The sequence below is a fragment of the Lissotriton vulgaris genome, chromosome 10 (genome assembly GCF_964263255.1).
Source record: "Lissotriton vulgaris chromosome 10, aLisVul1.2, whole genome shotgun sequence".
In the NCBI taxonomy this organism is placed as follows: domain Eukaryota; kingdom Metazoa; phylum Chordata; class Amphibia; order Caudata; family Salamandridae; genus Lissotriton; species Lissotriton vulgaris.
Window position 1 is genome coordinate 849,803,350 of NC_141698.1, and position 72,089 is coordinate 849,875,438.

The window sequence follows — 72,089 nt, forward strand, 5'->3', positions numbered from 1 at the left end:
TTGCCTTCTCTACCCCATCACCCTGTTTATGTTTATGTTTATGTTTATGTTTATTTTTATGGGATTTATAGAGCGCGTGACTACTACTGTTCTATTCACCAGTTTTCTTCGCTATTGGCTTTGCCAATGCTGGATACTAATTAAATTGCACAGGCACTGGCAAAGCTGACACAGACAGCACATCAACGTCAAGTGTATTTTTGATATATCCAAGATGGAAAAACCTTTCATTATGTAAAGCGTCATAATGGAATGTGAGAGCCTTCTTGGAAGTAGAAAAATAATTTCCCCAAATAGATGATTGTTATGTTTCATTCTTTCATGCTGGACACATAGTTGTGTCTACACAGAGCATGCTGGTCATATTTTTTATACTTCCAAAATGGCCACAACTTTGTGTGATGCAACATGAACCGAAGCAAGATGATGACCAGCTTGGAAGTATAAAAACATAGTTGGCAACTGTTGCAAGGATTCTGCTCATACCTAGACCTGTGCACATAGACCTAGGACATTAGTGAATTGTGGTGTACCAGAAACTCACCTCAGTACCTAGAAAACCCCAACCAGCTAGCATCAGTGTCAAATTAGCTCTTCGTCCTATGGCAAAGTAACCAATGATTAGACAACCTAGAACATGCGACTTAGGACCATCTCAGGAATGGTGGGAAGTGAGAACACTCTTTTGTTATACTGTCATACCAGTCCACAACAGGAGTAAAAAAGAGACACAGAGAAATATTTATTTTAACGACGTGATCTCATGCGCAGTATTTTAGTCAACATAAGTAGACATATGATCAAGAATAATATGGTCAGCATGGTTACAATTCCATAAAATACAAAAGAATGAATCATATTACAATGATAGTGCAAACAGGTGATATAGCGCCTAGTTTAAACACCCTTCCTATATAGGAACTATGTATTATAAGCTGTAGAAGGTCTCTTGAGCTTGTTTTGGGGGACCCAGTTATCTGTCCGCTCAGTAAGTGTAAATTACATCTGGATCTGGTGGTCTGTCTGCATTCCTTGAATCTTCCAAGTGCGTGAAATTATGGCAAGTGTGCTCTGATAAAGGCGCCAGAATCTTGCTTGGCTCGCAGCTGCCAAAATGTTGTGTCTAGAATGTGTTATACGGACATGCCGATAAACAGGTTCACATGTTATGATAACCTTGGCGGCTCAGCACTCACTGTACAGACGGGGGACACGAGGCATGTCTAGAGATGTCGAAAAACAAACCTTTTCTCATGTATAGACCTTCCTGAAAGCTAACTTGCAAAATCAGCTAAGCAGTATTGTGTGCAAAAAAGCAGCAAAAGGTAAAATGGTGTTTAAACTTCTAATGAGCCATGCTAACATAACATGCACCCTAAAAGAGGCCCTAAACCGTACTACACCCTCCCTTGTTCGGGGAACGCACAATAACTGGGGCAAGCTGCATACAACGCAGAGTTCAAGTTCGGATGAGACAGAACTAAGTTCAGGAATTTTGCCAAACTTAAGAATTGGTAGTAAAAATCTGAATTAAAATAACCAAGTCAGTGAGCCCAATCACGGGCGGCCATCGTGTGAAAAAGACCTCAAACATGTAAGGAATAATTAAGGCATTAAAAGAAAAAATATTCACAAGTTCAGTACGTGTTCATGAAGCAGAAAAGAAAACTGTACTTCAATCCAACATTGTATAAGCACCATATGTTGCAACTGCCTCCAATAGGAAGTTGGTGTTATCATCCATGAACTTGTTGAATACTCACCAATCATCCATGAACATTTCAAACATCCAATTAAGTAAAATGAAAGAACACACATGTTCCTCGATTGCCGGAGCCTCTAGTACCATCAGAGGAGAACTCGGGCTTACTTCAAGATAACTGCACGCCAGAAAGTAATTGACAGCAGTCCAAATGTTCCAATTGCCTAGAACCCCATGAGCCGCTGCGCAGGCCATAATCCCGGCACTAGAACAATCTAGTTCATGAGCAACTAAGGGACTCATTAGTAGATAAAAACCCAGTTCAGGAGACACCGTGTTGCAGAGACACAAATCCAGGGCCCATTCAATTCCACAATCCAGGCAATGGAAAACAGGCTGCATGCAAGTGAAGAATGAGAACCGGAAAGATAAACCATAGGCCACACTCAGAGTTGCCAGAGGCAGCGATCCATAGTATTCTAGCATCCGGTTATGAAGGTGGAGCAGCCGGGACAGACCGTCGTGGGGCACAGACTGTGCATCCATTTTGTAATAAACAAATTAACCGCAGTATGCCCTCGCCTAAAGCCAGGAGCAAAGGTAAACCGCCAAAGACACTCAAAAATTGAATGAAAAAATGCATGGATCACCCAAAATATAGTTTGAAACGAGGTCACAAGGCCAGAACATACCACTTTAAAAAAATGTGCCAGGCCAGTGGTTGATGAGGCATTTAAGATTGTGTTAATCAAAGCACGGTAATGCAGGGGCAGGTCAGTGTTTAACAAGGTATTTACCTCAGTACAAGTATTTGCAACCTGAAGGACGAATGTCTCACTCGAAGATGTAAGGGGGACTTCCTTCTGGGATAAAAGAGCTCTTATTCGATTCATCTTGTTGAACTCTGCTTTCAAAGGCGGAATAGAGGGCCAGATGGAAACATCGAGCCTGCCATGCGGAGAAGGGAACAACACATTCTTGCAGCAAAAACATGCTGGGAAACCATCACGATATAAGAAATTCCAGCATGCAACCCACAAACTCTTCGTTATTTAATAATACATAACTACCATTTGCAAGCAATGTGAATGTTGGTGAAATGGCCGGGACTGGAGTACCCTTCAGAACACAGGCTAAGTTTGGTGCAAGCACACATTACAAGAACCATGCAATTGAAGATTTCTGAATGTTAAGGAATGATCTGGTATCATGGTGCAATCTTCGCCATTTAAATAAACTTCCTTTCCATCCCTCAAACACCTATATGTGAACGGGAGATTCCATACCTCATGACGGTAAGCTCCACCCAGGGGCTCAAACCTGCCTATCGCATGGTGTTTCATGCAGGACTCAAACTTGAAAAGGGGAAAAGGTAGAGTTATCAATCTATGGATGAGCCAAACTGCCGAATTGGATTCCGCTACAGAAAAGGGTAAAGGTTCTAACTTTTCAATATGCAGCAGTGAAAACGTGGCATCCTTCATTGACATAAATTATTGTTTAAGAGTCAAATTGAAAGGCAGAAATAATAAACTCGTGTTCATGTAATCCCATGGAACTCAACCAATTTTCAAATTTCGCAGGGTCCATGCAAACTGCATAACAGAACGCAAATGATTTTGCCCATGATATAGTACGGCAACCTCTTCCTGTACAATATCAACCACAGATGATACAATATTATCTAGTTTGTAAATTCTGGAAGAAAGGGTGTTGATGCTATTATCTACAACGGCAAGCACTTTTTCTAAATTGACCTGATCAATAGCTCTAAGCCTAGAAGTAGCTTCAATTTGTGACAGTTTCCAGACCTCATTGTAAGCAGCATATTTCCATCTTTTCGATCTGCCTGCTGCAGGACCTTTAACAAAATCTTTTAAATCAACAGTGTCAGTGAGCTTGGATAAATGAAGCTTAACATATGCTAAGGATGAATGTCTGAGCAAACTCTGGCATTATTTGCCTACAGAATAGGTAGTGACCGAATGTTGAGTCTCAAAACGGGGATCAAATCTACCCGCTGTATAGCCAGGGGTCAGACCCAGAAAACGGTGCTGGCGTGAATCTGCACTTTTTTGTCATAGCAACAAGCCTTCAGAATGAATGCTGGAAACATTAAAAGAGGAATTTCTAAACAAGGTATGTAAGTCACTAAGGGAAGTACTGGTATAATTATTCCAATAGGGAAATTCACCCAAATCAGGAAACAAAGGAGCATTTAATTTTTTTAAAGTAGCCAATCCAAAGCATGTGGTTTGTCAAATAGTGTCATTCAGAAACAACATATGGTTTGGGATGAGACATGCATGATGCAAAGCCTCAGTGCCTTGCACTTGCCAACTTTTAGAACCCCAAACAGATGTAAGATCAATAGTATCTTTCCACAGATCATAGCCCTCAACAGCCAACTGGTCAATAAGTGACTTCGAATACAGCAATTTAGTGTGAGTAAGTCTAACCTTGGAAGAGGACTTCTCAGTCAACTTAAAATAAAAATAAAATGCATTAGGGTTTGATTGATCAAAATCAGTAAAATTCAAAAACTTTTTCAAAAATGTTTTTGAGCTGCCTTCTGCTGGTGCGGGACAGCACTCCCACTGTGTGTAATTAACCACATTTCTAAATGAATTTGTCTTATGCAGTAAGTGATTGCCAAAATGCTGGTAACAGTAAAAATCACCATAATTCGCAGATTCTAAATATAAATATTCAGCATCGAAAGCAGCATAGTATTTCAAATCAGAAAACAAGGCTTCTACAGCTTTAAAGTCCCAATCATCAGAGCGAATATTCTGTTTAACCACATCCACTATAGAAACACGGAGTACATTGGGTACAATAATAACCTCTGTGGGACCATGAATCTGGAACTTTACAGCATCCCATACAATCCCATCTAAAATAGTCCAAGCAGTTGTATTCATGAATGTTTGGTCCCTCTGAATGATGTGGGAAGAGGAGTGGGGAGCCAAAGTTCAATCAATTAGTCTAATTGAAGTTCTTTCTTGAACGTAGTGTCCATTGATAAAACAAAAAAATACACCACGAATCCTATGGACATGAACAAAAGTACCAGCCAAATGTAAGTCCAGGGGGGATTCAATTTTTCTTTAAAACCAGGTAGCAAAAAACAAAACTTTTGAAGGGGACTTTGATGTGGAAGAGCCAGTATCAAATGAAAAATGGGATTGATTAGCCACACGGGTCTCCAAATCAGGCATAGACAAGTCAGTGGGGTAAGTATATTCAGTGTCATTAAGAGGATCACCAGCAGGTTGATTCAATAAAGGATTTGTAAGTGGGCTAATTTCAACGGTAACATCAGGCCTGATGACAGGATCCGGGGCCAAAACAGAGTGTCGCACCATTGCTGGACACGAAACCGCAGGCGTCATACTATAAGAACCGGCCACCCTGTGTGGTTTGACATTGTCAATTGAAATGTACCTGTTCCCCTTTCGTCCAGGATGAGGAGGTAAAATGACTGTTCTTGTACCCCGCACACCAAGCACGGCAACTGGAGCTCGATAGGAAGGACCAAAGTCTTTCTTGTTGGCAATCTTCTCTCGTACCATTCTCCAACTTGGGGTAGCCAGCCGACTACCGGAATCTGCAACGCAGCTTTAGACGTGGAGGGCAAGTGTTCCTTTGCAAGACTGTCTCTGGTCTTTTGTAGGTTCTGCAAAACATTATAATTTTTCAACTATGTCAAAGGATGCGGCTCCCGCCGCCATGTCTAGACTATCAAGGTCCAGAACAAACATCTTGATGCCAAAGAGCATTTCGTATGGGGTCCGCCCAACCCAGAGACCTTCTAGGGAGAATATTTAGTGCACGTTGTACGCTATTGAGATGGGTTAGCCAGTCTCTGCCAGCACCTAAAACGTTCGCCGTCAAAGATTGCTTTAAGTCATGGTTCATCCGCTCCACAACACTATTACCCTCAGGCCGGTATGGAGACGAAAATTTGTACTGGACCCCCAATGAAGCCATTGCATCCTTGTACGCCTTAGAGGCAAATGCTGGACCCTGGTCTGAATGAAAGGTACCACACGCAAAAATTCCCACAAAGACACGCAAATCCCTTATGACAGTTCTAGAATCAGCGATCCTTTGAGGCCACACCCAGACAAAGCTCGTGCAAGAATCAACTGCTACTAAGATGTACTTATACGCAGTATCAGAAGAGAAAGGACCGCAGTGATCTAAATAAACACACGCAAGTGGTTTATTAGATATGTACAACTGCGTTTGGGGCGGGCGTGCAGCAGAGGAAGGTTTAATTTGCTGTCAAATGCCACATTGAAGGACAAAATCACGAGTCTGTTTGTACAAACCCCACAACCAATATTGTTGCTGAAGAAGAGATACAGTAGCTGACACGCCAGCATGTGCTGAAGCCATGCCGGCATGGACTGCTGTAATCAAAGCCTATCTGCGTTCCGTGTTGGGAATCGACCTGTCACCAACCTCGTTAATTCTCACATAAGGAACTTTATCAGGACTTAAATGATAAGAGTACTTCGAAGGGAAACCCTTAGGATAATTACCTCCCTTCTCAGTTGTGGCAATAGCTGCCAAGATGTCATCATCAATCTTACTTTTGGAACGTGTAACCCCTGCCACTGCAATTGTTGCTACTGCTATCTTCGCAGCCTCGTCCGCGAGACAGTTGCCAACAGCATGAACCCCAACACGCTGATGACCAAGAGTATGAATTACAAAAACGAGTGGGAGTTTTTCTGTGAGCTCAGCCACTCGAACCTAGATCATTATATGTTTTATTGTGCGACCCTTGGAGTCACCATAATCATTTTGAGTCCAAATGGAGAGATTGTCATTGTAAGACTGAACAAAGTAGTAAAAGTCACTCACAATAAGAGTAGACACACTGGGATCGGCGTACTCCAATGCAAGCATCAGAGCACGAAGTTCAGCCAACTGGGCGGTACAGGCCCCTAATGTCTGTGTATGCACGACATCGGACTTGAATTCACCATCCACCATAGTACCAACCACAATTGCGCATGCCGAAGAATACGCATGTTTTGAATCCACAGCTGCTTGCGCACTTCCATCAGTGTAAATGGTACCACGGAAATCCTCAAGTGGGCGCATAGTCAGAGGAGCAGGATGAACAAATTCATACCTCAAGTACTCCTGAGTCTGCAGGGAGGAATCAAAAATGAACGTGACATCCGGAGATGTCAAGGATGTAGCCCACTGAATCCACTGAGGGTGCAAAGCTTTGGAATTCGGTACACTGGCTTTCGTCACTGCCTCTAGTGCAGGATACGGAGTAACAACAAAAATGCGTTTTCCCTGCGACAGTGTACGTTCCTTAAGAATCGCCATTCGCATTGCTGTCAAAACTTTTTCCACAGTGGAAAACTGCAACTCAGCCGAAGTGTACAAGTGTGACTTGTAAGCGATAGGGACTGTGTTACCCTCATTAAAAGTGAGGTACATGAAACCCACCGCCCCTTGTACAATTCTTTTCACCAGGTTTGTGTAGTTATCACAAGTCGACAAGAAATTAGATTCAAGAAGATCAGCCTGAAAGATTGCAAGATGGCTGAATGTTCTGACAGCTAGCACGATTTGGAAAAAGTAGGTTGTATCAACACGTAAAGCGGTTTGATACGCTGGGCATATTCCGGAATGTAGGTACGACTGAAATTCAAAAAGCCCAGTAAAGATTTTAGCTTTTTCAGCATTGTGGGAGCTCGCAAAAGTGTGCATTTCTCCAAGAAGTGAGGAGCTAAACCTCGACCTTCATTGTTGAGCTTAAAGCCCAGGAACAACACAGTGTACTCTGCAATGTGTGATTTCGCAAAGTTAAATTTATAGCCTACGTCCGCAAAATGGCAAAGTATGCAGACGACACAGCACAGATGCGGCCATAACTCGTCATCTGTGAAATAAATGTCATCCATATACCAACATGCATCTGCATCGAGCCACTCCAGGAGAGAGACAATGCAGGCGGCAAACACGTGTGGACTATTTTTGTAGCCCATAGCCAAACGAAGGAACTGGCGCTGTTTGCCACCACTAGAAAAAGCCGTCCATTGACTACTAAGAGAGGACAGATTGTGGGCAACAAAAACCATTGGATATGTCAAGTGTGGTTTTGAACCATTTACGCACGAGACTATCCACAAGCGCAGAACTGTGAGTATTCTGCACCACGCACGTTTGACAATGAGAGTTTAAGTGGTGGTAATCAAATACCAAACGGTACGAGCCATCTGGCTTGGTCACAGTAAAAAGTGGGATATTCATCGGAGACACAGATGTTTCAATTACACCTTGATATTCCAATTGTTCAAGGATCTCTGCAACGGGGGTTTTAGCTTTACATCACATGGGGTATTGGGGTTGAGGCTGTGGCATCGACCGCAAAGGAATATCATGTTGAGGGGAAACTTTGTCCCATCCACAGTGAGTACGGTACAACAGCGGTGTAAGCACTTTAGCCTAATCTTCTGCAAACTGCAGAGCCTCCTCCATCGGCACTGTGTGTGCGAAAGCGGGGAGGATCACCTCCTCCCTTTGCGGAGCAGCTAAGACAAAGGGTGGGGCTAATCGACCTCCGCCAAAAAAATATCATATTGTGAGATTTTCCCCAAAAAAACCTTTTATGGTACGTTCTATGTCACCTTCAATTACAAGGACAATTTTATAAAGTCTGTCAGAGGGAGCCACTCTAGTGTCAGCTGTCTCTACCACAACGAAGGTGTCAGTCCCTGTCACCCTCAGTAGTGGAGGCAGCGCCTCTCGAACAATGGTAATCTCTGCCGCACTGTCCAGCAGCATCAGTGTCCATGTCAGATTCCGAAGCTGCATTCTCACTATCTGTGGCATATCTCACTGTTACCACAGCAACTTTCTTCTTTTGAAACTGGGGCCTGTGATGCGGAGCTTCAACCTGCTTGCCTTTTCCGTCAGCCTTACAAGGCTGCTCACGGCTCTGTTGGGCACCTTGACCTCTGCCGCCGCCTCCTCTACCAGTGCCTGTGACCGATGTTTCCTGCAGAGAGCGAGGAGAACGTTGTTCAGGAACATGAAATCTATTAGATGACTTAATAGTACTGCGGTGGCGCAAATCATAAGCACGTTCAGCAGAGACAGGTGTAGGTGAAGCGGGATGGGACCCCTGTTTCTGCTGCGTCCCCTGTTTTTTGTTCTTACTCCAATTTTGTTTCTGAACCTTTGAGCGGTCATCCTTCTCAGATGACGCTTGTTGAGTTTCCTGCTGTTTTTCTTTCTTAGAGAAAGGCTTAACACCCAAACTATTACGGTCAACAGTCTTATAAGCCTCTGTAATAATTTTCGGTAACTGACGAGGTTTGTCTCCATCGGGAACATCATGCAAAGCATTAGAGACTTGGAAACTTACCACATCCCCCTTGACATTAGCAAGGACGAGATCGCCCACAATATCAAACGCTCCCACGAGTCACATTCCCAACTCCACGGCCGCCTCTGGTCCGTGTTTATCCTGAACACGTTTGAACACAGAGGGGAGGACAGTCATTGACCGGGTGCCAAAACGCCAAGTATAGACTGCCGCAAAAATCACACCCCAAGTTGTACATTCATTCACGTCCAGCACTAAGTCTTTCTGCAAACTAACTGTGAGGATCCTGTGTTTCTTCACAGGACTAGTATTCAGGAATACTGCTTCCATTTGGTCGATTTTCTCTACAAGCCAAAAGGCATCTCCTCTTTATCTTGGGGACGCTGGTCCATGACCACATTAAACATGAGGGGACTAAGCTTCAGCCCGCCACCACAAACTGGATGCACCGCACCGCACCACCGGGGCCCCACCCGGGAGGTTGCGGGTAATGTAATGAACCAGACCCCTAATAACTGATACCGCAGAGGCATATAGGGGTCTTAGTTACTGAGCTTTTAACTGCCCCGCCTGAGGATGCAGGGTGTAAGCAGCTAAAACAGGCCAAGTAGCACCTGGAATCGACAACACCCCTTGTCTTACCACTGTAATAACGTGTGGGAGGGCGCCATTAAACCAAACAGCATGCTGCCAAGCAGAAATCGGAATTTCTACTGTCCGATAAGGAGCGTACACTGCAGGAGCATCAGCAGGGGTGTAAGTGTGAAACACACCAGTACTAGCATCCACCGCGGGAAGTGTAACCCATGAGTAATACAACTCAAACGGGTACGCCGCGTGAGCTGAAATAACAAAAACCACTGCCTGTCCCTCCATAGAAACCAGGTATTCCTGCAAATGATTCCGCACAACCACACAACTGTGTGCTTTGATATCGACCGCAGCCATATCAAAACAGTAATAGAGAAGTACAATGCAATAGAATATGGCACAACTAGGTAGTAATTCAAATAGAAAACCGTTTTAAAATTATCAAGTTTGAAGAAACCTTATGTAACTATAGGTAGGTTTTATCCGTCACTATTGTCAACCGGAAACAACAGTGAGGGAGTCGTACAATAAGACTATACTCCTTGGCGGTGCCATGTTGCAAGGATTTCTGCTCATACACAGAACTGTGCACAGAGACCTAGGATATTAGTGAATTGTGGTGTACCAGAAACTCCCCTCAGTACCTAGAAAACCCAAACCAGCTAGCAGCATCAGTGTCACATTAGCTCTTCGTCCTATAGCAAAGTAACCAATGATTAGACAACCTAGAACATGCAACTTAGGACCATCTCAGGAATGTTTGTAAAGTGAGAACACTTGTTTGTTATACTCTCATATCAGTCTACAGCCGGAGTAAGAAAGAGACACGGTAAGGTTAAAATATTTATTTTAACGACGTGATATCATGCGCAGTATTTTAGTCAACATAAGCAGACATATGATCAAGAATAATTTGGTCAGCATGGTTACAACTCCATAAAATACAAAAGGAGGGATCATATTACAATGATAGTGCAACCAGGTGATATAGCGCCTAGTTTAAACACCCTCCCTATATAGGAACTATGTATTATAAGCTATAGAAGGTCTCTTGAGCTTGTTTTGGGGGACCCCATTACTTGTCTGCTCAGTAAGTGTAAATTACATCTGGATCTGGTAGTCTCTCTGCATCCCTCGAATGGAATGGGATGGAAACTGTTCTTATATAGCGCATGGATACCCGTGAGTATCCCAGGGCTTGGAACATAGGGAGGCGGAGTGGGTAGGGGTTTTTTTTTTAAGGAAAGAGCCAAGTTTTTAGTTTCTTGCGGAAGGTGAGGTGGTTGGTTTCTTGACGAAGGGGGAGGGGAAGGGAGTTCCATAATTTCGATGCATTGTAAGAGAAGAGACGGCCTCCGGAGCAGGACTTCCTAATTCTGGGTACTTCTGCCAGGCAGTGGTCGTTGGAGCGCAGGATCCTGGGTGTTTTATAGGGTTTGATGAGATTGGTGAAAATGGGGGGACCTTTGCCCTGCAGATTTTTATGGGCAATGCAGAGGGACTTAAAGTGTATACGTTCCTTTATGGGTAACCAGTGAAGTGAACTTAATGCTGGTTTGGCTGAGATGCGGTTGTTCGTACCAGTCAGCAGTCTAGCCGCTGAATTCTGGACCACCTGGAGCTTGTGAATAACCGAAGTCGGGGCTCCCAAGTAGATGGCATTGCCGTAATTGAGCCTGGATAAAATCAAGGCTTGGACTAAGATTATTTTGGCCTTCTCAGGCAGCTGGGGAAGAATTTTCCGTACAGGTTTTAACAGACCAAAGCAGGAGGCCGCTGTTTTCCTGGCTTGGACTTTGAACGAAAGCTCCTGGTCTAGCCAGAGTCCCAGACTCTTAATTTCACTTTTTGGAGTCGGTCCTGGGCCCATGCAGGCTGGCCAAAGTGTGGAGGGCTTCAATATTGCCTGCTTACCTAATAGCATGAGTTTGGTTTTGTCGCCATTGAGCTTGAGTTGGGACTGACTCATCCAATTGGCGGCTTCTTCCAAACAGGCACTCAGGTTCGTGGGGGACTTTTTTGCTAAGGGAGACCACGAGCTGTGTGTCGTCGGCGTAGCTGACCAATTGAATCCCGTAGGGAGCCACTATCTCAGCCAGAGGAGACATGTAAACATTAAAAAGCGTGGGGCTGAGGGAGGAGCCCTAAGGAACCCCACACTGCAATGGTACTAGAGGCAAGGAGTGGGAATTCCCTTCAAACACCTGAAAATGTCTTTCCTGAAGGAATGATTCCAACCAGGCCAGGGCCTTTCCTGAGACTCCGAGTTTGTTTAGACGAGTTAGAAGGATACGGTGATTCACCGTATCAAAGGCGGTGCTAAGGTCTAGGAGGATGATAGCCACATCACCTCCTGCGTCCAGGATCCTCCTCGACTCCTCGACCACTTTGACAAGTGCTGTTTCCCTCCCTTGTCCAGGGCAGAAACCTGTCTGAGAGGGGTGGAGGAGCTTGAAGGTTTCCAGAAAGGAGGACAGTTGGCGGTTTACAAATCTTTCCGCCAGCTTGCTGATGCGCGGGAGGGATATTGGACGATAATTGGATAGATCTCCCAGGTCAAGGTGAGGTTTTTTTATTAGCGGTTTGACCATGGGCAGTTTTCAGTCCCTTGAGACTGTGCCTGATTCGATCGAGGAGTTGACCAGGTTGATGATGGGTGAGATGATGGCAGGCAGGCCTGCTTTTAGGATGCTAATTGGGGCAGGATCAAGTGGTGAACCGCTTTTTATTGAGTTAAGAAGAGAGGGGAGCAGCTCCTCGGTAAGGGGAGTGAAGGATGTCAATTTGGGAGCATTGTTTTGCGGGGAAGTTTCAATCTGCAGGGATGGATCAGGAGTAGGACTAGAGGAAAAGAACGAGAGTATTTTTTTGATTTTGGTGAGAAAGAAGGTTGCTAATTCTTCGCAGCGGGATCCCGTTGCTTCTGAGACTGGGGGGGTCTGGGGCCTTCAAAAGGGATTTAGGGGAGGAGATGATTTTCTCTGCATAGAAGGCAGTCTTAGCTGCCTTAAGGGCGGATTTATAGGCATTGATAGAGGCCCTGTATTTGATGTTTTTTTCCGAACTGTAGTCTTTCCTCCATTGACTTTCCTCTCTTTTGCAACTCTGTTTGAGTCTACGAATCTTCCAAGTGTGTGAAATTATGGCAAGTGTGCTATGATAAAGGCTCCAGAATCTTGCTTGGCTCGCAGCTGCCAAAATGTTGTTTCTAGAATGTGTTACATGGACATGCCGATAAACAGGCTCACATGTTATGATAACCTTGGCGGCTCAGCACTCACTGTACAGACTAGGGGCATGATGTATGTCTAGAGATGTCGAAAAACAAACCTTTTCTCATGTATAGACCTTTGTGAAAGCTAACTTGCAAAAACAGCTAAGCAGTGTTGTGTGCAAAAAAAGCAGCAAAAGGTAAAATGGCGTTTAAACTTCTAATAAGCCATGCTAACATAACATGCACGCAAAAAGAGGCCCTAAACCATCCTACACAACATTTGAAAAAATTTCATGGGACACTTTGAAACACAACTATCAATTACCTACTTGAATTTTACCACACCCACTGCCCCCAATGCTGCAGCTAATATGCCCAACCCATATAATTAGCATAATTTAATTGTCTACTTCAAAGATTGTCATGGATTGTCAATTGCATTATAAAATAAGCAATGTGCTATTAAAGTTCCTACATGCATACAGTGAAGACCGATGATAAAACCTTCCTAACTGGACAAAACTATCAATCTCAAACAGCACAGTGAAAGACATTACTTACTCACTGTCGCAGGACCAGTGCAACAGTCTTTTTTTGGTGCCCCATGTCCTCCTTCTCCTTGACTTCTCTCACAGCCAATGCCCAACAGTGCCCCTCATCTCTCCATACCAGGGTACCTCCTCCTTCAGGTCCAATTCAGGTTGGGTCTAGTAGTCCCTAAGGATAGTGTCCTTCCGCCAGAAAAGTGATGCGCCCTGTGCCACAGGAGGGAGACGGTTAGGGTGACCAGACATCCCGGATTTCCCCGGACAGTCCGGGTTTTGAGAGAAGTGTCCCGGTGTCCCGACACAATCCTCCAAATTAAGAATATGTCCCAGTTTTAGTGTATTGCAGAAAAATGTCCAGTTTTTTTTGTTTAGTGCCTGGATTTAGCATACCATTGGATCCCTTGTTGTAGAATGATAAGTGTAGCAGGAAGGGAAATCCATTAAAGAGACACATTTTCCCTCTGGATTTCCCTTCTCTTTATACAAAGGCTAGCCACCAACGTGACCCTGTCTGCCCTTTAAATGGAGCGAGCCTTGAATGTGTGCGCGCATGGGTGTGTGTATATATATCTACATACAGACACACACACACACACAGTTAAAAGTTTACTGTATATAGGCACATATTTACAAGGGTACGCAAAAACTGGGACAGGTCAGATATAGAGGTAAGAATAAAGTATGTAGTCCTACTTTTATTTCTAGTCTGTCCCGGTTTTTTGGTCCTCAAAATCTGGTCACCCTACTGTTATTCGTCCCAGGGCCCCTCTCCTTCAAGCCCAATGCAGACTCTGACAGATTGTTCCTCAGGATAGTGGATTTGCTCAAATTTCAGGTTGGCTGAGATCAACGTCCGTCTTCTGCAAGCTCCGAATTCACCTACGGGTGGCGGATGGTTTGGTTGCGCGGAGGAGATGCTGCTCTTTGGGGATGGAGGGTGAGGAGGACTGGTATTTTCCTTGTTGTTGCTGGCAGGGCTGGCTTTAGGGTAGTATGACCAGTGCCACCGCTCCAGGCGCTTATTTCGGGGGCACCAGGTGCAATATCCCGGGATAGTGAATTACCCGGGACAGTCTCCAACTTGGCAGTATTGTCCCTGCAAAACTGGGACAGTTGGTAATATGTAAAAATAATGTTCCAACTTGGTCAAATGTTATTTTCTATACTTTCAAGAAGCATGCCTGTGCCCCTACCCACAACATCAAGGTTATTTTGGAAGTATTAAAAATACAGCTCCAAGATGGCTGGCCACCACTCTTGGCTCTGTCACTGCTGGCTCAATTAAAAAAGTATTTGCAAACTCGATAGCAAGAACCTAATCGATTGGCTTTGTCAATTCTTAATTTTTATAAAGATCTTATTTTGCTCAATTATTTATAAGGGAAAAAAAGTGGTCACTATAGGATATTATTGAAATCATTAACAGCATGGCTAACAATATCAATTTTGTGTTTGCAAAGTCGGATACTGGAGCACCTAATTAGAAAATGTGGGATGAACACATTCAAAATTGTCCGTACTATCAGGTCTTTGATCTTTTCCTACGTTATGTCATATGCAGTAAATTATTAAAGCAATTACAAATGTAGCCTTTTGATAGTCTCCTCAGTCCATCTGTGTGGATTGAAGGCTATGGGGCAGGGCTCTGTCCACTGTCCCTATGAGTGGGACCATAAGGTGGCACAATGTATACAGACTAAAAAGGTCACACTGTCTGTCATTTGTGTGTCTTCTCTATATCCTAGGGTATGTTAAAACTTAGGCTGCAACGTCAACATTATCGGCGCCATCTTGCCCCCCCCCTTTTCGAGCCCATTCGTGCGCGTAAGTGGCAGCCATTTTGAGTACCATGGCCTCTCTGCCCCTTGCTGATAGCCAGCGCATCTCTCTCTCTCCCTCCTAACCTCGCAAGCATCCCCCGCACGCTGACAACCCCCCACTCTCACATGCCTTGGGTCATAAACCCCTCTTCAGTGCAGCTCTGCCTCGGAACCCCATCCTGTTCCCAGCGCGACACCTCCCTTCATTCCTTTCATGGTCCCGGGTCCTCTGATAAAACCCCCTTTCCTGTATGCCCGTTTGTCTTCCTCGTTCCCAGGCCGCCACCTGGCCCTGCAGATACTGTTTATTGCCCCCCTGTACAGTAGGAAGCTTCCCCCATCAAAGGACCCTCGAGTTGATCAAAGCCCCCACCCTATGAGATCCGATCAACCCCACACATTCCGTGAATCGGCGGAATATCCAGCTGCGCGATAATCATCACCTGTTGTGACCGGGGTGGGGACTCCAACTGTAAATGTGTGTGGGAACGGGCCTGAAGGGGGGATTCCGAGGGTGTCTTTCCGTACATCAAAGTATTGACAGAGATGTGTTTCATACAATAAAGCAATAAACTTGTGTATAAGAGGCCAGGCCTCAGAGATGCGGTTAGAGCACCTCGAGAAGATACCCTGTTGTCTGATTTGATGTGTTCTGCTCCGTCGGAATAAAAACTTCTGTTTCCTGCCTTCCAGTCTCCAGCGCCTGCCTCTTTGTTTGGTAACTTGAGTGGGTATAGAGGCGGCTAACGCCGGGCAACTCTGAAAAAGGTCATCGGCCCTACCTTTTTCGACAATTGGCGTCCCAAACGTGGGGCCCATCAGCGACTCGTGGATCCAGTGGGAGAGGTCCTGACGACAGAGTGAACGACTGCAACGATCGGGAGAGCTCCTGTCCGATAGACCCTCGTCTGACAGCCGATCATCCGAACTTCACTGGTTCTGAACAGACCTCTCTCGAGTGATCTACGGTCCTGACTGGGAACCATCAGGAGTACCGCGAGGATCACGAAGAATAGAGGACGATCGGGCGCTGGATTCGGAAGACAAGAAACTATCCATGCGGTCCGGGTAAGGTCGTGTAAACACGACGAATTGCGAAATGATTGTTTGATTGTTCGGAAAATACTAGTATTACTCTTTTGTTGATTTGTTTGGAGATTCGCTGTCTACAAATGGAGAAACAACAGGCTCTCTCTTTGCAAGCAGTGAAGGATAGGTAACGCAGACTTTTGTCCCCATTGTAATCCGTCGGGCCTATCTTCCTCCCCCACTGATTGATTGTTTGGCCCGAACTGCTGTTCGTGGACTGTTCTCTGGAGATTTTCTGTCTGCAAACAGGGAAGAACAGGTTCTCTCTTTGCAGGTAGTGAAAGGGTAGGTAACGCAGACTTTTGTCCCCATTGTAACCCGTCGTGCCTACTTATTCTCCCCATTGATTGTTTGATTGACCGAACATTGACTGTTCGATATTGGTTCTTTTTGAGGTATTCACCGCCTACAAACAACGAAGAATAGAAATATTCTGTCTAGTCTTTGCACGCAGTGATAAGATAGGTAGTGCAGACTTTTGTCCCCATTGTAATCCGTCATGCCTGTCTTCTCCCCACTGATTGGTAGCCTGTTTAGCCCGGACCGCTTATTAGAGATGAGCCATCCGGCTCCACTGGAAGGCACCCCTAATAAGGACATGTTCATGAAGCATGGATTTATCGCTATAGCTTATAGCAAGCTGTGGCATAAATATACGAAAAAGGATCGAGAAAGTCAGTGGCCACTGATAGGATCCTTCGATGAGGATAAAATAAGCGCGCTAGAAACAGCCCTTGGTAAACACAAGACAACGCCCACTATGCTTGATAGTCTCGGCATGTGGCGCAAAGAAACCGAACAACGTAAAAAGAGAACTGAGAGTAGGTTGGGAAAAGAGCTGCGAAAGGCAGCCCACCTAGCTGCTCAGAAACTAGAAGAAGAGATTAAGGAAAGAGAGGAAGCCAAACAGAAACTAGAGGTGGAAACATCAAGCCAGTGTCCGGTTAGAACGCCCTCTACGCTCTATCCTGAATTGCCCTTGAAACAGCGAGCCAACGATGATCTGCTGTTAGGTCCTCCGATCATCTACATGCCCCCTCCATATGCCCCTTCCCAACCCTTAGCACAGCACCCACCACCCCCAAGCACAGACGAGAGTAGTACCAGAGCATCGGCCCCCGTGGCCTCTGTGCCGGCCGAACCCCTTGTATTAGGTACAACACAAGTGACAGTGTTAAATGACCCAGAGACCAGGAAGGCTGATTCTGCAAGAACGAACAGATTAAGCAAGGATGAGCGAGCAGGGATTGACAAGGTAGTGAGGACATTGGTAGAAAGAAAGGAAAGTGAAGAGCACGTCACGGACATGTTCAACACGTATACAGGGAGCCACAGACAACATTTTACCGTACGACTGTGTTACCACATCTTGAGTGCGTACGAGGACCGATATCGAGAAAAAGGTCCCGAGAGCCTAACGACTCTATACAGGAAGGTCGATATCGGGGATGAGGGTGAGTGTGATGTGACGGACCTCCTTAAGCGTACGCTTGAGGTTTTCCGCCACCTCACTGAACAGGAATCGGAAGCTAAACCCCCGACACCTGTAGCAACCGAACCCCAAACTGAGTGAGCTAGCACCATGATGCCAATAAGAGAGGCTGCCCCCTACTGGGTTCCTCCACGAGGTCTAGGAACTCACGATGACGTCAACCACAAAGATGCAAGAGGGAGGGTAGTGTACAACTGGGTCTACCAGCCATGGGATCGGCAGGATATTCTGACGTTCCGAAAATCTCTGCCTGATTTACGTAAAAACCCCACTGCCTTCTATACTGAATTAGGTACAGCCCTAGGTTCAACGATCATGACCCTGGCTGACATCGATTTGTTTTTCGGGTTATGTCTACCAGCTGATGTGTGGAAGCAAATCCGGAAAGTCGACCTCCTTGAGCTGTTCGGACATACCTGGTCACAACTCGATGACATAGATAGGCAACGAGAGCCTGGACAGAAACCTTTGAAATCCATTTTAGACCTCCCAGATAAGATCGTACATAAATTGAAAACCCTGATTCCAGAAAAGAAAGTGGACTGGTCGATAGTAACGGCTTGTCGTCAGAAACCCCAGGAGGATGTATCGGAATACTTCTCCCGGTTTGAAACGGTGTTCTCTGATTACAGCGGCCAGGACATGACCACTGCAACCGGACACCATCTGTTTGTCCAAAATTATGTTAAAGGTTTGTCACCGGAGGTCTCCCAGAAACTGCAGGCCAGCGAGAGTAGTTTGGCAGCCTCCAAACCTGCGGCTATCCTCCAGATGGCCCAATATTACGAACACCAGAAAAACGAAAACGATAGAGCGACAGAGAAAAAGAAGAAAGACTTAAAAGAGAGGGTGATGATTGCGCAATTGCAAGGGGTGACTATAGGACGAGAGCAATACAAAGGAAGCTATCAGACGAATGTCCCTAAGAACGCACCTCCTAAAGACCGCACCTCGACACCCCACATTGGACGTACAGACATTAGAGAGGACCAGTGCGCCTTCTGTAAAGGATTCGGCCATTGGAAATCCCAGTGCCCGGTTCTTTCAGAGATGAACAGAAATAGGGACCCCAAGGACGTAGCGGGTGGACCAAGAAATAGAGGACAGCAACGGGGGCCCACAAATGACATGACTAACGATAGATCAAACAGACCGAATACATTTGACCGACCCAGACAGAATCAGTACCAACAGTCTGACTGCGACGATGCCCACGACTTTGCATAGGACTGCCAAGGGCAAGGGAGGGATCCAGTCGAGCTCTATGTTGACCAGCAAGGTCCTTATGTCACTGCTAAGGTCCTGGGTACAAAGTCTCCATTTCTGGTAGACACTGGCGCAACACGTAGTGCGTTATCTAAACAACTGATTCCAAGGGCACCCTTGTCTGGCTCACTTGTGACATCGATAGGTTTCGATGGAACGCCCTCCACTAACCCTTCGTCCGCTCCGATCCCCTTCGACTTAGAAAACAATACCACTGACACAAAGTTTTTGCTTTCCTCCAATACTCCTGACGCAATTATGGGACTTGACTTACTGAAACACTTCCGAGCGACCATTAGATGTTCCCAAGACGGAGTTCGAGTTTTCCTGTACGACAACCCCATTCTGCTTAGACATTGCCCTTCCCGGCGCATGTTTTCTATCAATGACGCTGACACATCCCTGCTTGACACTCTGCCTCTGTATCTGTGGGCCAAGACGGATTCGGACGTAGGGCGCATGATGATTGACCCAGTGCACATTACTGTCCGACCAGACGCAACACTCCCAAAACTTCCACAATATCGGATATCGCCCGAGGGCGAGAAGGCATTGGTAAGGATTATTCAGTCACTGATAGACACAGGAGTGGTAGAGGAAGTGGTTAGCAACGTTTGCAACAGTCCTATCTTGCCCATCATCAAGAAACAAGGAGAGGGGGATGAAAAAGCATACCGCTTCATCATCGACCTTCGAGAGATCAACAAAGTGGTTGTACCCCAGTACCCCGTGGTCTCAGACATCACCACTATCCTGACCTTGATTCCTTCTACTGCCACCACCTTCACTGTCATTGACCTCAAAAACGCATTTTTCTCTATCCCCATCCACCCAGACAGCCGATATCTCTTCGGCTTCACCCTGAAAGCCCGCTCATATAGGTTCTGCCGAGCACCCCAAGGCTACACTGAAAGCCCCAGTATCTACAGTCAGGCCCTCAAGAGACAACTGGATCAAGTCCAGTTACCCGATGGAGTGGTGTTAGTACAATACGTCGATGACATCCTTTTGGCGGCCGACACCACTCCACTGGCAGTCACAGCCACTATTCAACTCCTGCACTTCCTTGCGGAAAATGGCCACAAGGTCTCCAAAAAGAAGTTGCAATTCTGCCAACCCCAGGTCACTTACTTAGGCCACCTCCTGTCCAAAGACAGAAGGAAACTTACTCCCGACCGGATCCAAACCATTCTTGAAACCCCTGTCCCTAAAACTCAGAAACAGGTCCGCTCCCTACTAGGCCTCACCTCCTTCTGCCGACAGTGGTTACCAAACTTCAGCCTCATTGTGAAACAGCTGCTTTCTCTGCTAGCTAAAGATGTCCCCTTCCCACTCCCTTGGACCCCTGAGTGCCAAACCTCCTTCACGGAACTATGAGATGCCCTTTGTTCGGCCCCTGTCCTAGGTACCCCCGATTACACAAAGCCCTTCTCCCTCTACACTCACGAAAGGGAGGGGTGCGCTTTATCTGTCCTTACCCAGTCCATTGGCCCAAAGCAACGACCGTGCGCTTACTTCTCTGCCACTCTTGACCCTGTAGCCAGAGCCTTACCTGCCTGCCTTCGAGCTGTAGCTGCCGCTGCTATCTCTATCCGACAGAGTGAGGGGATCGTGCTCTCGAATTCCCTCACGGTACTAGTACCCCATGCAGTTGACACCCTCCTGAACCAAACCAAGACGCAACACCGGACGAGTGCACGACTGACTGGATACGAGCTGACTTTGCTTGCACCCCATATCACCCTGAAAAGATGCACCACACTGAACCCGGCAACTTTGCTACCCCTACCAGAGAAAGATCCCAATGTGCCCCCTGTACACGACTGTGTGACTCTCACGGACGAACAGACTAGAAGTAGGGTTGACCTCAGAGACACAGCTTTTCCTGACCCTGACGGAGAGCTGTGGGTGGACGGCTCTTGCATCAAACTCCCCGATGGCACCACTTCAGCTGCCTATGCAGTCACCACGGCCTGAACTGTAGTAGAGACAGCCCGCATCACTCAACGATCTGCCCAGGCAGCGGAACTGATTGCCCTGACACGAGCATGCATCCTAGCAGCAGGAACCACAGCGAACATTTACACCGACAGCCAGTATGCCTTCGGGGTGGTTCACCATTTTGGGCTCCTTTGGAAGGAAAGGGGATTCTTGACCTCACACGGCACCCCTATCTTGCATGGAGATTTAGTCTCCGCCTTGATCGAAGCTGTCCTTCTCCCCAAAAGACTTGCGGTCATCAAATGCCAGGCACACAAGAAAATGACAGACATTATTGGACAGGGAAATGCACTAGCGGACCTCACTGCTCGAACGACAGCTGAAAACAGGACGACAACACACATGTACGTGACCAGGTCACAAGCAGAAAAATGGACCGACACTAGGGACACTGTTAGGGACATTCAAATGGCTAGCACACAACGCTAACTGACTGAATGGGCACGGGTGGGATTAAAGGACGATGAAGGCTGCTGGCGGACAAAAGACACAAACAAATGGTTGTTACCTGACTCATACCTGATTCCCATACTGACTATGGCACACTCCCCTGCTCACATAGGATCAGCCCCCATGATTGAACTTGTCTCCAGAGTTTGGCACAACGATAAAATCACGGACTCCGCCAAACGTCTGGTCCAACAATGCCTGATATGCCTGCAACATAACCCTGGGAAAGGAACTGTGGTCCCCCGGGGAGGGTTTGGGGTTCCCAATCACCCATTTGAAGTCCTACAGATGGACTACATCCAACTAGACAGATGCCAAGGCCTGAAATATGTGCTTGTAGTGGTGTGTGCACTTAGCAAGTGGGTGGAGGCATACCCAACCTGTGATAACACTGCTATGGCCACTGCAAAAGTACTGCTAAAAGAATTCTTCCCTCGCTACAGCCTTTGTCGAATTTTATGGAGCGACAATGGCCCCCACTTCATAGCCGAAGTCATCCAGCTCATCTTAAAGGGGCTGGGTATCACACAAAAGTTCCACGCAGTCTTCCACCCCCAGTCTGCTGGACTAGTCGAGCGACACAATGCCACACTGAAGTTAAAATTAGCCAAGATAGTGGCTACCACAGGACTGAAATGGCCAGACGCTCTCCCACTGGCATTGCTATCAATGCGTTCCACCCCCACCAAACACCACCTGACACCATACGAGGTCGTTTTCGACCGGCCCATGAGCGTCTGGTCTGCACCTAAACCAACCTCCATTCATGACGTCCCGGACGTCCTAATGTCTGATTATTTGTACAAGTTAACTGAAACTCTGTCTGTCATTCATCAGCAGGTGCAGCAGGCCATCCCCGATGCTTCCAGGGGTCCGGGCCAAGACATCCAACCGGGGGACTATGTACTAGTCCGGAATTTTCAGCGGGCGAAGAGTTTGGAACCCCGGTGGACGGGCCCCTGGCAAGTACTGATCACCACCCGGACGGCGCTTCGAGTGGAGGAGAAACGGCACTGGCTGCACGCACACCACTGCAAGAAGGTCTCCTCGACCCTGGCCACGACAGAAAACATCGACAACCAAGAAGAGCTCCTGAACAAGGATCGACCATCACTGAACTGCTATCCTGACACCGAGGCACTTGAACTTGCCAAATTCTCTGTTCCCACTGTGCCAACCAGAGAAGGGTATTTCCTGCGTCGATAGGAGGGAGCTTCGGCTAAGTAGACCACGGACTGAGTTAAATCTCAGAACGGTGACCTAAACACTACCAAGGGTTACCCAGAGAGAAGCTAAACAAAGTCTGTGGTTCTGCCCGCTACCGAGCACTTTGAAGATGATGGAAGCGCCAGATAAGAAGATGATGGAAGCGCCAGATAAGAAGATGATGGAAGCAACAGGAAATACCCACTACAGGAACCCAAATGCACAAATCAAAGACAATCGCCTTCTTCATTGTCTTCCTCTTTTGCCTCCTCCTTATGACTTCCTTCTGGATCTTGGAGGAAAGCACACCTGCTCATCAGATACTGTTAACCACTGCACAGCCTACCACCATGAAAGAACATTATTTGATCTCACTCTCTCCTCAACTCAGAGAAAGGCGAAAGGAGCTCTGGAACAACTCTTTTGTGCAGCTACTCCACCAGCACAATCTCGCCACCAATGCCACCAACTGCTGGATCTGTGGGTTGCTACCCCACGCCACTGGACATTCGATACCTTTCATCCCTTCACCCTTCTCAATTCACGGCTCCTGCCTTGCTTGGCTGATCCTCCTGCAAGAAAGCTATAAGGACAATGCCACCTCCAGCAAAACCATGACGCACTTCTTTCATGAGGTCTGGCGAAACAAAACAAAGACACACTTCTGCCCACAGACCTCCAATGACTCTATCCACATGGACATCCCTACTAAAGAACGAATTGAAATGCAGGTGTTCAACAATCCAACCAGACCCACCTTCTCCTACCTGCGGAAACGAACGGCTGCCACTCTGACTGTGGCCCTGTCTGTCATCAACGTCACAGGCCACATGTGCATAGAAGGGCTTGGGACACAGCTGGTAGGCCGCAGTGCTTGCCGTTTCACCAGAACTTTGGACTCTACCGATCCACCTTCCTTTGTATCCTCTCCAAATATGTACTTCGTTTGTGGCACAAAGGCTTACACCTGGCTCCCCAAAGGCTGGGGGGGCACTTGTTTCATCTCCTTCATCCTTCCTCCGACCTATGTGGCCCCAGCAAATCACCATAGACAAAAGTGAGCCAAGGACATTGAACAAGCCGACTCAACAGGAGCACAGTTCCTCGATGCTATAAAGGGACTTGTTCCACTCTGGGGCCCAATGGCAAACAGCCGTGCCATCCGACATCTGACTCAGGCAGTCGAGACAACAATGAACATCACAGCTGGTATTCTTGCTAACAACACAGCCGAACTTCAAGCGGTCCGCCTGGTGGCTCTCCAGAACCGCCTGGTTCTAGATGTAATTCTTGCGGACCGTGGTGGAGCATGCCGCATTATTGGGTCCAGCTGTTGTACATATATACCGGACAATTCACCTTCAGTATACAAGGCCATCGAACACCTCCACAGACTCTCTTCAGAAGTCCACCAGTAACAGGAAGAATGGTCGCTTGGTGGTTGGTTCTGGAACACCGTTAAGAACTGGGGCTGGAGACTGTTTACCATTATCCTGATTCCTGTAGTTGTTATATGTGGGTTGTGCTTAGGAATTCAATGCCTGCCGCCTTTGTGTTCCTTATGTATGAATTGTATTTGCCCTAAGACTGTGGACTTTGGAAATGAACGCATGGGAGCATTATTTGATGCCGAGGTTAGGAATTTGATGAAGATTGACATCGAGTAGGCAAGTTGGCTAGATACGTTGAAAAGGGAGGACTGTTAAAACTTAGGCTGCAACGTCAACATTATCAGCGCCATCTCGCCCCCCCTTTTCGAGCCCATTCGTGCGCGTAAGCGGCAGCCATTTTGAGTACCATGGCCTCTCTGCCCCTCGCTGATAGCCAGCGCGTCTTTCTCTCTCCCTCCTAACCTCGCAAGCATCCCCCGCACGCTGACAACCCCCCACTCTCACATGCCTTGGGTCATAAACCCCTCTTCAGTGCAGCTCTGCCTCAGAACCCCATCATGTTCCCAGCGCGACACCTCCCTTCATTCCTTTCATGGTCCCGAACCTCTGATAAAACCCCCTTTCCTGTGTGCCCGTTTGTCTTCCTCGTTCCCAGGCCGCCACATGGCCCTGCGGATACTGTTTATTGCCCCCCTGTACAGTAGGAAGCTTCCCCCATCAAAGGACCCTTGAGTTGATCAAAGCCCCCACCCTATGAGATCCGATCAACCCCACACATTCCGTGAATCGGCGGAATATCCAGCTGCGCGATAATCATCACCTGTTGTGACCGGGGTGGGGACTCCAACTGTAAATGTGTGTGGGAACGGGCCTGAAGGGGGGATTCCGAGGGTGTCTTTACGTACATCAAAGTATTGACAGAGATGTGTTTCATACAATAAAGCAATAAACTTGTGTATAAGAGGCCAGGCCTCAGAGATGCGGTTAGAGCACCTCGAGAAGATACCCTGTTGTCTGATTTGATGTGTTCTGCTCCGTCGGAATAAAAACTTCTGTTTCCTGCCTTCCAGTCTCCAGCGCCTGCCTCTTTGTTTGGTAACTTGAGTGGGTATAGAGGCGGCTAACGCCGGGCAACTCTGAAAAAGGTCATCGGCCCTACCTTTTTCCACAGGTATATAGAAAATGTTCATGGCTGGGTAAATAACAAAGGGTACCTGGCACTACCCAGCTGGGTTCTACATGAGGATATGAACAGTCGACAACTGTTATCTTTCCTTGCCCTCATCCTGCTCTGTACGTAACTAAATTATGTTTTGTTCATTGTGGGAGTGACATATAAAGTTCAAGGATGTATATGCATACTTGCATCATTGGGAGGGGCTACAACATATTGGCATAGCACCCAGACCAGGAATTAGAATAAGTCAACATTTGATTGCTTGAGGGAAGTACCTTTGCTCTCATATTCTTTCAAGGCTAGCGCCACTTTGTGGAGTTTAGGGTGACCAGACGTCCCCGTTTTCCCAGGACGGTCCCCATTTTTGGAGAAGTGTCCCCATGTCCCAACACTTTCCTCCAAGTGACTCAAATGCCCCTGTTTTCAAACTGTGTCCTGGTTAAACACAGAAATGTCCCTGTTTTTCATTGTTCCGGTTGCGCATCCGCACCCATGCTCTTTTTTGGCAAATATATGCTATAGTCCTTAAAAGTGTAACTGTAATAAAAAAGTACTAATGCTGCTGCATAAAGGAGAGGGGTGCCAATAAAAGACTTCGGATTTGTTGCCTGTAATGCTTCATCTCGGTCTGTGGAGGGAGCTGAAGTAGTCCCTTTTCTATGTCTATGACAGCTGTCAAATAGTCCTACTTTATGTCGATGGTTACTGCAAACTGTAGTCCTACTTCTATGTCTGTGACCTGTCCCTGTTTTTTGTTTTGAGAATCTGGTCAGCCTAGTGGAGTTGCATGGCTCGAGGCAGGGAGTAGTGGATAGTGTTTGGGGTTAGAGTATCCTGAAGCTCCATAGTTACCAGATATTGTACCCTCAGGTAGTTGACAACATCTTGAGATTGTATGCCAAAGAGCACAGGAGTAGAACACCCCTGTGTAAACGTTCTTTCCCCTCATCAATTACTTCAGCTTCTTAATCGAGAATGCTGGGCATTGGAAAAATCTCAGGACACCATAAAGCACCAACAGGGCATAGGCTTAACAACATTGTTTCATAAACACTTGGATTGATTCAGCAATAACCAAACCATACGGCATATCATTGCGCATACCCCCCCCCCACCCCAAACCCTGCGCGATTAATGCGGGCCCTGTTCTCCATTCAAGGGCCATGTGTTTCACAGCATTGCCATAAAAAGGCTCCCATGGACCTCATTAAAGACGGCAAACAAAAATAGGGAAGAGGTGTACCCCAGCATATCCCTCCGTTGATATCCATTGAGCAGGCAACACAGTTTTTATTAGCTGTCCAGTGTCATCATTATAGGCATTCACAAGGATCCTGGTGAACTGGAATCAGAGCCACATATGGAAAATGCACGCTAAAAGATGCCCAGTTCGCTTGGTAGAATACCTTCTCGCGTGCAGCAGACCTACGCCCTAAGAAACAAAACCAGAGTCCACGAATGCAGTCACTCTGGCCTGATAATGGATGTTGGAGGCTAGGAATCAAGTTTCAAGTTTCAAGTTTAGAATTTGTATAGCGCACTACTCACCCAGAGGGTCTTAAGGCGCTTGAGGGAGGGGGGTTCTTTACATATCGAATATCCAAGTTTTTAGTTGTTTTCTGAAGGAGAGGTGGTTCCGTGTAAGGCGGAGGTGGGCAAAGAGAGAATTCCAGGTCTTGGCAGCTAAGTAGGAGCAGGATCTTCCCCCCATGGTGGATCTTTGGATGCGTGGAATTGCTGCTAGGGCTTGATTGGACGATCGTAGTTGGCGGGTGGGGGTGTAAAAGGACAGGCGCGTGTTGAGGTATTCGGGTCCTAGGTCGTAGAGGGCTTTGTGTGCGTGGATGAGGAGACGGAACGTTATTCTCTTGTTGACGGGGAGCCAGCGGAGGTCTTTCAGGTGACCGGAAATGTGAGCTTGGCGGGGGAAGTCTAGGATGAGTCTGGCTGAGGCGTTTTGGATGCGTTGGAGTTTTTTCTGTAGTTTGGCTGTGGTACCGGCGTAAAAGGTGTTTCCGTAGTCCAGTCGGCTTGTGACTAGTGCATGGGTGACCGTCTTTCTTGTTTCGGTGGGGATCCAACAGAAGATTTTTTTGAGCATACGTAGGATGTTGAAGCATGATGATGAGACGGCGTTGACTTGTCTGGTCATTGAGAGGGAGGAGTCCAGGATGAAGCCCAGGTTACCCACGTGGTTGTCCCTTGTTATGCCACTCATTAAACTTGACCGCCGATTTCATATTATTTCCATTCAAAATCTATAGTCCCTATTTTAATAGTGTTAAACCGCAATATATGCCACATAAACGGGGATTGCCAGTTTTGATGAAGGGTGTTGCACAGCTTTGACACTATGAAATAGTGCCATATTGTCAGCTAGTTTTACGACTCCAGAAGCGCTATCTACATTCAAACTTGAGACCTTGAAATCGAACTTGCCACACGAACATCAAGCTGCACCATTTAAAACTGTCGGATTCTCTTGGTGCTTGGAGTTAAAATTCCCAAAACAATACGACAATGGGATTTCCGTGCTCTTGATGTCTAAACACGAGACAATGTAATTCCTTAATGCAGTGCCTGCTGGACATCGCTCAGCAGCATTTAATGAAATAAATATTTTGAAAGATTAAGGCATTCAGCCAAATACATCTACAGTTGAGGAACGACCAATCAAACGTGATTGCTATGGAGCGGGCCAAAGAAACATTGTCTACTATTTAACTAAACTAATCCAACATGACAGAATACAAATTATATAGCTAGGTTTGAGTTTGGCATCTTTCAAAGCTAGGACGCGTTTTTAGGCGAAAGTGCACTCAACAGCTCTATTTTACATTACATTTTATATTACACTTTAATGTTAATTTTCAGCAAAAAAGAGGTCTGGCAAACACAGCGCCGGATTTATAGTCATGCTGAAGCGTTACTTTGTCACTAAGGTATCGTGATGGATATCTTGTCCGCCTTAGTCTATGACCGAAGAGTAAGAAATACAGAACTGAATATAAATATAGATGAGGGAATGTGGAAACCAAGCCTGCCTCAAGAGTCTAACCAATGATTATGAGTCCGACTTTCTCCTTGGACAATTCTAATCAGTATTTATTTATTTATTTATTTATTTATTTATTATAAAGTTTTGTATAGCGCGAACAAGACCCGTGGGTATCAGAGCGCTTAACATGAGGTAGGAAAAAGGAAACAAGGTTACATATGTACACATCGTTAGCAAGCAATCGCAGTGAGGTAGATGACATATAAATTCGTAACACAAGTGACGATAGCAAAAGTAAGTATGCTATGATTAAATAAAATACAAGACATGTATATATAACAAATATGAGGTAGCACGGTATAGGTTCATGTATGAGGTAGCACGGTATAGGTTCATGAAAGATATTGTTCTTCTGTTCAATTAAATTTCCATTCCTGTTGGCTATTGGGTTGTTCCCGTATCCTAGGATACATATTCCATTATAGTATTGTCTGAGCCTTCTATTTTGATGGCGTACATGATCTGTACTAAGGCAGTATTATAGCAAATCCATGATCCGTGATCTTCATTAAGTAATGTATCTATTCATCAGCAGGCTCTTCACTTCCCGTTTGAATGTTACCAGATTCTGGATCTTCCTGATGTTTGGAGGGAGTGAGTTCCATATTCTGGGGGCCGCTCCTGAGAACGCTCTGTCATAAGTTTTTTTCTTTCGGAAGAATGCTGGTCGTAGTAGCAGCTCCCCAGCACTCCTAGATGTTCGGTTGCCACCGGACAACTGAATTTTCTTTAGCAAATTGATACCAACCAATTCCTTGTGTTGACATTATTTCGAGAAGAGGGCCTGTTCCTCTACAATTGGTTGTTTCTGAAGCTGCAGTTAGACAAAACATGTTTTTTTCTTCTAAATATAGTGGTGTAAAAATATAATTTTTCTAAATTGCAGTTAGGAGATAAGCGGTATCTGGCTATCTTTATGGTTATTAAAAAGAAGATACAGATATCACGAGAATATGTATATGACTTTCATACTTTGAAACATTGTTTCTCAAATACTGACAGAACACATTATTTTATATAAATTCTTAATGATATGAAAGTAATGAGCTTAGACAATAAATCAACTCTTCTTTTTGACAAAAGACCCAGATTAAAATGTAAAGTATACCTAAATTGCCCATAGCCCTCACTACTTCTTTCACTTGTTTCTTGACTGTAGCCTTTTTGACACTGGTTGTTGTTAGAGTTTGGCAGACAGGGTAATCAAACCAGAAAAGTTGAGGAGAAGCCCGACTGGTAAACTCGTGGTCGACTCACTGTAAATTGAGTGCGTGAACCCCCATGTTCTGCTGGTGAACACTGCGTCAGCAGTCAAAGTACCTCAGACTGTACCCCGATTTAGTGCAGGTGTTTTAATGTATTGTTCTCCTGCTCGGGATTGGGAGAGAAAGCTTGGCTGTCCAGAGCAGGAAAGCATGACAAATTACTCCCACACGCTGGTAGAAAACTTCCAGCTAGTCAAGGACATTTCTTTTTTGTTTTAAAAACAGTCCCAGTTTGGAAGTTTAATTGAGGAAAACATTTTTTGCTGAGGAGCAACATTAATTCATGGTTACCTCTCAGCAAACTTTCAGCATCAATAAGGAAGACATTTCAACGGCAGATCTGTGGGAGGCAAAGACATATTCGACTGCCTGGAGGCAATCTCTAAATATGGCAGTCAGTCTTCTGCAAGGGCACTGGGGGCAACTTTCTCCACTGCCCTGGTGGACAGACAGACTTGTGCCAACCTCTAACTAAAGCTTACTGTTTCCATTGTCCAGCCAAGGAGTGTTCATATTTCTGAGTTAATATTTCATTACCATAGCATCATGGCACAAATTGCCTTTACATTTAACAACCTCACCCTATATTCCAGTATGATGCCGTCAAACGGAGTTCTTTTAAAAAAATGAAAGAATGTATTACTTAAAAGTCTGTCTCGGACAGTGATGGTTGAATCTGCGCATCATCTAATAATGCTGTAAGAACTTTCTCTAAGTGCACTTTTAATATGGTAACAAGCCTAATTTGCTGATACTGAATTTTCTAGAGGAGTGGGGGACGTGCTTTTCAATCACCGAGGTTTAAAATGAAAACATATTACTTACAGATAATGAAATTTAATTTGTTGTTTAACCTCAGAAGTAGTGACTTCAAAGTGCCAGAAACGCATTAAGAGTAATTCATCTTTGTAAGAAATTGGGTTAAAAGCTTAGAAGGATGTGAGTCCTTCACAAGTAATAGGTCCACAATTTTCTTGTTACTGGAAACCAAGTACCCCATTGTAGCGCTTGACTCTTCCACTGCAGCGGAGCAGAGAAGTCCACAGCCTACTCAGGGGAGGTGGTGTGGGCTAGTAATCTCTATTTGCTAGCACTTAGCAACCCTCATTAAATTATTGTCCAGACAGTGCTTTTCTGTTAATAAAGAAAATAATTTTTAATACATGCACACTACTAAATATCACACATTGGTTCATAAACAAAGTGTTAGACTTGGCACCATTGGTGTGGTTTTCCCTTGACTTTTTGCCTTCTGATCTCCTGTTTTGTGACTTCTTTTTTGCTGGTTAGCTTTTGAATTCATAGGCACTTTACAACTGCTAACCAGTGCTAAAGTGCATATGCTTAGCACTCTAAACATGGGAACATTGGCTTACCCACAATTGGCATATTTAATTTACTTATAAGTCTCCAGTAAAGTGCACTATATATCACCACAGCCTGTAAATTAAATGTGACCAGTGTGTCTGCAACACAGATTGTGCCACCCACTTCAGTAGCCCTTAAAACATGGCTCAGGCCTGTCATTGGAGAGATTGTGGGGCATATTATCAAGGGGGTTTATCTCCGCTTTTTTGGCTTTAAAAGCCAAGAAAGCGGAGATAATTTTATGTCCCTATCACCTAGCTGTCGCTAACACCAGTTAGCGACAGCTAGTAGCAGATAGCGACCATCTTGGGACCCGCTTTGCATGTCAGTGATATTTATCACTAATGACATGCAAAGTGGGCGTGCCAAGATGTTAGCGACTGGAAACAGTCGCTAACATCGCTATCTCCTATTACCAACTTTTGGAGATATTCGCGCTAAGCGCGAATATCTCCAAAAGCTAACACCTGCCCCTGAGCAGTTCTTAGCCATGTTATCCAATGGTAGGTGGATCACATGGCTAAGAGCATTTGCTCGATAATGCATGAATATCGCTGACTTTACAGCGATATTCATGCATTTCGGTCGATTTTTATCGCTTAGGAGATAAACCTTGATAATATCAAGGCTCCTAAGCGATAAAAATCGGCGATGCTCGGCGATATAATTTCGGCCGCTAACCAAGCTGAGCGATATTTTTCGCTCATGCTTGGTAATATGCCCCTGTGTGTGCAGTTCTATACTGCCATTTTGAACTGGCAAGCTAGCCTATGTGCCAGGCCTAAACCTTCTTTTTTATTACATGAAAGTCACCCCAAAGGTGGGTCCTAGGTAGCTCCATTGGCAGGGTGCAGTGTATTTAAAAAGTAGGACATGTACTCTTACGTTTTACATGTCCTGGTAGTAAAATACTCTTAAATTAGTTTTTCACAAGGCCTATCTCTCCCATTGATTGAAATTGAGAATAGCTTAAATACCTTTTAAGTGTAAGTTCCAATTAGGGGCAAATAGAAACTTGCAGCCACATGCATCAAAGGAAATTGCATTCGCAAACGGTGTGAATCGCAAAATTCGGCTGTTTGCGAATGCAATTTCCATTTTTGGGATGCATTAACATTTTAGTAAGTTTCGCAATTTAAGCAATCTCAAATTGAGATTCCTTAAATGCAATGCATCAAACTTTAAAAATTTGCAAATTCGCAAATAAGGGGAGCAAATTACCATGAAGTTGACCTTCATGGTAATTTTTCGGAAACTTTGAAAAATGCACTAAAGTGCATTTTTCAAAGTGCCATTTTACACACACACATGCCCTTGGGGCATGTGAGTGTGCAAAATGTACTTCTGAGCATATTACAGGGTGCAACAGGGTGTCCTTTGGACACCCCTGCACCCTTGACATTGCATTCTTAATATGCGATTTTTCAATGGATGGGGAAGTATTCCTTAATTGCGATTCTCATTTAGAGAATCGCAATTAAGGAATTTTAAGAAATCGCTATTTTCATAGCGATTTCTTGATGCATTGCATTTTGCAATTCCTTAATTGCGATTCCTTATTTTTCGCAATTAAGGAATCGCAAAATGCAATATTGATGCATGTGCCTGTTGGCGTTTAGTGTCTCTGCAATCCCAATTTAAAATCAAAATTTATGGTAAAGTTGGATTAAAAAATTGTACGTCTGGAAATGCCACTTTTAGAAAGTTTGACTGGAATGGAGTGATCCGAAAATTAATTAAAATTGAAAGAAATTAATTTGTTCTCAAAATGTGGAATTTATTGTATCCTCATAAATCCTTCTTCGCTAGGAACATCCAGAAATGCAGTGGGACCTATAATTTACCAACAACTTGGGAGAAACCACTCCTTGCTAGCAAGCAATGTGTGAAGGAAGCACACCATATTATTATTGTGAAGCAGGATTTATGAGGATACAATAAATTCCATATTTTGAGAACAGATTACTTTGTTTCAATTTTGATTAATTTTGGATCACTCCATTCCAGTTGATATTTCTGTAGTGCACTCAGGGGTCACCGTCACTCGGGTGGGTCTTTCTCAGACATTTCATTAAGGCTCATGTATCAGAGAGCGAAACCATTTCTGCAAACATAATCTTGCCAAACCTACAGGAACAGTTAAGTTATTGGATCACTTTCTGGCGTGCATGCACAGCTGAACTGCATTTTTTGAAATTTGGCAGTTTTTTAATTCAACCATTCTGTGCATCTCCCTATCTCTAAATACATACCTAGGTTGGATGACCGCTGGGTTTTCTGCATTCCCTCTAGACAGTCACACAAAAGGAAAAGGGGTGTGATATTTGCATCTGGATGCCCCAGCATCATTCTGATGGTCCTTCCTGAGGTAGATTGAGAGGGATGAGCTACCACTTGCACCTGGATAGGGGACAAAGAGTGACATACCTCCCTGTGGTGAGTCTGGATCCAGGGCAGGACATGCAGGGATCTTGTGATTATTTAAGGGCCTCTTTGATTTCTCCCCACATCAAAAGCACATTTGGTATCGGACCCCTGACTTCACCAAAGAGATCCCTTTTGGAACCAAGGACATTCGGCCTGCAAGAAGAGCTGCCGTGCTGTATGAGCAACTGCCCCTTTGTTATCTGCATTGGTGTGTTGGCCTGCTGCCTGCCAGTAACTGTGCTGAAGGAGGGACTACCACATTGCTACCTGATCTGCTGTGTTGGCCTGCTGCTTCTTGCCTGGGAGTGAGAGGGACTGGACCTCCTCTCTACATCTTTTTAGCCAATATTCAGTTTGCAGATTCTGTTTTTTTATAAAAACAACAAAACATCCCAAAAAACTACATGCAAGGCACTGCAGAAGTTTGGTACTAGACTTCAGGCATTTTACTCCTTAAAGGCTCATTTTGCAGGGTACGCATACCTGCGGCTTCCTGGATGTAAAAACTTGGGCCTCCAAATCTAGAATAGCCATTTAAGATTTTGGGAAGCTAACCGATTTAAAGAGCTGGGTAATTTTTTTATTGAAGGGAGATATATTAACTGGCAGGAGGTCCAAGCTAGATGCGGAGACCGGGGTTTCTTTTTTGGCTATCTCCAGATTATAAATGTATTGAATAAGTACGCCATCCAGCTAACATTGGAGGCACCCCTTTTTTAGCCGCTCTCTTTAGAATAAAGCTAAGAGGGGTAGGAAATTCGTATTGATTATAACGTAACCAAGGAGAGTCCCTCTTTGTCAATAACTTTTTGGAGAGGATTAAACAGGAAACGCAATGTAGTTTCTCAGATGAGGAGTGGCAAGCTATTTCGCAATATGTCAGCAAAGCATTAAGGGCGGCAAACTTAAAAAGAATAGCATTCTTATCTCGCTGAATGGCCTACTATACTCCAAAAGTGCTCCATAAGATGTATCCAGAAGACGAGAATAAGTGTTTTAGGTATCATCGATTTGAAGAGGAGGCTGGCTGCATGTTTCTTTTTTATGCCCAATGTTAAGACAGTTCTGGGAGAGAGTTTCTGCTGCCCTCAGTCTTGTCTTGCCGAGAAGGGTGGAACCTGAGGCTGAACTAGCACTGTTTGGTTTATCAAAACACAGACAAACTCAGCTGATGACTAGAGGGGAGGAAATGTTTGTTGTAATTACTTCTTTGGTGGCACGCTCCCTTATTCTCCAGAACTGGAAAACAATTAAAGTAACATCATACTTAGAATGGTATAAAAAAAAAGAACTGAGTAAGAACATTTGAAGAAGCTTATGCGAAAAGGGTTGGAGCTACTAAAAGATATACTTCTGTATGGAAACATGAGGATAAGATAGAAACTCAGCAAGGATAAACGTATCAAAGTAGCTCAAGGTTAATATATTTAAGCACAACTGCACTTTGTTCTAAGAACAACACTGATGCTAGGGGCAGAATATGAGTTGATGCACTTTATTAAGGTCTAGAATAATCAGGGCAAGATGATAGGAAAATGCACTTAATTGGAGTAAAAATGCACAGTATCTCATTAATTGCACTTTAAAATTCTTTGTATTATTATGCTTATTATAAAATATAAAGTTATGAATCTTAACAATTTGACAAGTTGCACTTTAGATATAAAATGAATAGCTATTGATATTATAACAGTTTTTGCTAAAAGAAGATTCTAATATTTAAAATAATGGTGTTGTTTGTAAAATTATGAAATTGGATTTTTTTTTGTAGAAGAGTATTGGTTAATATATCTTGCTGCTCAATAAAAAGAATTAAAAAAAATAAAAATCTTTGAACCCAAGATTCTCCAAGGGCTTGCTGGCTTGCCTCCTGTTTTCTGATTGCTGCTGGACTCTGCCTTCTGAATCTGCCACCCTTGTCTGAGGTGCCCCCACAGAAATGGCTAGGCCTCAGAAATGTGTTCTGCAGCTGTTTTTCTTGTAAACTAGCTCATAAACCTGACTGCGTGAGAAAAATTGACTTATCGCAGACTGATGCAGTGTCGAATTGATGATGATGTGAATCCCGACTGGAAGGCTCGACAACAATGCAGCGTCAATTCTTCAATACATCTGCAAGCCCGACGGGGACACAGTACTGAATCTTCAACGCTGTCTGCAAGTCTCTTCTCCAAAGTAGTGAACCAACCGCGGGGAAAATTCCAACGCATTGTGTGCTCGACATTGACACTTTGCTCCATACAAGGTACTTTCTCACTGAGCCCTACATGGTTTCTGTAGCCGGCCTGTCCTCTATTGCAGCTGGGCTGAACTTTAGATTGTTACCAGTTCCTAGCAACCTCAAGTAATCTTTTGACCGCTTGTGACTTGTAAGCACTTTTTTCAAATTTAATCTTTAAAAATTCATATCTCTAGTTCTATTTATTGGAGTTTTGCCGTTTTGGCCTTGTTTTACTCAGATACATATTCTCTATTTCTCTAAACTGGCGTGGAGCCTTTTTGTGTTTTTTTCACTGTGTTACTTTAATTAAAGTGTGCACAAATACTTTAAGCATATCCTCTCAAGTTAACCCTGACTGCTCTGTACCAAGCTAATAGAAGGTGAGCACAGGTTAGTTTAGTTTGTGTATCTGACTTACTCTGACTAAAATTGTGGTTCCTGTTTGGACAGGCTATATATTCTGCCAACCAGAAATCTCTATGTCTAACACTGGCGATCAGCAGTGAAGATAGAACTTGTGTTTGTGCTGTGCTTACAGTAATTTATTGAACACTACTATCCACATCTAAACCAATTTGAATCAATTGTCTCTGATCCCACTTGGCATTTTATTCCCTACTCTCTTCAATTGACATTTTAGAATTGTACATTTTCCCTGATAGACATTTTTACTTTTATTTGAAATCATGTCTCTGATTGGAAATCCCATTACTGCACTCACACCTGCAAGCATTGATTTTGAGTAGCCCAAGTTGGAGAAGTACACAGTACTTAAAGGAACGTTGCAAGGAATTTGGTGGTTCTACCAAAAGCTTCGCCAAGAAGATGGACCTGCAAAAGGCACTGGATAGAAGCAAGGGATGTGGCAAATGATATCCCTGAGGAGGAGAAAGGGGATGATGCTGAGGAGAACCTGAATTCAGTGGAGAATCTGGGACTTGCTGTGAGTTGATACCTCGCAAGGACATTGGTGCCTTCTGGGCCAGAAAGCAGCATATTCTCTAAAGTCATGCCCCCAGAGGAGCTGACGGACAGGGGAGATGCGAGGAAATAAAAAATGGAGCTGGAAAAGCTCAAACTGGAGTAAGAGAAGACCTTAGAGGAAAAGTAACAGCTTTGGAGGATAAATAATTGTCAAAAGAGGAAAAGAAGATGGTGTTGGCTCAGGAGTAAAGCCTGAGAGCTAGACGTCAAGGCCAGACAGGTGGAATCAAGCAGTGATTGTCGCATCAATTCTTTCATGCCCTCTGACAGGAGGGTCCACATACCCAAGGGACTGGTGTCCGATTTTGTTTGGGAGACAACATAAACAGGTGGCTTGAGGCCTATGAAATTGCCCTCCTAATGTACAAGGTCCCTGAAGGGGCTAGTCTTTGGGGACACAACCTTAGTGAGGGACACTCTACTGGCCCTGGAAGGGAGTGACTGAAAGAAGTGTCCCTGACTCCCTGTGTAAAAGAGGCGCTATTCAGAAAGTTTGGTCTGACCCCCAGAGAAATATACAAAGAAATTCAGGGATAGTCAGAAGGTTTCCCATACTGCCCTGGGTGGATTGTATGGATTCTTTTTGCAAGGCACTGAATGGTTGGGTGAAGGCAGTGAGGTAAAAGATTATATGGGGCTGTACATAGCATATGTTCAGTCTTTGCTCTCCAGATCTGCGCCAACACCTTGTTGATAGTAAGCACACTAACCCCAGAGAGTTTGCTATGGAGGCAGATTGCTGGGTTAGCATCAGGGTCGAACCGGAAGGTATCTGGGGGAACCTCAACAAGGGTGGGCAGGTCTCCAACAGAAGAATGAGTGGGGAGCAAAAAGAGCCAGGAGTTCTCTAAAAGGCCCCAAACTAGTTTTGGAGGTCAGGATTCCCAGCCCCCTGCTGAAAAGAAGAAATGGCTCCCTGCCTGTAAGCCTGCAGGGAAGGCCCCGATAAAGTACTATGAGTCCCAACAGGAAGGACACAACAAAGGGGCTGTCAAGTGTCCCAAGTGGGCATAGCCAGCCTCCGGGGAGCAGTCACTGGGGTTGGCTAGTGCGGTGCTTGGGGAGGAGATGGCCCTGGGATAGTGCTGGGGAAAGTGTGCGCTAGTGTACCTGCGTGATGGAGTGAGGGTACTGGAATCCCACATGCCTGACAATACTAGGAAGTACAGTCAGTGGGTAGCCATCAATAAGCAGAGGGTGGAGAAATAGGGGAGCCAGCATGACTACTGTCAGGTGCCATCTGGTGTCATCAAAGCAGGTGGTCCCAAACACATTTCACCACGTTGTTGCTGCTGACAACTGTGTGGCTCTGTTTTCCTTTCAGTGGAGGGGGGTCTCAGGTCAGTTGAAGGTAGCTATGAGTCCATCCATGCCTGTGGATTATCTGCTGAGCAAAGACCTGCAGCACACCATCTGGAGATCCCACTTGGAGATGATGGGGTTACCAGAGTGGGTGTGCATGACCACACTGTCCTTGGCAACTCATGAGGGTGGTCAGGGGGACCTGGAGCCTGGAACATTGGCCCAGGTACCTGACAAAAAGAGGATGGGCATGAGGCAGGGGAAATCAACTCCTGAAATTCCCATGGTCCTGGAGAGGCAGGCCATGAGGGAAATGCCCCAGTAACTCCCAGGCAAGATGTGGCTGAACTGGGGAGCCTGCCTGAACTGACCAACTGGCTGCAGGAAAGAGGTCTTTCCAGGAAAGAGTTGTGCAAGGAGCAGAAAGAGTGCCTTAGTCTTGCTGGTCTGATCTCCTGTATAGTGAGCCTAATGTTCCTGAGCCTCATGCAATACGTGTGTTGGTCGTACTCCAGTGCATTAGAACGTTCCTACTGGGTCTGGCTTATGATGTCCCAGTGACAGGTCATTTAGGGCACGACAAGACATTTTACAGTCAACCACTTCTATTGGCCACAAATGAGGCCTCAGATACTTTCTGTAGGTTCTGTCTGATCAGTTAGGTGAATGGCACGTCAGAGGGTAGGTGCAAGGCCCCGTGCAACCTTTCCCTGCCATTAGCACTCCTTTAGAGCGCGGTGGCTTTGACATTGTGGGACCTCTAGATTCCAAGACAGCCATGGGCAACAGATTCATTCTGGTCTTGGTGGACCATGCTACCTGGTACTCTGAAGCTATCCCTCTGAGGACAGTGACTGCATCCGTCGTGGTCAGGACACTGATGGGGATTTGTACCCATGTCGGTTTCTCCATGGAGGTGGTATGAGACCGGGTACCAACTTCATGTCCAAATATTTTTCAATTCATTAATCTCTATTCTGCTGAGAAAAAAACAGCCATAAAAGTGCATAAGTAATATTGCATAAGTAATATGACATGCGTATAAATACAATACTTAATTTTAAATAAAACACAGTAATGTAGTTCACTCGTTACTCTATTGTGACCTTATAACATACAAAAGGAACAGTCAGAGTCACCTAAAATTTCATATATGCATTATATGATATAATATTCTATGCAACAACCATCAATTTAGGTAAAACAACTAAAGTTATGAAAAAATCTACGAAACAATGAAAAATGTATAGTGCTCTGTTTTCTTAGCAATTACAATATGCTTTCCTTATATTAATAGTATTCTATATAAAAAGGGAAACATTAAAACACACAGAAGGGTTGCTCAGTGTCACCAGGAATCTCATAGCTGCTTTATGTGATCTAATATTCTGGGTAACAAACAAAGGTTTTAAATAAAAAGACCTAAAATACAGATACAACATACAGAACAATAAATGGTGAAGTATGCTTTGTTTACTTTGGCCATCGCAGGAGCAGAAGACGTTATCAGGGGTACAAGTATTCATGCTAGGAAAGGCAACTAGATGATGCACAATACCATATCTCAGTCTTCCCAGCACAAATCGGTGCTGCATATTTGACACATGTAGTAAATATTTATAGCCCCCCTCCTCCTGCTCCAGGGACTTGTAGAAGGCTACCGATGCTTTTTTACTATCATCAACCCCACGCTTGTCCAATCTATATTGTAGGAAGGTGTCTTTTATCCTACACTTAGTTAGTAAAGGGTGTGACCAAATTGAAAGAATAAACAACCTACCAAAAAAGAGAATTAACATAGAAAAGCCCAGGAATAGTTAGAACATTATCTAGAACTAAACAGTCCAGGATAATAGTTCTAGTAAGCTGGTTTATTCCTTTGCCCATAGTGAAACCCATAATAACAGAGGTCTTACCAAAAGGTGGTCTTCTAGGAACTGCAGACCAATCTCATTGTATAAAATTGTATTTAAAGTAGAAGATGTTAAGCATAAAATCCTTTTTTTATAAATATGTTTTCTTCTCTTTGCAGAGCAGAACCATTAGCATGACCCTAGAGGCCTGCCCCGGATCACTGAAATAATATCGAGGGACAAAATATCGACTTGCAAAAATATCGTGGACAAAATATCGACAGTCAAAATATCGAGTTTGTATCTACAAACAGGTAAGTACAAAAATATCGAGTACAAAATATCGTTTACAATAATATAGTTGTAAAAAATATCGACTTTATTAAAAACAGTGTTAAATTAAATTAATATTACATTTTAATTACTAAAATATACTTAAAAATACTTAAATTAACTTATAATAATTAAATAATAAATAAAATTAATAAAAATATTTTTTTACAATCATATTTGTTAAAACATATATATATAGTAACATACTATAATTAAATAAGATACTATTATATTACCATACAATACCAGAAGTTTAAAAAATACTATTCCCACCCCAAAGAGTGCAAGCGTAGGGAAAGCGTTGGATAGCGTAGGGGTTAAAATTACTATTCCAACTCCAGTGGGTGCAACAGTAGGGAAAGCGTTGGATAGCGTAGGGGTTAAACTTACTACTCCAACTCCAGTGGGTGCAACAGTAGGGAAAGCGTTGGATAGCGTAGGGGTTAAAATTACCATTCCAACTCCAGTGGGTGCAACAGTAGGGAAAGCGTTGGATAGCGTAAGGGTTAAAATTACTATTCCAACTCCAGTGGGTGCAACAGTAGGGAAAGCGTTGGATAGCGTAGGGGTTAAAATTACTATTCCAACTCCAGTGAGTGCAACAGTAGGGAAAGCGTTGGATAGCGTAGGGGTTAAAATTACTATTCCAACTCCAGTGGGTGCAACAGTAGGGAAAGCGTTGGATAGCGTCGGGGTTAAAATTACTATTCCAACTCCAGTGGGTGCAACAGTAGGGAAAGCGTTGGATAGCGTAGGGGTTAAAATTACTATTCCAACTCCAGTGGGTGCAACAGTAGGGAAAGCGTTGGATAGCGTAGGGGTTAAAATTACTATTCCAACTCCAGTGGGTGCAACAGTAGGGAAAGCGTTGGATAGCGTAGGGGTTAAAATTACTATTCCCACTCCAGTGGGTGCAACAGTAGGGAAAGCGTTGGATAGCGTAGGGGTTAATATTACTACTCCCACTCCAGTGTGGGTGCAACAGTAGGGAAAGTGTTGGGAAAGTGTTGGATAGCGTAGGGGTTAAAATTACTATTCCCACTCCAGTGGGTGCAACAGTAGGGAAAGCGTTGGAAAACGTAGTTGTAATAATTAAATTTGTAAAAATCACATATTAACAAATTAATCAATTAATATAAAATTATTAACAATTACTATTTAATTAATTAACACATATAAATTAATTATCAATTATTTACTAATTACTATCAATAAATATATTAACATATTTAATTATTATTAATTAAATTACTTCCCACCCTATTCCCCTATAATCCCACAACCCGCTACTGCATTAAATTAGTAAAAATTACATATTTACCAATTAATCAATTATTATTAATTAATTTGCAATTACTATTAAATTAATTAACACATATAAATTAATTTACAATTCATTTTAAATTAATATCAATTAACTAATTTACATATTTAATTAATTATAATTAAATTACTTCCCACCCTATTCCCCTATAAACCAACAACCCGCTACAGAATTACATTACGCAATTATTATAAAAACAAAATTCTTTTAATAAAATCATTTATAACATTAATACACACTTTTCACACATATTATTACATAAAAATACACTATAAAATATTATATATTATTAAAAAATCGATATTTTTGCTATCTATATTTTATACAGTCGATATTACTTCACTTACCTTAAAAACGATATTTTTGTACTCGATAATATGTCCAGTCGATATTTTGTCCAGTCTATATTTAAAAGTCGATATTATGTCCAGTCGATATTTTGGAGTCGATATTTTGTCTGTGCACCGCCTGCCCCATAGGAGGCAGTAGCCACTCCCTTTGCTTTATATATATGTAGCAATCATTTCTTTATGGGTCGACTTCCCAATTTAGAGGATAACTTGAAAATCCCCTGAGAGACCCTACTCATTTTGGCTCTGCTATTCAATACATGCTGTGTCCATAAGCCATTACCCAGAAATTAAATCCCCAGATATTTATTTCTTACACTTATAATGCGCGCAGATACCCACAAAGGGTTTCCCGGCGCCATGGCTACGAGAAAAAGATACTGAAAGGCAAAATACTGTCACAGATCAACAACCATTGGTAAACACAATTATTTATTAAACAGCCAGGTTTTGACTTTTTTCTTGAAACTGGCAAAATTTTCCTCTTTGCGCAAAGCTAAAGGGAGAGAGTTCCAAAGAGCTGGTCCCAGATGGGAGAAAGATTTACCTCCCATTCGGGCCAGTTTGAATCTGGGAACCACGAAAGTTGCTCCATTTAAGGAACGAAGATTCCGTACAGGAACATGGGGCCTGACCAAATTCTGCAGGTACCGTGGTGCGGTTCCTGCCCTGATCTTGAACATAATGGTCAAGGCCTTAAACCGGACCCGGTTTTCAACTTTCAACCAGTGTAGATCTCTAAGGTGCTTCGAAATCCTTGCTGTCCTAGGGATCTTACATAACAGCCTGGCTGCGGAGTTCTGGACCAATTGTAGTCGTCTGACTACGGCTAAATTGGAGCCCAGATAGAGAATGTTACCGTAGTCAAGCCTAGATGTTATTAGCGCGTTGACTACGGTCTTCTGGGTATCCACAGGAAGCATCCAGATAATCTTCCGCAGCCATTTAATGATGGTAAAACAAGTGCCAGCCACTTTGTTGGCCTGCTGCTTCATGGACAGAGAATCGTCGATACACACCCCAAGATTTCTAACAGATAACAGAAAGAATTTATCGAAACTATTGGGGTGTTATCAATAAAAACATTCTACATGTAAATTGTAAATTGATACTTGTATAGCGCACTACTCACCCGCAAGGGTCTCAAGGCGCTTGTACGAATACCGCTGTGGAACCCATCCTGGCTTTCCCTGTGAGGCGTCCACTCCTGGGCAACCCCAAGGTGGAGGCCAGGCATCCTTAGCGTTGTGGAGGCCGTTGTGGAGATTAAGCAAGCTATTGCCCAGAGTTGCAGAGTGGGACTCCATGATTGGAATAGGCACTGAGGCGAGAATTATCAGGTCCGTAGAATTTTTGAACCCAAGACCCGCCAAGGCGGGTAATTGAACCCTGGTCCCGGCTAGACCTCTGCATCAGAGTCTGCCGCTCTAACCATTGAGCCACACTTCTCCGTTCTACATGACGTTCTACATGACTTCCACATTGGGCAACAGACCATGGTGAATGTTTTAGATTTCTTAATAACCATTTTCTTAGATGCTATGAATTTGCCAAAGGCCCTCATCAGTCTCTGCAGGCCCACTGGTGTTCTCGCTAAAAGTGCTGCATCATCAGCATATAGCAGCACTGGTAGAGGGCGTCCCACAGCCTGAGGAGCGTCAGCCTGCAGAGACTGTAGGTGACTGTCCACCCCATAAATAAAACCTCAACATTAACGCATTGGTGGACAGACCCCAACTGCTGCCTAAAGCCAAACTGTACTGGGGTCAAGGTAGACTTCTCATATGCCCATTCATCCAACCTTGTCAAAAGGACTGTAGTCGTTACTTTAATTGAGGAGTCCAAAAGCGAAATAGGCAATAGTTTTTAAGGTCCGGTTTATCCCCCTTTTTATATATGGGTACAATAGTAGATGTTCCCCAGGAGAATGGAATCATGTCTGTCACAGCTGCATTAAATACCCTGGGCAAAATAGGCCCCCAGAAGTGTGGGGCAGATTTAAATACATGTACCGGAACCCTGTCTGGTCCGAGGGCCCGTCCTCCAGGACTGACCTGTATAGCCAGCATGATGACTTTGCCAGTAATTTCCAATGTAATAGGTCCCCAATCACACATCAACCCCCCACAAGACCCTGTGGTAACCTCAGTATTCTGTTTAAAAATGTCCACAGGGAACATAAAACTGAACTTAGGGATATTGTAATTTGTTACTTCTTGGTGTAGTTGGATAGTGAGTCAGGAATAATTTTATGGAATTAATAATGTGATTAAAATTGTTGACTAACATATTTGGTATGACAGTTTCTTGGAGGCAGTAGTCAATTTCCCTGAAAATAGTTGCTACTGTTTTCCGAAACATATTGCTAAGATCAATACTCCCACTTAATTCTTAAACCATTCGTCCTACTTGGCGTAATGCTAGTCACTATGGGAAATAAGTCATACCTCTTACCTCAGAAATAGAACTTTAATAAAATTAGGTTATGGTCACCTAGGACCGCTGGTACAGTTATAGGTATACCACACATAGCATTAGCTGGCATATGGTTGATAATTGTGGCAGAATCTCTCTCAATAAATGATGGAACTAGCTCCCCCTTTAGTGTTGAGGTCACCCCTCAATAGCTGTAAATCGTATCTGGCGATAATAAAAGTCAAAGCTTCTCTGTACTCGTTATGGCAAAAGTGGTCGTTTCCGAACCTAACCAAACAGTGCGGTCACACGCCTGTGTAGAATATAGTGCAAGGCCTTCATATTAAAATTGTCCGCCCATAGTAATAAAAAATTCACATTGGATGGAACTTAAAAAGTCTTCCAGACTATTGTCAAGTGCGGTCTTCACTGTACTGTGTGTAATATTGAAAACTATATTATAAAATTTTACTATGACCAGCTCTTTCACTCCCTGTTTCTTCAGCCACAATAATTGAGAGTATAGACCCACTGATGAGTTCTTCTTAACAGTCACCAAGATTTTATTAGCTATAAGAGTCAGGAGCTCCCCTTTTGCCCGCCCTGCTTGTAAAAGTATAAAAAATATGAGGAAAACCCTTCTACATATACAGGGCTCCTACACCACGTTTCTTGCAGGCATATAATATCCAATTCAGATATAGTATTATTCCATCGGATATTCCATATTTTGTTTGTGAGCTAATTCACATTCCATGTGACAAACTTAAATCTTCCCTCCAAATACTTGTTGGTTTTGTTCATGGTTGGGGAACTGTACGTGGGCTACTGGGATTAGATTGGTCATTACAATTTATGTTAACAGACTAAGTTATCACCACCCTATGTTCCATTACAAAAACCAGGTACATAATCAACAAAATTGAAGGGCATGTTGCACTACTAATCCTTGATGCACCTTCTCTACAGTAATTGGCAGCATCCCTTATGCTGTATTTACTGCAACTGAGTCAGTCATTATGTTGTAGAGTGCTTAATACCTGGTAACTATTTCATAACTCTAGATCAGGGAAATGAGGGAAGGGTGGCCTTGGTGTCTGCACATTTTGTGCACTAGCATGGAAGTAGTTAAGGCTTATAAGTGATGATAGAATTACCCCAGTGGGAGTATGGCCATGTTTCGATCAGTCAATGGTGGTAGTGCTGCCTTTGCATGAATGTCTCAGGCTATACTAAGATTTTGGAAAATATTAACTTTACAATCTACCTCAAAGCCTTTCGTTATGGGGGCAATCCATCTTACTCTCCTTATGCTTTAACTGGTGAAAACAAGTATTTAGAGCTAAGCCAGAGGACAGCCTTATGTTTTAGACATTCAGGGGCATATTGTTGCTTGTAAGAGCATAACAGTCTGGGGCATGTAGTGCTCGCCCCGGCTCCTTACTCCTCAACCCATCGGTTGTGAAAGTAGTGTTGTGTGACCTTTAGGTTAACCACTCCCTACCACCCCCAAATCAGTGGGTTGGTTGATAGGCTTAACCATACTCTCAAAGGCATGACAATGGGTCTACCCTAACCTATGAATATAAGTGGAATGTCCTCCTGCTATTGCCTTTTGTCTGCCTACATGAAGGTTCCATAGAAGGAGGTTGGCTTTAGCCCGTTTGAACTTCTACATGGACACCCTGTGGGAGGACATCTCAGTTTGTTTAAGGAAGGCTGGGAACAGGCTTCCAGTAAGCCACAATAGGATGCAGTTAGCTACCTGCTGGCGTTCTGCTGGCGTTCTGCAACCAGACAGGCCACTTCAGAAAGCTCACACAGGATAACCTGGAAGCTAGCCAGGAGGACTTGAAATGATGGTACAACCAGAATACCACTCTGGTTGAGTTTTGTCCTCATCAAAAAGTGTGGACAATGGAGCTGTTGGTGCCCTGGGCCCTGCAAGACTGTTGGTCTGGGGCTTATCAGGTGAATAAGCGCAAGAATGATGTAATCTACTTGGTGGACCTCAAGACTCCTAGGAACCCTTTGAGGGTCTAGCATGTGAACTGCCTCAAGACCCACTTTGTAAGGTCTGAGATTACCATACTTCTGGTTACTAATGATGGAGTGGAAGAGGAGAGTGCACCTCTCCGCGATTTCCTATCTTCCAAGGAACAGAATGGATCAGTGGAGGGTGTCAGCCTCTTCTCTACACTGACCCCCAGATCAATGGAGAGGTTGCCATCATTTGCTGCAGCAGTTTTCCTCTTTGGTCTCCCTTACCCCTAGACTCACAACATTATGTACCCCATATATTGATATTGGAGACAGCACACCTGTAAAGAACATTTACAGGCTGTCTGATAAGGTGAGGGCTAGCATCAGGGAGGAGGTCTCCAAACAACCCATGGTCCAGTCCAGTGGTGTTGATTCCAAGCTTGCCCTCCAGGTATTACACCCGAACATAGGTTCTGAATGGACTACCGTGGGCTCAATGCAGTCACCATGACTGACACACACCCCATCCCCGGAGCTGATGAACTCATTGATCGGCTTGGAGCTGCCAAGTTCCTCAGCACAGTTGACTTAACATGTGGGCACTGGCAGATTGCCTTTACTGAAGTGGCTAAAGAGAGGTCAGCATTCTCAACAGCAGAAGGGCACTGACAGTTCTGGATCATGCCTTTTGTGTTGAAGAATGCCCCTGTCACTTTTCAGAGGCTGGTCATTCAGGTCCTGGCTGGGTTGTAGAACTTCAGTGCCACCTACCTAGACAACATTGCGGTCTTCAGCTCTTGTAGGAATGACCACTTGAACCCCCGCCAGGTAGTACTTCAGACTCTTCACAATACAGGCCTATCAAAGGCTAGTAATTGCCAGATAGGGAAGGGTTCTGTTGTTTTTGTGGGACATCAAGAAGGAGGCGGAAGGGGCAGCCCTTGAAGCCCAAAATTTATACCATTCTGGCTAGGGAACCCCCCAAGACTCACACACAAGTGAGAGTCTTCTTAGGTCTCACTGGATATTATAGAAGATTACTCAAGGGGTATGGCACCATTGTTGTACCTTGACAGAGCTGACTTCCAAGAAGCAGCTTAGTCAGATGATCTGGACGGAGGCGTGCAAGAAATCTTTAGACAACCTGAAAGAAGCCATGTGCACAGCACCCGTGCTCAAGGACCCAATTTCTCCTAAGAGTTTGCTGTACAAACGCTAGCCTCAGAGCCTGCCTTAGGGGCTGTGTTCTCACATCTAAATGAGGGGGACCAGGATCAAATCGTAGCCTTCATCAGTGGGAGGCTACTTTGCAGGGAACAGAGGTGGAGTGCAATTGAAAGGGAAGCTGTTGCTGTGGTCTGTGCACTGAAGAAGCTACGGCTATTCCTGTTTGACACTCACTTTTCAAGTTTAGACAGACCACAGGTTCCTAAGTGGGCCTTCCTGTGGTATATTGGCAGGGAGGAGCTGCCTCTTGAACCTGAACAGGGCTGTGCCTGTCCACATGAAAAAAGCTGTAGTGTGTCTGGAGCCAGGGCAGGAAAGGCAGGTCTTTGATATCTCCCCCACTTCAAAGGCAAATTTGCATGTAAGTCCTGGATCTCTGACACCACCAATGGGGAACCCTACTGGAACCAAGGACATTCTGAGTTCTGTGCTTCAAGTGGAACTACCACTCTGCTATCTCCATTGCTGTATTGCCCAGCTACCTTTTGATTGCTATGAGGTAGGAGGAACTACAACGTTGCCACCTGCTCTACTGTCTTGGCCTGCTGCCTGCTGATTCATACCTGGGAGTGAGAGACAATGGACCTGCTCTCTACCTCCGTGAACCCAAGATTCTCCTAGGGCTTTCTGGCTTGCCCTAGTTTTCTGAAGTCTCAGAGACAGAAAATACTTCTTGCAATTCTGCTGATGCTGCTGGACTCTGCCATCTGTATGTCTACCCTTGCCTGAGGTGCCCCCTCTAGTCCTGGGCCTCAGACGTGGGTTGTGCAGCTGTTGTTCCGCTAAACCAGTGCATCATGCTGACTAAGTAAGAAAATTCAACTTATCGCTCCTCGCCACAGTGCTGGTAGTGATGATGATGCACCTCAACAACGCCACAGAGCCAGTTCTTCATCACTGTCTGCAAGGCTCAGCGATGATGCAGCATTGAATCTTTAACACGGTCTGCGAGGCTCGTCTCTGATGCAGTAAACCAACAGCAGAGAAAATTCTGATGCATCATTTGCTCAACGTTGATGCTTTGCTCCATACAAGGTACTTTGTCAGTGGGCCCTACATGGGTTCTCTAGCCAGCCTGGTCTCCATCTCGGTCGGCCGGAACTTTGGATTAGTACCGGTCCATCATCACCCCAAGTAACCTTTTGACCACTAGTGACTTTTCAGCACTGTTTTTTCACATTCAATCTTTAAAAAGACCCATCACCAGTTCTACTTATTGGATGTTTGGTCTCGTTTTACTCAGATAAATATTCCCTATTTTTCTAAACTTTTCAGTTTTCAATGTGTTACTATAATTAAAGTGTACACATTGCCTTTTAAGTTAAGCCTGACTGCTCTGTGCCAAGCTACCTGGAGGTCCATCATCCTCTTTTGTATCACTTTGTTCCCCCTAAGTTGGCAGGGTATGCTCAGACGTGAGTCCCCTGCTCACTTGGCCACTGGATTCAAGATAGCCTGGCTGATGAGGATTGTGAATCCGAAACCGGTCCCAGGATGCTTGTTTCCGGTTCAGGGAAGTAATGGCTGGGCAGTTTTGGCTGGACGGTTCCCATGAGGCACAGGGTCAGACTGATTTGCATTTGGCCATATCTGAACTGGGGTGGCTGAGTGAGCTAAAGAATGGTGATGGATTAAACCCAGATCAGTTGACTGGGGGTGAGTGGTTGATTTGCTCAAACGCTCCGTCCATCATCCTCTTTTGTATCGCTTTGTTCGCCCTAAGTTGGCAGGGTATGCTCAGACATGAATCCCTTGCTCACTTGGCCACTGGATTCAAGGTAGCCTGGCTGATGAGGATTTTGAATCCGAAACCGGTCCCAGGATGCTTGTTTCCGGTCCAGGGAAGACATGGCTTGGCAGTTCGGGCTGGACTGTCCCATAAGGCACAGGGTCAGACTGATTTGCATATGGCCATGTCTGAACTGGGGTGGCTGAGTGAGCTAAAGAATGATGATGGATTAACCCAGATCAGTTGACTGGGGGTGAGTGTTTGATTTGCTCAAACGCTCCGTCCATCATCCTCTTTTGTATCGCTTTGTTCGCCCTAAGTTGCAGGGTAAGCTCAGACGTGAGTCCCTTGCGCACTTGGCCACTGGATTCAAGATAGCCTGGCTGATGAGGATTATGAATCCGAAACCGGTCCCAGGATGCTTGTTTCCGGTCCAGGGAAGACATGGCTTGGCAGTTCGGGCTGGACTGTTCCCATGAGGCACAGGGTCAGACTGATTTTCATATGGCCATGTCTGAACTGGGGTGGCTGAGTGAGCTAAAGAATGGTGATGAATTAAACCCAGATCAGTTGACTGGGGGCGAGTGTTTGATTTGCTCAAACGCTCCGTCCATCATCCTCTATTGTATCGCTTTGTTCGCCATAAGTTGGCAGGGTATGCTCAGACGTTAGTCCCCTGCTCACTTGGCCACTGGATTCTAGATAGCCTGGATGATGAGGATAATGAATCCGAAACCGGTCCCAGGATGCTTGTTTCCAGTCCAGGGAAGACATGGCTTGGCAGTTCGGGCTGGACTGTTCCCATGAGGCACAGGGTCAGACTGATTTGCATATGGCATTGTCTGAACTGGGGTGGCTGAATGAGCTAAAGAATGGTGATGGATTTAACCCAGATCAGTTGACTGGGGGTGAGTGTTTGATTTGCTCAAACGCTCCGTCCATTATCCTCTTTTGTATTGCTTTGTTCGCCCTAAGTTGGCAGGGTATGCTCAGACGTGAGCCCCTTGCTCACTTGGCCAGTGGATTCAAGATAGCGTGGCTGTTGAGGATTATGAATCTGAAACCAATCCCAGGATGCTTGTTTCCGGTCCAGGGGAGACATGGCTTGGCAGTTCGGGCTGGACTGTTTCCATGAGGCACAGGGTCAGACTGATTTGCATATGGCCATGTCTGAACTGGGGTGGCTGAGTGAGCTAAAGAATGGTGATGAATTAAACCCAGATCAGTTGACTGGGGGCGAGTGTTTGATTTGCTCAAACGCTCCGTCCATCATCCTCTATTGTATCGCTTTGTTCGCCATAAGTTGGCAGGGTATGCTCAGACGTTAGTCCCCTGCTCACTTGGCCACTGGATTCTAGATAGCCTGGATGATGAGGATAATGAATCCGAAACCGGTCCCAGGATGCTTGTTTCCAGTCCAGGGAAGACATGGCTTGGCAGTTCGGGCTGGACTGTTCCCATGAGGCACAGGGTCAGACTGATTTGCATATGGCATTGTCTGAACTGGGGTGGCTGAATGAGCTAAAGAATGGTGATGGATTTAACCCAGATCAGTTGACTGGGGGTGAGTGTTTGATTTGCTCAAACGCTCCGTCCATTATCCTCTTTTGTATTGCTTTGTTCGCCCTAAGTTGGCAGGGTATGCTCAGACGTGAGCCCCTTGCTCACTTGGCCACTGGATTCAAGATAGCGTGGCTGTTGAGGATTATGAATCTGAAACCAATCCCAGGATGCTTGTTTCCGGTCCAGGGGAGACATGGCTTGGCAGTTCGGGCTGGACTGTTTCCATGAGGCACAGGGTCAGACTGATTTGCATATGGCCATGTCTGAACTGGGGTGGCTGAGTGAGCTAAAGAATGGTGATGGATTAAACCTAGATCAGTTGACTGGGGGTGAGTGTTTGATTTGCTCAAACGCTCCATCCATCATCCTCTTTTGTATCGCTTTGTTCACCCTAAGTTGGCAGGGCATGCTCAGACGTGAGTCCCTTGCTCACTTGGCCACTGGATTCAAGATAGCATGGCTGATGAGGATTATGAATCCAAAACCAGTCCCAGGATGCTTGTTTCCAGTCCAGGGAAGACATGGCTTGGCAGTTCGGGCTGGACTGTTCCCATGAGGCACAGAGTCAGACTGATTTGCATATGGCCATGTCTGAACTTGGGTGGCTGAGTGAGCTAAAGAATGGTGACGGATTAAACCCAGATCAGTTGACTGGGGGTGAGTGTTTGATTTGCTCAAACGCTCCGTCCATCATCCTCTTTTGTATCGCTTTGTTTGCCCTAAGTTGGCAGGGTATGCTCAGACGTGAGTCCCTTGCTCACTTGGCCACTGGATTCAAGGTAGCCTGGCTAATGAGGATTATGAATCCAAAACCGGTCCCAGGATGCTTGTTTCCGGTCCAGGGAAAACATGGCTTGGCATTTCGGGCTGGACTGTTCCCATGAGGCACAGGGTCAGACTGATTTGCATATGGCCATGTCAAACTGGGGGTGGCTGAGTGAGCTAAAGAATGGTGATGGATTAAACCCAGATCAGTTGACTGGGGGTGAGTGTTTGATTTGCTCAAACGCTCTGTCTATCATCCTCTTTTGTATCGCTTTGTTCGCCCTAAGTTGGCAGGGTATGCTCAGACGTGAGTCCCTTGCTCACTTGGCCACTGGATTCAAGATAGCCTGGCTGATGAGGAGTATGAATCCCAAACCGGAACCAGGATGCTTGTTTCCGGTCCAGGGAAGACATGGCTTGGCAGTTCGGGCTGGACTGTTCCCACGAGGCACAGGGTCAGACTGATTTGCATATGGCATTGTCTTAACTGGGGTGGCTGAGTGAGCTAAAGAATGGTGATGAATTAAACCCAGATCAGTTGACTGGGGGTGAGTGTATGATTTGCTCAAACGCTCCGTCCATTATCCTCTTTTGTATTGCTTTGTTCGCCCTAAATTAGCAGGGTATGCTCAGACGTGAGTCCCTTGCTCACTTGGCCACTGGATTCAAGATACCCTGGCTGATGAGGATTATGAATCTGAAACCGGTCCCAGGATGCTTGTTTCCGGTCCAGGGAAGACATGGCTTGGCAGTTCGGGCTGTACTGTTCCCATGAGGAACAGGGTCAGACTTATTTGCATATGGCCATGTCCGAACTGGGGTGGCTGAGTGAGCTAAAGAATGGTGATGGATTAAACCCAGATCAGTTGACTGGGGGTGAGTGTTTGATTTGCTCAAACGCTCCGTCCATCATCCTCTTTTGTAAAGCTACCTGGGGGTAAGCACATGTGGATTTGGGTTGTGTATTTTACCCTGACTAGGATTGTGGCTCCTGTTGGGACAGAGTGTATACTAAGCCAACCAGAAACCTCAATTTCTAACATATATGCATCAGGTAGAGGAAAATACCTTTAGTCACATCCTCATATCAAATTTCACCCCTTATGAGTTGGAACTCCGCCTATACCAGATGCACCATCACAGCATAAGGTGACATTTAAATAAAGAGGCCTTACTGGCTTTGTCAAGGGGTAACCACATTAATAATAATAACCACATGTAATGCTATGTTAAGATAGTGCGCTACAAGGGGTGAAAATGTATCTGAGGCAGACCTACTGCCTTAGTAAAGGTGTCACCACATTATTGGAATCTGCCATATATAATGTTTGGGCTTTATAACACCAATGGAAACAGTACCAATAATCATATTATTCATAAAGCACTTAATTTCAATATCACATGTGTTTGAGTCTTTCTTTACTTAGTTCAAGTCACAAAATGAAACCATAGAGGCAACCACAAAGGGTCCCCCCACTTCAGAGCCCAAGAGCAAAAACTCTAGCTTTGGGAATGGTTTGAAACAAAGTTTTACTTTTGGGGTCATGTTCTTAAGCCTCAGGAGACGTAGGCTGAGTTTTTGACTAGTTTTCCTCTGCAGGGCTTACTGCACTCCATGCAGCACCCATAAATACATGTGTAGCCATGTTTATGATTCCTCTGCCTCTCCTGGGGGCACCACAGTCACAGAAAATATTCTGATAAGATCTTGCAGGGAATTATGGGATGCTCATAGGCCTGGAAAAATGCATTCAAAATGATAAGGTTTCTCGGCTCTAGTTTCCTTTTTGTCAAGCATGGCAAGTTTTGTTTTTCTTTGGTTTAATTTTTTGATGTGGTGCCCTAGTATGGGCACCCATAGTCTCAAATAATGTTGGGTCAGTGTAGGGATCCCACTCATGCTCAGCCCTGCTGAATGCCTGCCTGGCACATAATCGACTGCTGGCCCAGGAGAGGGTGTGCACATTCTTCTGCCCGCATCCTCGGAGTGGATTTTGGTCTTGATGTGTCTCTCCATTCCCAAGAGCATTGGGAGTGGTAGGGGCCGCAGCAGTATCATGTGGTTGCGAAGGCACCTAGATTGCGCTCCTCTGCCATATTTGCATGTGCCGAGGGATTGGGTCCCAAATTCTTGTTTGTCTGATTTAAAGGACCAATTTGGAAAACAGGATATATCTGGCCCGGTTGGAAACATTTTCTTCATCTTGGGCTGCTTTTGCTCCTGGTGGCCACGCATAGTTACCAGCAGCCTTTTAACAGACCTCATGACCTCTAAAGGGGCACGTTCTGTTGGGAGCTAGATTTGTCTGTGCCAGCCTTCTCCTCTGCCTTGCTCCTGCTGCTCCTCTCCTGTCTGTGGGGGAATCTTGCACAGGCATTCACAATCAACCAGCCCAGCTGACCACCCTCCTACCCGCACGTCTAGGCCCCAGAGTCTCCTAGATGCCTTGCAAAGCTTTATGGGGGGTAGTGGGGACCAGGGCTTTCCCCAACTGATCCAGAGTCCTGGAGGTGATATGGAGGCAAAGTACCTAATCAGTCTTTGCACGGCCTTAGGTGTCTTCTTTTTCCAGATGGGCAAACTTTCAACTGGCATTGCCTCCCAGGTCCATGGTGCTCTCAACTGTCTCTCCCATGTGCAGGAATTTTTGAGTGGAGGTGGAATGTTCTGGAACCCAGGTACTCCAGTCCACTCCTGGGATGCTGCATCATCCCCCACCCCTGTTCCACCATCCTGTACAGCATTCATGAGCAATTTAACACAGTGACTTCTAGCTTTTTATAGGATGGGCTCCTCTGAGGGCCAAAGCTGCCCACCTAGCTGACATCATTGACTTTTCCCCTCCCACAAAAACTCCAAATTGTGATTCCCTACTGTGTTGGCTGCAGAGGTCTGACTCTCCCCTTCTGTTTTAATGGGTCAGGGCTGTCTCATTGCAAGCTAAATATCAGATGCAAATTTCTTACAGCCCCTCCAATTCACTTATAATTGATCATATTGTTTGGAGAGGCCTTTGTTCTCTATGCTGAAGAGATGACTAATTAACTTGGCCTACTATTGAGGACAAAGGCCTGAAATCTGATTGTGGCCTGAGCCATAGTAATATGACCATTCCTGAAGTCCAGTCAGATGCGGATGTATTACTCTGGGAACTACAATTTGAAATTCAACATGCATGTTTTAACCCCATGTGATAGTTTGTTGGATCCTGTAGACCTGCGTGAAACAAAATTGAATTTTAAGGCAGTGTTTGCCTATATGTATAATACAGTGAAAGCAAGTCAGATTTTCCACTAAGCCCTTCATACCTACCCTATGAAGGCACACTCAACTTATAAAGCATACCCTAGGTGTCAAGATTGTCCCTCACCTGAAATCCAGGTGGTTCCACTTGGGCGAGAACTGTTCCCAAATCGCTCCCAGTGGGAAGAGGGATGTGGATGAAGAAACAAAACAGGAGAAATAAAACAAGGCTGCCAGCTGCTTCAGGATAGGAACTGGAATCTTCTGGGAATTCGAACTGGCTGTTAGTGGGGTTCACAATTGTTCAATTACTGACTTCTGAAGTGTCAACAAATATGTAATAGTACCTTTTGATCAGGTTTGATGAATAAAAGAAACATCAATAAACACCATGAGTCTAACCTCTTGTGTGCTGTTGTAGAAAATATATGCATGCAACTGAGAGTCTAACAATTACCTTAACATCAAGGAATCAACATAGGTATATATGTGTTTTGTTGCTATTAGCTGAGTAGAAATCTGTGAACAACGTTCAATTAATGAGCGGTCTGTGAGTGAATTAATAATAATAATTAGAAGTTATGTCCTTTCACTTGTTACTGTTACACCATTATAATAAAGGGAAAAACACTATACCATTCAATAATAGAATGATGTTCAACCACTAAAAGAAGTTATACAATATTTCCAAAACAATTTATCTCTGTGGCATCCCTTAGTCTATTTTCTTGCTCTCGGAACGGTTCAATGAATGTCACAGAATTGCCTCAAACTGAAAGTTTTCAAATATTTCCAAGCGCTTTGTCTCTTTTCAAATATTTCCAAGCACTTTGTCTCTGTAACCTTTCTGAGTTTCAAAACAGTTCTCGCACAGTAATAGTTTGTCGACAGCTTGGTTCAACTAAATTATTCCTAATCAAAATACAATGGTTCGCCTTTACCGTAAACGGTGTCCTCTTTTTCTTTTCTGCAGGTATCTGGCCAATGAGAACAGCTGATAAGAATGAACGACTCTGGAAAGAGATGCGCCGAGTTAGAAAGAAGTCACTGAGAGTTGAAGGCCACAGGAAACGCCTCTGAAGTCAGAAACCGGAGCAGGAAGTAAGATGCTTGGGATTGCAGAACCAGAGACATCAGGTAAGTGGAATCCATTCCGGAAACGAAACTAAGCAATGTTCAGTTGTGTGCTTGAGCTTTAAATAGGTTGAGGGCATATGTGCTGGAGACTCATTTGCATAACCACTGTAAGGTGCTTCATGGCTGCAATCACTTGTGCAGGAGGTACCTAACTAGAATACACGGGGCGTGGCTTAGCCGAGCAGCGGAATGGCCGCTGATTGAAGCGGCTCCGCCGGCCAAGCTCTTTAATCCCTCACTTATCCGTCTGAATTGCTGCTACACGAACCTCCCTGCTCGAGAGATGACAGGGTTGCTCCCGCAACACCCGAGGCTACTTTTTGTGCCCCGAGTCCTTCGCAAAGACGGCGAGCCGGAAGCCACACGCCGGAACCAGGCGGAGGCCTATCACTACTAATAGAGCGGGGGACTAAAGTTGCGGCTGCCCCAGTAGAAGGCGCGTGAAAACTCCTGCTGTGGACCGCGAGCCTGAGCGGTGAGGAGGCGAAGAGTGACCGGAGGCCGAAGTGGCTGTGGGAGACAACGGAGCTGCTACATGGTCGACCCGAGAGTCTCTCGGGGACACCCGGGATGAAGACGCCGCCCGGAGAGAGAGCCCTGACCCAGTGACTGCTCGAGATGGCTGTTTGAACGGCGGGCATCGCCGGTAGCTCTGCCTGCAGATTAGACGGGCTGCGCTGTGCTTGATGAGACTGTAGCACAGTTGCAGGAACTTAAGTGCTGGAAGGCTGGAGGGCACGGCGATCGAGCTGTGCAGACACGCGGAGAAGAGGCCTTGATGAACTGCCATTTTGTGGAGCCCCGGAATACCTGGAGGCGGATCCACGTGTGGATGGCCATACCAGCATTGGGCTCTGTGCCGGGAGAAGGGGGAGGTGCAGTCCGAGATTAGGAGGATCGATCCTGCGAAGGGGTGAGTGCTGAGACCCCAGGCGGGTACTCGAGGGAGGTCCCTTGCTCGATTACCGGCACTCCGCTGTGAGGGAGGGCAAGGACCAGTCTGGGTGCCCTGCCCTGGAGTGAGGACATTGACGGCAAGAGTGCTGAGTCCGTAGAAGAGGGGGGGGCACACAGCAGACACTTACACCTGGACGTCCTTCTACTGCCCTGCCACGTGGGTGCGGCCCTTGTGGGCGGCGACGGAGCACAACCTTTGGATACTAGTACTGGGGTGAGATTGCCTGTGAGAGGATTGTGGAGAGGGAACTGACGCAAAGCCCTGTCTGCGGCAACATTGAGTAAATCCTTGTTGGGCCGACGAGGTAGCCCCGTGTGAAATATCTGGAACTAGTAACGCGGTTGGAGCGCTGTAGCAATGGTCCGAACATAAGAAAGGTACGCGCTAGAGGCGAACGTCGGTTGCTGCTCCCGACTTGACTGGCCTGCGGAGGAAGACGTGAATAGATAAGCGGAATAATGGGGAAACCGGATAGGCGTCAACCCCGTATTAACTTTGAGAAAAAAGGTAGCAAATCCACTGAACCAGAGGATGGGGATCAAGACCAGATGGAGGGGGCGCCGCGAGTCAGCTGCCTGCGGACGACATCCGGATAATGTTTCAGGAGTTAAAGAACGGCTTGAAGAGCATAGACTCCAAAATGGATGCCCTGGCTGACCGAATGGATAAAAATCGCATGTGGCATTATTTATCTTTTTTCCTTATTTAGTTTTAGATTTTAAACAGGCTTTACATGCTCTTGTATCTTGTACATATGAATAAGACAATTGCCGGTCCCAATTCAAAATGGCCGCCATAATTTGGGCTATCACGTATCCCTTATACTAAATGTAGCCTCGTATTTTCTATAAGCTGGTTAGTTCCATGAAGTGTGTGCTCGAGTTTGAAATCAAACAGAGTACACAGAACTGAATAATATTCAAGGTTGAAGTCCCGCTATGCCGTTTCTGATTTGGTCCGTTTTCTTTAGAGTCCATCTTCTTTTTCCATGACGGAGGCTAAACAAACCCGGAATCAAACACCGAGGTGTTCTGCGGGGCGGGTGAGTGCAGGAGGCAACCCCTTTCATACCTATTACGAGTGAAAACATTTTGGTAGCGCTACTGAGACATGCTAAACGCTGAGCTGTCCTGGGGGACGGGTAAGTCCGGCAGGCAACCGTCTTACCGGCTAATTTCCACAATCGATCCAAACTCCTTAGGCAGCACATATGGAAGGGCTCTTTATTGGACTTCCTTCTTTACCCACAAACTGGCCGAGTGAAGGGGCCGTTTGGAAACCTATTTGGGTAAGACTCAATTTAATATTCTTACCTACATACTAAGTATGACTGCATGCTTCTATTAGTATTCATTCCTCATGAGCCCCCACCCCCTTTTTATCTACTTGTAAATAGGACTCGATTAAATTGCGCATAAACTGAGGAAGCAGAGAATTAAGACCTGCACGATTGGATCCAACTTATAACCCAGTCCCTCCTTGTGAACAAGGTAATATTATGTAATCAGGAGGTACTATGAGTGAATTATAATCACTACATGATTGGTCCAGTGACCAATTTTATCATATCTTTTAGGTAGTAATTCCCTATCTCTGGGTGTGAGACTGAAAATACCCCCCTGTCACCTACCACGATTAGGTAAGCCAAAACTTTGTGTATAGCTGATACTAGTGTTTTGGCTAAGCAACAGCCTTTTACATATATACAATTAATTTGTTTCAGGGCTTCTGCTACTCTTCTGGCTGCCCACACTAATAGTCCTGATGAAGACTCGCAGGCCAAGGTGTAATTTTCCTAAGGCCTAAAAGACGAGTCGAAACGTCGACGCCATAGAATCACTGTCCTGGACGTTGTTTACATCTTGTGTGCAATGTAATGTTGGAAGCACTGTCTCCAAAAAATTGGTTTGAATTTATCATACGCCAGGCCATCTGTAAATTGTACATTGTGTAAATTCATTGTTTATACATCCAAATTTGAAGCACTTCTCATTCTATGCTCTCTCTATATCTTTCTATTCTAGCACGCTACATTCAGTTTCTTGCGCATATTCCAGTTTGGGCAACCAAATTCTCTTTCTATATATTGAAGTAGCCATGAATGCAATGAATTAAAAAATTGCCCTGGTTTCATAACTATTGCTGTTGCTTTTTTGATTTGATACAATATTATCATTGAATGTACTTGGGCTGATATACTGTACATGCCCTATGACTAAGAAAAGGTGTCTATTGTTTAAGCAGAAATAATTGTCTGAGACCATTGTCTTTGAATAGCAGTGGATAAAATCACCCATCGCATGGATAAACAGGAGGGAAGGGTGAGTGTCCTTGAGACGCGGGTGACGGAGACGGAAGAGGGGCAGACAGAGGTGGAAAAGAAGATCCGCGGCATGGACAAAGTGCTGGAGCTAATACACCAAAAGAACGAGGATTTGGAAGTGCGCTCACGCCGGAACAACGTGCGCATCACCGGAGTTGCAGAATCCTCAGGTATTGCTAACATGGAACTATTCGCGGAAAGGATGATGAAAGATTTGTTCGGCCCCAGCCTGTCCTCGATGTTCCTCATAAAATGGGCACATAGAACCCTGGGCCCGTGGCCTAAACCAGGCGCTCCTGCAAGACCGATACTGGCGAGAGTATTGAACTATAGAGATCCCGACACGATACTGTATCTAGCAAGAGAAAAAGGAGCTATTCAGTATAAAGGAAATGATATTGCTATGTATCCGGATTTCACTCTGCAGGTCCAGGCGGCGAGGAGGGAGTTCATCCCTGCCAAGAAGATTTTTCAACAGAGCGGAAATAAATACGCCCTGATATATCCAGCCAAGTTGAGGGTGCAGGGGCCTGGGAAGCCCACCTTTTTCACTGACGGTAAGGCCGCTTTAACGTTTGCAAAACAGTTGGCAAAAGAACATAAAACTCAAAAGACGAATACCGACGGACAACTACAAGACAGACTCAGCGATAATGATTGACTTGAAATGGCGCGAGCAGGCGTTGGCAGTGACAGTCGGAGATTGTGGGAGATGGGGACCTAGCGATGGCAAGATTGGGGTAAGGTGATTGCTCTCATAAAATATGTGGGTCGCAACCTATACTACTTATCAAGGGCTGCCATGGATGATTACATCAAGACGTTGGCTATGGGCGGGGTGCGCGAGTGCTGGTGTGATGGTTGCAGCTTGGCCACCCTGCCATGAGTGCAGGGGTTGTTGACGGTGGACCCGACGTACCCACTGGGATGATTACACTTGGTTGGCTATATGTTTTGATTTTGGGACAGTCTAGGGAGGGTGGAGGGGGGGGATCACAACCTGATTGGGGGGTTGGTGTGGGAGACGGGAGGAAGGGGGGGTTGTTTTCCTTACGTGAATTGCCGTTCCAAGCTCTGATGATACGATGGAGAAACTGTTTGATATGTTGTATGTGTGATTGCGATGTGTTGCTGCGGGGTGCTAGCCTAAAGCTGGAGGGTTGCAGCTTGCGGGGATCCTGTGGTGGTGGGCCTGGCCATTCTGCTGTGTTGCTACTTACTTTACTGAGATGACTGGTTCAGAAACTGTTAACACACTGAAATGTCTTACATGGAATGTGCGTGGTCTCAATGACCGTAGGAAGACTTGGCTCATACACTCCTATTTGACGAGGCATGGTGTGGACATTTGTTTTTTGCAGGAAACGCACCTGATTGGTTCAGCAGCGGGGACACTTAAGAACAAATGTTGGGAGGTGGTGGTTGAAGCTGGGTATTCCACTTACTCCAGAGGAGTTGCGATACTTATGCGCAGGGGACTGCATTGGCGCACACAGAGCGTTGTCATAGATAGGGAGGGCAGATACATATTACTGCGAGAGGAGCTGTGTGACACAACTCTGGCCTTAGTCAACACGTATAGCCCGAACACTGATAGTCCGGAATTTTTTCAGCATATCAGGCACGAGCTAAAAAAACTGGGGCAAACTGCGATCATGTTGGGAGGAGATTTTAATGTGATACTTTCAACTGTCCTAGTAGGCAGGCGGCTTCACGGGCGCACCATCCGAATGCGGCGGAAATGATCCATGAGATTATAGATGACCTCTTCCTGATTGACTCCTGGAGATCTACACACCCAACGTACATGCATCACGCACCATAGAAATGCATGGTTGAGGTTAGACTTCCGGCTGCTCTCCAGAGATATGCACGCCTGGCTGACAGACGCCACGCATCTTTCCTGTACCCTATCCGATCACGCACCTGCCCAGATACAGTTACGGCTCCCCCCGACCTACACGGTATGCACCTGTTACAACGCAATTTTTACTCCGCACTACCACTACAACGCAGGCATTACAATGCATACCATTACAACGCATTGCGCTGGGGGGCGCTCTAGGATAAGAGGTAAGTTTAATTTACTATCCAACACCTTCCCTATGGTCCACGGGGACTGGAGTTAGAATAGTAAATTATACTTACCACTATCCAGCACCCCAAAGCGCTATGCGTTGTAACGGTATGCGTTGTAAATACCGCGTTGTATGCGGAGTAAAAGTATGCGTTGTAACATCATACATCCGACATACACACAGCCTTTCTCCTGGAGATGCCTTCGGGGGCTCTGTGGGACCTGGTTTTTCCGGAGGAGATCCGTTCAAAGATTGAGGGATACTTTGCTGTAAACGATGGATCGGTTGACTCGGCGGGGGTTCTTTGGGAAGCCTTCAAGGCGGTAATAAGGGGTGGCTGTATAGCGCTCAAAACTGGGGTACTTAGGGACATCCGTAACACACTGAACAGACTGGAGCGGGACATTGGAGAGCTAGATTGGCAGCAGATGCGCACTTCGACACCAGAAACTGCAGCTGCAATACGAACTAAACTCACAGAATTCCAGGAAGAGGCTGAGAGAGAGACCGCATATCTGCATAGATATGCACAGGCAAGGCACTATGGGGAGAGTGAGAGGCCAGGTAAAACACTGGCGGGCCTGCTTAGCACACCTAGAGGTGCCACCTATATATCTGAGATCCATACTGAGGATGGTGGTGTGCTGCACACTCCGCCTGCTATTTTGGAGGAGTTTGCACACTATTACTCCAAGTTGTATACCTCCCAAACGGCCCCGGCGCAGGCCGATATAACTGACTACTTAGACGATATAGCGCTAGCATGGTTCAATGACGGTGCTCGTCAATATATGGTGTTGCCAATAACGGTTGAAGACGTGAAGAAAGTGACCAGTGGCATGCCGGGAGATAAGGCCGCAGGGGCGGATGGATTGACAGTAGGCTTTTATAAGGAATATGCTGATATATTAGCCCCCAGGTTGCTGCAAATGTACATGGAAGCCATGGAGACAAGGCTTCTGCCACCTACATTGCGTGAAGCAACTATCATTACTATTCTGAAGCCGGCGAAAGACCCTACAAAGGCAGATTTGTACCGCCCTCTGTCTCTGATAAATTTAGATGCAAAGATCTATGCCAAATTAATAGCAAACAGGCTACAGCCCATGCTGCCGCAGATAGCTTTAACGGACCAATCAGGTTTCATTCCGAGCCGTTCCACAGCCCACAACCTGTGTACCATATTTGGGGCACTGCATTATCTGGCACCTCATGTACAGGCCTCGACTGCCCCGCTGGATGCCATGAAAGCATTTGATTATTTAGAGTGGAAGTTTTTATTTACCCTGTTTGTGCGATTGGGTTGCAGCCCACTATTTATTAGACAGATACAGGTCCTGTATTCGGACCCGACGGCTAGAGTTCGGGTGAAATGTCATATATCTAAACCCTTCTCCATTACCAGGGCTACGAGGCAGGGATGCTCACTGTCTCCCCTATTGTTCGCAATTGCCACGGAGCCACTCGCTGCAACACTCCGCCAGCACTATGCTGACAAGTGCATTGGCTTCACTATGAGAGGCATATTGGTCTCAATGTATGCAGATGATGTGACGATGTATTTAACCAACCCCGAGATAATTTTGATATGCTAATGCAGGAGTTTATACGATATAGGAGGCAGACAGGCATCCAGATCAATTGGCAGAAGTCCACAATGTTACCACTAACTGATGACACGGCCCCTTTCGCTTCAGAATTCCCAATCCAATGGGCAGATAGCGAGATGCGTTATTTGGGAATATATATAAGTAGAACAATGCAGGACCTGTGGACAGCAAATTACGGCAGGGTAATGGATTGGCTAGAGGGTAAGATATTACGGTGGAAAATTTTCCCACTGTCCTTGACAGGGCGCATAGCTATCGCGAAGATGGTGATCCTTCCCAAATTTCTATACCTGTTTGTTAATGTCCCCATGCCACTCAATGTGCAATTTTTCAAGCGTTTGCGCACCAACATCCTCGAGTTGATATGGGCGGGTAAACAGCCCCAAATCTCTTGGCAGGTATTGACATTGCCCTTTTTGCAGGGAGGACTAGGAGCCCCGGAGTTTGAGTTGTATGCTTACAGTGCACAGGCGCAGTTCCTGCACTTCTGGCAGATTCCTACCCCATTTCAGCCACACTTGGTGGTAGAAATTGACAGGATCGTGCCGCTCCCACTCAATACGGCTGTATTCCAACCTTGCAAACGCCCGCAACAGGAAATTGATACTGTAGAGGCTGTGCGTTGGGCATGGAAGGGTATTGCGAAGCGGGCACATCAGGAGGTCCTCTACGCTCCGTCTATGCCGTTAGGCGCCAACCCACTGCTTGGGACCCTGTTGGACAAGGCTGTTACACTTAGGGCACGGGCGCACAAGCTGGACAAGGGCGGAGACCTATTTCCAGCCGGAGAGTTTTTAACACTGCAAAACATGTGTGACTCGCAAGCCCCCACTGCATCGGATATGCTACTCTACTACCAGATAAGCGCGGCTTGTAGATCCACATATCGGGAGTTCCCGAACGAGCCCCCCACTCTGCCTGCACTGGAGAATATGCTATCGAACCCATCGCCCGAAAGCTTATCACGCGTATATATAGCATTACACAGAGGGCGTCTCCACTCACTTGCACTGGATCCAGGGAGGCATGGGAGAGGGAGGCCGGTCTGACAATCACTGAGGAGCAGTGGACGTATTGCTGCACACAACTAGAATATCTCTCGCCGAACTACTGGCTCAGACTTATTCATTTTAATTACTTACACCGTTTATACCGCACTCCGTCACAGATGCATCGGATGGGAGTTCAGGCAGATACTTGTTGCTGGAGGTGCGGTACACAAGACGCAACATTTGCACACATGGCCTGGAGTTGTGACCCTGTAGCACGCTATTGGGAAGACATATTTACACATGTAAGTCACATAACGGGGGTGCCAATGATGAGGTCCTTGCTGCTAGCTTTACTGGCTGTTATATAACAGGGGTTGACCCACTAAAGTCAAAGGACCTGGGTATTCAGCAGTATAGACAACAATTGGTCCTCGACATAAATTTATCATCAAGAAAAAATCATAGTACTTAATCCAGTTGACTAACTCCACGTTGTGACTGAATCGGTCGTCTTAGTAGTATAAAACAATACTAGCCCACAGCCTCAAAAATCATTTACAACAGATGCCCATGGATTAATCAAACCCAAAAAGAAGAATCGAATCAGGATAGTTAGTTTAATGTAACATATGTCAATGTATAGACTATCAATGCAATTATATACAAATATTTACATAAATCATGAAGTAAAAAACTTTTTCTTAAAAAGAGGGGAGAGAACGTGCACAGAGAAAGATAAAGTGTGTGCTCAAGTGAATGATCACACGTCGACGACACTCCCCAAAGGGGAGTGTCGTCGACGTTTCGACCCAACCATGTAGTGGGTGGTTCAAGTCCTCAACAACGGGTCTTCATCAGGACGGTGAAAATGGGGGAATATCTCTCAGAGTGCACGTCAAGTTAAAAGTTCGTAGGGCACCCTTCCGTGGTGCCTTTACAATACAAAAGTGCGACAATTGGTCCGCACTCTGAGTGTGACAGTATCCAAAATTATACCAATGCGTTCAACTAGCTGGTAATTCTGTTGCACCATTTAATTTGCACGTAGAACTTGCATCAAATGCCTGTTAGCTTAGTCGAGCTGAAAGGAAATGAATCCGTAGCTCCGTGTATCCGTGGCCAGCCTCTCGTCTGGATCCGCGTTATGGGAGCCTGTACCTACTGACCCCCGCCCCTTGTCCAACCCCATTCCTTTGTCTGGCGATCCCATTGCCAGTGGTTCAGGTTAAGGACCAAGGAATTGTAAATAGCGTTCTGCAAAGTAAAAAAGAATTATTTTTTACAAGCATTACATAGGACAGGCTCAATGTTCTTCTTTGTATAAATGACTCACACTGTTCTTTCTGATCTTTCTTGATCATTCACTTGAGCACACACTTTATCTTTCTCTGTGCACGTTCTCTCCCCTCTTTTTAAGAAAAAGTTTTTTACTTCATGATTTATGTAAATATTTGTATATAATTGCATTGATAGTCTATACATTGACATATGTTACATTAAACTAACTATCCTGATTCGATTCTTCTTTTTGGGTTTGATTAATCCATGGGCATCTGTTGTAAATGATTTTTGAGGCTGTGGGCTAGTATTGTTTTATACTACTAAGACGACCGATTCAGTCACAACGTGGAGTTAGTCAACTGGATTAAGTACTATGATTTTTTCTTGATGATAAATTTATGTTGAGGACCAATTGTTGTCTATACTGCTAGCTTTACTGGGGCATGTGCAGGGCATCCCGGTAGTACACCGCAGACTTGTTGCAATGCTGCTGTTAATGGCCAAAAGACAGGTGGCAATACACTGGAGAAAACAGAGACCACCCACAATAGCGGACTGGATTAGGGCAGTGACATATTGCAAGGACCAGCTAACGCTTTACTGGGAGCTGATGCCTAGTGGATCTCGCCCATCGGATATATGGTCACCTTTCACTGAATGGCTGAGATTGGGAGGAGTAGATTATCAGATGGAATAGATGGTGCGTAGCGGCACTGCAGCTGGGGTGAACAACTCCTTGAGGATGGAATGCGTGAATAAGACCACATGTGTGTATGGACATATAGGGAGGGCTTATAGAAGGACTGCTCTAGAGGTTGGTAGGTAGGTTGGGCAGAGCGGGCTAAAATACACGTACACACTGGAAGACGACAATATCCGAGACTTGAGGACGGCAAGGGGGGTGGGACTCAGGGGTTTGGTTGTTGCTTGGGTTATGATTGGATTTTAGGCACTATAAATTAGCTATCTCTATGCACTGTCATTGACATCATCTCGCTGCCTGCCGCTGAGGTTGTTGGCACTGAAGCTGTGTATGTTAATCTTTGAACAATAGCTGCTGGCCTCCGGGTTGTAGGCGAATGGCAGTGTAATCTCTGATTTGTTCAATAAAAACTGTTTTAAAAAAAACTAGAATACACATGCTGGAGGGAGTGTGTGTATAACGGTTCAATCTTCATTTAAATACACATGGCAGTCTTTGTAACCAACTGCTTTTCTAAGCCATGTGCTTTCTCATTTTAAATACGCAAGGCAATTCTTGTGAAATCTTGCTTTTCAATGTCATGTGCAGCAAGGCTTTCCAACTGATGATTTACAAGCACAAGAGTTCTTGAAAATTATATCTGTTTATAAATGTCTCCAGAGTTAAAACTTGCTATGGTTATACAGCCAACTGTGCATGATTGCACAAAAGAGAAGTGTGTGAACAAACAATCATGACATGTGGTGTGGAGCTCATGACCCCAGGTCAGCACCAATTCTTGCAGAGCTCTTTCTGCGACAGGCAACCCATGCACTATTACCGTGCTGCACATGATTGTTTTCTCACACTGCAACCTGCACATGTGAACACATGCATCCAAGGAAGTTTGAACTTACTTGCTGTTATCCCAGGCTACCCAGAGTTACTCCAATGGGCAGTTGGCTGATCCCCTTTGTGGCCACAGTGACATAACAATCTTCAGGGGCCATGAGTGGCACTTTGTGCTTTTAGGGGCTATTTGGGGCTATTATTTTCACACAAAAGCTTTAAATTAAGCATTTCCTCTTCTACTGTTTGGATTTTTTCTTACTGATATTATATTTATTACAATTTACTCTATTTTTCTAAATTAGTTTCAGATTTTTCTTTTGTTGTATTTTCACTTTATTGCTGTTTGTATGCTTCATAACTGCTTTACACATTGCCTCTAGATTAGAACTTACTGCTTTTGCGCCAGGCTACCACAGGGTTAATTAAGGGAAATTTTGTGGTTCACCCTGACAAGGATTGCCGTTATTGTCTGAGTGGGGCTTCCAACCCCTCAAACAATAACCTAATTTCTTACAAACGTAAATGATAAAGCATCTCGAAAACGTGATCTCCAAGACAGTCATGTTGCTTTCACAATTATCAATGCACAATGAAGAGGTATTTGTTATCCATTGGCCTTGGGAAAGGTAGGGTGCTATGTTGCAGAGGTAAATCCTGATGCTATGTAACCTGAAGGAAAATTGAGGAACTGGAGTGCCCAATTAATGCTTGCTTTAAAAGATTGATTAGTATTAGTCCCACAGGTTTGGTAAAACAGAGTTAAAACATAATACAGATAAGATTGGTTCTTCTGCCTTCATGGCAATGTTCATCTCAAGTTGGTGGATAGACTCCACAAATACAGTAACTATAATCTGCTTCTAAGGCATTACATTGCAATGATTGTTTTGGAAGAGGTGTGGCGCAGCGGTCAGGGGGCCTGACTCCGGACAACAGGGTTCACTGTTCAATCCCCTGTGCTGGCAGCAGGTTAGCCCAGCACCATGGCAATAGCTTGCTTAATTTTCCCGGGGCCCCCAGCGCCAGGACACCACTTCGGAGGTAGCTGTGCGCTTTACAAATAATAGTATTTTGATTCATTTCATTGCAATAAGCAGCAACAGCATCACTTTCTACATCCAACCGCCGTTGCTTTCGCTTAAAGATTTGCAGACCATTTTAAGACATTAGGTGGTTTACTGTTTCAAAGCTCGGAGTCTGCGATTACCCTCTGTGTGGTAAAATGTTACCGCTTTGTCTGCATAGAAGAGAGCAGGGATGTGTGCACCTGTATGGAAATATGTGTAAGTCAAACAAAGAGAAATAAATCCGATTGTGAACAATAACAATAATACCAAGTGTGTCCACAATGCGACCAATATTTTCTTAATTTGAAAGAGAAGGGCAAGATCCGCCTATCCCACAGAGTAAGTATCCGGAAACCCACCTAACAGGTGATTCCGAAAAAGTTTATCATAAAGACTATGGGCCCCATTAGGATGACAGGCGGACTTTGTACTCCCGCCATCCCGTCGTGAATATGGACCACCCGCCATAAGGGCGGGGGTCTGTGGGTGCTATTAGGATGCGCCCGCCAAAGTGGCGGTCGCATCCTGCGCCCCTAACATTGTCACCGCCCGCCACAATGTTAGGGAGGCATGTTGTGCACTTCCATGCACAACATGGCAGGCACTGTGCAGTGCCTGCCACGTTGTGCATAGAACTGCAGGGGGTACCATAGGTACCCCTCCACCCCCGGAGTCCTTGGGGGCCCGCAACGGTGTAGTGTTCCGACAGTGTGGGCGACGGACAGTAGGGCGCTAGGACCCTGTGGGTCCTCAGGCAGAGTGACCAGGTCACCGGACACCAGATCCGGTGACGAGACAGGAAAGGGGACAGACTATGATGAGGACAGGGACGAGTAAGGACGTGCTGACGAGCAGCTGTACGACATGAAGAAATAAAGGAATATCCGACTAACCTGTGTCCTGTGTTATGATGTGCCGCCCAGCAAGCACCAAGATATGACAACTGGCGATGAAGGGGTCAAGAATCGACGCATGGTCATCGAGGAATACCAGAAGAAATGCCAAGAGCCCACCTTGGACGTGCATCGTCATGGAAAGTAAAGAGAAATTGAAGGACTAAGGTGCAGCGACGCGAGAGAACACCGCGATCGCTGAAAGAAAACGTCCGACTGAGCCCGGTAAGCGCAAACACCAAGCTCGTGAAATTGAAGAAATTAGCGCGAGAGCCGCGGCGGCCATGTTGGAACCAGGCGGATAGGGCCAATCAGCGAGCAGAACAGAAGGGCGGCCATTGTAGGGTCAGGCGAATGAGGATTGGCTCCGAAATATCGCGAGAGCATCAGCGGCCATTTCAGGATCAGGCAAACGAGCCAATAGGAGAAGAGAAAAAGCGGGCGGCCATCTTGAGGACAGGCAAAGAAGAACAGAATCGAAAATAAAGTTAAAAGAGGTGCAGAAGCACCGGAAAAGGCCGAAATAAAGGGAGAAAGGAATAATTACAAGAAATAATTAAAACAAAGAGTGTGAAAGAGCACCACAAGGCAAGCAAAAAAAAAAAAACTACAAAAAGTGGAAAGAGCAAAAAGGACGAAAACAAGCGCTATGAATTGAAAATAAAGATAAGAGGTACAGAAGCACCGGAAAAGGCAGAAATAAAGGAATAAAAGAAGAATTACAAGAAATAATCACAAATAAAGAGTGTGAAAGAGCACCACAAGGCACGAAAAGACTACAAAAAGTGAAAGAAAGAGAAAGGACATAAACAAAAAAGACAAATCGACAAAGAGAAAGAAGAAAAAGAAATACAAAAGAAAGGAGCAGAAGAGAGTGGAAGAAGCCAGAGAAGGCTAAATAAAAGACAGAAAAGAGAAATAACAAAGAAAAGAAAGGACAAATAAAGGAAACAAAGCAGAACAACAAGAAAACAAAAGGAGAGACATAAATACAGGAAATAAGTTGCAGGAAAGATGAAAAGCTGAGAAAAGAAGGAAATAAAGACGAAAAGACTAGGAAAGCCCAGGCACAGTGTGAAACAAAAACAAAAAAAAAAAGACAAAGACAGCAAGAAAAAGCTGGATAAAGAGAAAAGAAGAAAATAAAGAGGAAGAAAGAAGATAAAGGGACAAGAAGGAAATAAAGACAAAAAGAAGAAGAAAAGAAGAAAGAAGATAAAGAGATAAAAAGAACAAGTAGAAAAGAAGAAAGAAGATAAAGAGAAAAGAAGAAAATAAAGAGGAAGAAAGAAGATAAAGAGATAAGAAGAAAATAAAGAGAAAAGAAGAAGAAAAGAAGAAAGAAGATAAAGAGACAAGAAGAAAGAAGATAAAGAGACAAGAAGAAAATAAAGAGGAAAGAAAAGATAAAGAGAGAGGAAGAAAGAAAAGAGGAAATAAAGACAAAAAGAGAATAAAGAGAAAGGAATAAAGAGGAAGGAAAAAAGGGAAAGCAGAAAGAAGAAGAAAAGAAGAAAGAATCAGGACCGACTAGAGGACAGACGTGATGAAGACCGCTCCTGTGTAACTAATAAAGCGAAGATTATAACAACTAACCTGTGTCCAGTGGTTGGTGTGTATAAAAAAAAAAAAGGAATAACACGAGAGGACTTTGGCGCAGGAGAAACAGCAGCAAACAGGCGCCACCCAGGAAATAAAAGCAAGAGGCACCGCATGGCCAGGACCAAAGGGGTTGAGACAGAAACAATTTGGATAATAAGAAAACAAGTCCTCAAAAGAATCACTGGCGGTGACGAAAGTGAAAGGGTCGATGATAACGGCTGCCCACGACCAACGACGAATAAAAAAGAGACAGATAGCATTTCAAGGACAAAGAAGGCGGAGAAAGAAGAAATGGCAGCGACAACTGCAGCCACATGGAAGGTAGAAGATAGAGGACAAGGAAGTGATGGAGACACTAGATTCACGAAGGACATGCAGCAAATAACAGAGACTGATTAAAGAAATGTAGAATGACAAGTACTCTCTCTCTCTCTCTCTCTCTCTCTCTCTCTCTCTCTCTCTCTCTCTCTCTCTCTCGTTCGTTCACCTCCATCAACATAACTGTGAATGAGGACGATGGTAAATGTGTCACGAACATTTGTTTGCAACAAAGGGGGAGATGTAGTGTTCCGACAGTGTGGGCGACGGACAGTAGGGCGCTAGGACCCTGTGGGTCCTCAGGCAGAGTGACCAGGTCACCGGACACCAGATCCGGTGACGAGACAGGAAAGGGGACAGACTATGACGAGGACAGGGACGAGTAAGGACGTGCTGACGGCAATGCCACCACGGAAAGGCATTCCTTTGCCGCCACTGAAAAGCATTCCTAAATGCACATTGTAATATGGCTGGCGGCGTCAAACAGACACTGTCACCATATTGCAGCCTTTTCCACCCGGTCGCAAGTCGACCAGGGCAGAAATGCGGCGGATGGTCTTTCTGTCCGCCGCGGACCCCCCAGCCATAATTATATGGCGGCGGTCTTTTCTACTGGGATGGCGGGCAGATTGCCCCCGCCGGCCGGCAGTGACCACCACCGGCCCGGCAGGGGCAATCCACCCGCCATCCTAATGGACCCCCTATGTGTTGTCAATGTCTCAAGTATTAGTCCAGTCTTTCGTTATTCCAAAGCCCAATAATCAGTTTTCAAAAGAGGTGTTCCCCGCTGTGAAAGTTTTGTCTCATTCATAGAAACAGTATTTCAAAAAGGTGCAAAACCTTAATTTCTTCTTGTTGGAAGTAATTATTAGTCTCTCCCCATGTGGGCTATGATAAGTCCCGTCTAGATCTGCCAGAATCCTACGGCGGGGGCTTTGGAGTTCCCGTTCGGTGCACAAAATGCAAAGTAGGAAAAAAAAGAAATAAAAGTATTTCTCCTTTTAATTCCACCGTTAAAGGGGCATTATTTGTTGGTGCTAATCCATGTCTACTATTGTTAGTAGATAGGGTTTGGATCAAAATCCATAGGTGGTTGCATGGGAACGCCTATTTACCAACAATGGGACGCCCCTTTAATGCTAAGTAAAAGTTTGCTTTGGTTTGTAAACCCCAAAAAAGTAATGCAAACCAGACGAAAAACCTTTGCTAATCTGGGCCATGGTTTTAAAATATTATGAGGACTAGTTTAGATCAGATTTCTTAGTAGGTGGGAACCTACATAATGAAGCTAAATGACTTGCTTTTTATCTGCAATACGAGGCAGGCACCATCGCACGAACAATTATAAATGTGCCAGGCAGATTTCAGAAAGAGACAAAATAGGATTCTATCACAATCCTGCCCACCGAACAAAGTGATTTATCATTGTTCATTTAGGGTGAACCTTAAAAAAGCACGCAAGTCATGAACAGGTTTCTAGTGACTAAACTGCAGAAGGCACATAACTGACAACATCCAAAAGATGATTTGTTGCTTGCTGAAAAATCTTGAGAGAATTGCTCGTTTTTTTAGTCC